We start from the raw sequence: 72089 nt of genomic DNA, 5'->3' as shown, positions 1-72089 counted from the left end.
GCATCTCATTTTTTTTCGCCTTAAAGTATAGATTTATAAGATTGTTCTATGTTAGTATATGTAAACTCTGTTGTCAGATTATTTAACAACCACGCTGTAAGGGCCTGCCCCTCCCATAGGAACTGGCTTGTGGACCCCGGATGTAGGGGCGGGGCAGGCCAGGTGGAGACGTCCAATCGGTGGGGCGCGCGTATATCCACTGGGGTGAATTGGAATTCAATTGGCCGCCTGTGTAGCGGCGGGGCTCAACCACCCCCATAAAGGTTGGTCTGCGAGACGGTGGAGGGGAGAAGGAGAGCTGTCAGAAGAAGAAGAAGCTGAAGGAGCAGAGTCGGCGGGAGCAAAAGAAGAGCTGTAGCAGCTCTTGTAAGAGCTATACGGGCCGCCGGCAGTCCGGACGCCAGCGGCTGGGCCGCCGGCAGTCCGGACGCCAGCGGCTGGGCCGCCGGCAGCCCTGTGCCTCCAGAGGCCCTGCCACCGGCAGCCCGGAGCCGCCAGCGGTCCTGCGGCCCCCGCACCGCCAGCGGCCCCAAGCTGCCCCCGGTTCTGAGCCGCCAGCAGTCCTGCGGCCTCGAGCCGCCTGCGCCACCTGCAGCCCCAAGCTGCCAGTGGTCCCGCCGCCGGCAGTCCCGAGCCACCAGCGGTCCTGCGACCTCTAACCGCCAGTGGTCCTGACGCCTGCGGCCCCAAGCCGCCGGTGGCCCCGACGCCAGCAGTTCGGCCGCCAGCAGCCCTGAGCCACCAGCGGTCCCGCGCCACGAGCGCCCTGACGCCTGCGGCCCCAAGACGCCAGTGGCCCCGACACCAGTGGCCCTGCCCACACACTGCAGTGGCGCCACAGGGAACGGCCTAGACGGCAGCAACCTCCCCGGGAACCCTGAGCTGCTGCCTCGCCGGAGCTGTGTCATTCGGGGAGCAGCTTTGTCTGGGAAGAGGCCTCCTGGGTGAGCGGCCCTGCAGGAGCAGCATCGTCAGGAAAGAGGCTTCCTCCAGAGCGGCCTCGCCAGAGCAGCCTTGTCAGAGTGGTGTCATGGGGAGCAGAGTCTGTGTCATCGGTGTTGTCCTCCTTGTTATCGTTGCTGTCGTCATCACCTCTTTGTCATTGGGAGCGGCCTCCTCCTGGGAGCGGCTTCCTCCAGAGTGGCCTCTTCTTGGGAGTGGCCCTGTCGGGGGAGCGACCTCACCAGCAGCGGCCTTCTTGGGAGTGGCCTCTTCTTGGAAGTGGCTCCAACCGGGGAGCGGCCTCATCTGCGGAGCAGCCTCGTCCGGAGCGGCCTTCTTGGGAGTGACCTTGTCGGAATCATCCTAGTCACCTTTTCGTAAGAGATAGCCCTGACCGGTCAGTTTGATTTTTGATGCTTGGCGTGAAATAAAGCTTTGTTTGATTTTCGCCTTATATCAGTCTCATTCCTTTGACCACGGACCCTAACACTTGCAGAATTCTACTCCATATATGTACTACTTTATACTACCACTTATATTTATAAAAATTTACATTTATATTACCGGTCTTTCCATTAAGAGCAGTGCCACAGTGGATCTCATTTGTGTTTGTGTGTGTATGTAACTTTGCACATGTATTTTTCTAAAAATGAATATGCTATATCAAGGCACAACTGCATTAAAATATAAGAAATATTAGGACAGCCTCTCAATAGAAGTTATACAGTTTGCATTCCCATGTGAGAGAGACTCTTTTCCTTTAACTTTCAATCTGAGAAGTGAAAGATTATGGCCAGCGGTTTTAGTTTCACTTCTGTAATTATGAGTAAAGCTGAATATCATGTATTTTTCTGTTTGTTTTATTTTCTATTAACTACTCACATGCTGAGTTTTATTTCTTTTATATTGTAGCATAGAAACATACCAGTTGAAAATATATTTTCAGACTGTTGTTTGTCTTTTGACATTTTGTATTCTTTTTTTTTAAGTTTCTTTTCAGCGTAACAGTATTCATTGTTTTTGCACCACACCCAGTGCTCCATGCAATCTGTGCCCTCTCTGATACCCACCACTTGGTTCCCCCAACCTTCCAACCCCCACCCCTTCAAAACCCTCAGATTGTTTTTCAGAGTCCATAGTCTCTCATGGTTCACCTCCCCTTCCAATTTCCCTCAACTCCCTTCTCCTCTCCATCTCCCCTTGTCCTCCATGCTATTTGTTATGCTTCACAAATAAGTGACTTTTTTTTTTACGTAAAAGATTTATTTCAGCTTTATGTACTTTTGTATATGTCTCTGTCTTCTGGGTTTTATGTCATGCTTAGAAAGAACTCCACGTTTTAAGATTTTTAAAAAAGATTTTGGATCTCCAAAATTTTATGGTTTCAATCTTCATGTTTAAACCTATAGTACATCTGGAATTTACTTTGCTACCTAATCTCTGTGTTCTCTAAGTGGTTAGCAAGTTGCCTTGACAATTTATTGGATAGTTCGTTATTTCCCACAGACTTGAAAGCCTTTCCGATAAATAGTTCCTAAAAGTATTTGTTTCTATCTCTGGACTGTATTCTACAGCTTTGTCTGTCTTGTTAGGACCTGGTGCTACACTGGTCTAATTACTGCAGCTTTAGAAGAGGTTTTCATACAAAGCAAATATTGTTCTTTTTTGTTACACTTCTTCTGTATTACCCTGACAATTTCTTAAAGCATTGTAAGCATTTCCACTTAGACTTCTATAAAGGTAGTAGCCTACCTATCGTCACAAAAACATCTTTTTTTTTTTTTTAAACCCCAGAACACATTACATTTATAAATCTATTAGGGGAGAATTGACTTGAAATATGTATGTATATTATTTTCTTGTTTTGTGATTTCAGAATACCTTGTGATTTCAGAATACCTTGATAAGTTTCAAGGTATTTTTCTTTTACCTCGATTGCAAATTTGGTTCATCTCCTAAACAAGCAGTTGGCAACCTTTTTCTGTAAAGGGCTGCAAAGGAAATATTTTAGGTTTTGTGAGTCATAGAGTATTTGTTGCAACTACTCAAGTGTGCTGTTGTGGCATTAAAGGAGTCACAGACAGTATGTAATTGAGTAAGTGTGGTGCCGTTCCAATAAAACTTTATTTCGAAAAACAGGCAGATTCGGCTGTAGGCTAAGGTTTGCCAATGTCTGTTATAAAAAGTTGTTTTTCTTCAAACTAACTAATAAAACCAACATTTAATCTATCTAATGTGTGTCAGGCACTGATGTATCCTCTAGTAGGCACTTTTTATGTTTAACGTGTGCCCGAGTGAAACTTTTAAAAAGCATACCGATCCAAAATAAGGCAGAGCATGTATCCACGTTCTTTAATTTTGTGAGAGAAAAGTTAATCCTAATTAAACAGTGAGCTCGGGCTCTTCAGACTCTGACCAACAAGTCTAGCAGGAACAGGCAGAACTGTGGGCTGCTTCAGTGGCAAGTGTGTCCAGGTTCTGTGGAATCCAGGGAGTTTTATCCTTTCTAGTAATCTCACATATCAGAGACAATCTATTTCTACATTATCTCCTCAGATTTCTTCCTAAACCCTTCATTAAAGAAATCCTTTAGGATCTAAAGCAAAGGGTTGTGGGGAAAGGAAAAGTCAAGTTTCAAAAATCCACCTTTTTTTTTTTTTAAACAAATTGTATATTTAAGAACTTTGTAAATTGTCTCTCTTTTATGATAAGCTGTTATTTCTTATTGGATCATCAGAGGTTAATATTGGGACAGAATATCTTCTGAGTTCGACCTGGGCAGTCAGAGGATGACATTTTCCAACCTTACCCATATGTACGCACATCATTAGCATTTTGCTAAGGGTGCTAATCCAGGCATGGGGACAAATGCAATACCATGTTCCAAACAAAACCGTGGGTTGGGAGGGAGTTATTAGTTCACATGTGTGTATTTTCAGCATGGGCAGGATAGCATGGTCACCTGTATCATAGAAGTAATGGGATCTTATAAGCTGATAAAGAAATCTGATACGAATACTTCTAAATGGGAAAAGAGAGAATTCCCCTGGTGCCATGCAGTGACTTAGTCAAGTTGTGCAGCAAGTTTAGAAGGTAGCAGTCCCCCCTGTATTTCTAAGCCTGGACATATCTGATACTTTTAAGTCATCATGGATCCATGTCAGTATCTTTGGTGGTAAAAGGGTTTCTGATAATTGACAGTGATCTTGGTAAAACACCCTGTTGCTGCTTATATTAAAAACACCTGGTTGGGGTGCCTGGATAACTCCATCAGTTAAACGTCAGACTCAGACTCTGATTTCAACTCAGCTTCATGATCTCAGGGTCATGAGTTCAAGCCCCATGTTGGGCTCCATGCTGGGCATGGAACCTGCTTAAGATTCTCTCTTTCCCTCTCTTCTACACCCTGCCACAACACCTCTACTTTCCTGCCCTCTCTCTCTGTCTTAAAAAACAAAAAAACAAAAAACAAAACAAAAAAAAAACACCTGGTTGGATTATCTACTTGATAATCCATGAAACCCTGTTTAATTTGGGTTCCATGAGACCATTCCAGAATCCCACCAGTATGGCACCTTGGAGAGGTTATTTATCTTCTCCAGGGACTTGGAAGGGCCAAGGTCATCCCCAGGGTCTCAGTGCGGAGCACAACTCAAAGACCTCATGAAAAGCCAGGATTCAATACTTTCAGTGGATCAAATGCAACGAATGGCAGTAATGCTTTCTCTTTGCCATTTTGCTTTAGCTTTCACCCATTCCTTCATGATGTGCCAGGGCGGTGGCTCCCAGGAACTGCAGTTCCTGCCAGGTTTGCATTGATTGTTCTGGTGCTCCAGTATCCTTGTCTGCACTTGTAGATCATTGTCTGTCTCCCTCTCCAGCTTCTTGCTTAGTTGGACATTGTTTTCCTTGAGGCTTCTTTCTGGAGCCTCCATCTGCTGTTGCTGCTCCCATTTTTTGTCTCAGCCATGTCTGTTCCTTCTCAGCCACCTCCTTCCTGCCTTGCTCCACCACCCCATGCAGATTTGAGAAAGAGAAGAAAGTCAAAGGTCAGGCCTGAGCTTTACCCTCTTGAAATCAAAGACCAAATCAAATTTGAAAGAGAGGGTGACCCCATCTTCAAGACCAAGTCTGCAAATATGATGGGAAAGGCCCTGACCGTCTGACTGACGTACAGCTATAGCTCTGCTGATGAGTTTCAGGTTTAAAAGAGTATGCATTCCACAGTAGAAGGGGAAGCTCGTCATTCTGGAAGTTCTTTGCTCCCTCTGGACACTTCAGGATCTAACCCACCCAAGAGCAGAGCCCTGCTCTTGCCTTCTATGGCCTTGTCCCCAGAGGTGAGAGCTTTATCTGTCTACAGGATGGATTTCTTTATTGCTGCCTATGACTCCAAAAAGCCCTGAAGGACCTCATTTGCCTGAGGAATCAAGAAGGAGCAAAGGACCTAGATGTCCTCTCAGGTAATTTGTTCTATACACACAAGGCCATCTAGATCATTTTTACTTTCTACTTAAAATGCTCCTTGAGCCCCCTACTAAGTGTTCAACTTGCCTTATTAGAAGGGCGAGAATCCAAGTGTCCCCCCAGTCTCCTTTCCTCCCCCCACTCAGGCTTCAGCCAGTCAGAATGCTGTACAGCTGTACAAACCCACAGTCTCTGGTGCTTTCATGTATTTGCATGTTTAGCTAGGGCTCTTCCCTTTGGGTAGCATCTCAACCCGGAAAACAGGTACAAATACTTCAAAATTTACATCCCCCTCCTCTCTGGGTATATTTTCCTAGATCATATGCCCAGTATAAGATGTAGACTCTAATCTATGCTGATGTTCTCTCTTGCTACCTGCTAGATGTGTAGCTTTTGGCAAATTCTGTAACCTGCCTATGCTTTTTAGTTCTTATCTAGAAAATGTGGGTAATAAGAGTTGATACTTCCTAACATTTTCCAGAGGGTTAAATTAAAATATCTAGAGAAAGAGCTTAACACTATGACTGTAGGCAGTAACACTTCAGTTTATGGTGGTGTATGATCGTTTTGTTTATTACTACCACCAGCACAGCCCAGGAATAAACGTTATCCCTCTCTGTCCAGTTGTCTATTTATTTGACTCTCTCACTTTGATCAGCCTTGAGTGCAAGGATTCTAACTACATCATAGATCCTCAGCCCTTGGCACAATGACTGTCATATTGTTGGGTAAAGAAATAAATAATTTCTGTTCTGTCTCTCGTGGATTTCAGAAATCCATACTGTTTATTTGGGAATAGGCATTTCCACTCTCCTCAGGAGTAAATAGCAAATAGTGGGCCTTAAAAGCTAAAGCCATCATGATATCCCAATGCTGTCTTATCACCCACAAATGGTGTTGTGCTCTCAGATTATCTGGAGACCCCTGTGACTCTATTCTGTAGGGTCCCCATGCTCCCCTTCTTCCTCATTCCTTTCCTGGGTACCTGCAAATAGTTCTAGTCAGTCTTGGCTGTAGAGCTTGAGCCCTCCAGGAACAGAGAAGGTTTCTGCTGAAATGCCTTCTGTTTAGGCCTTTGAAAGCTGATCAAGTTTAGCTTGGCAGTATTTAACAGAGGCCTCTTTGTTCTAAAGCAAGAAATCCTCCTCCTTATCCTTTCTGACTTTCTGCAAGGGAAATGCACAGGGATGTCACCACAAGAAAGGAGCAGAAGAGATCAAATTCCCAAGAATCTACTAGATGGGTGGTCTAACTGCAGTCCTCTTAAGAAAAGCATCTTAGTGAAACAGCATAAGCAATGCAACTAGAACCAAAAGATTTACTGCCAGCTCTGAAAAACTTGCAAGACCTTCCTAAAGCTTCCAAACCTCCCTGGGTTTCTCAGGTTCTTCATCTATGAAATGTTGAAGTTGCATGATCTATTCTCTATAGTTCCTAGAAGCTGTAGGATCCTGTGATTCTACCTGCAATAATAAAATTACACAACTGAAACAAAAATAAATATAATGAACAACCTGCTTAGAGAGTCTGTCCCAGGAAATTAAGTGTCTGTGAACCAGAGTGACTGTACATAGAGAGCTTCTAGCTCAGGAGTGACTTGGGAGAGTTTTGAAACCATGCCATAGTTCACTAAAGGAGAAATCATTGCTGATTTTGCTTGAGAGATCACAAAAATCCTAAATAAATTTCTCAGGCTTTGAGGGGAAAGATAGAAATAGAGTCCTCTAGAATTCTATCGTGAGGATCCATACTACTTTACCCTAAGTAGGAGATGAGCTATAGATTGAATATGTAAAACTTCAAGCATAATTTTAGAAGGACAAGAATGAGGAAGGTTGAATACTAAGAAAAAGTACCACAAGCTTCTTCTGGAACTCCTGTTGGTCATCCTCGGAAGAGTGCTCCATGAACACTGCAATGGCTTCCCTCTTACAGTCTGCATGGACATCCAGCAGCTCCTGGAGCATGTCTGTGGGGAGCCTCACTGGCTGGGCCTTCTGCTTGCTGTAGTGGTCAGCTGCCTTCTGCATGGCCACTGAGATCTCACACTGGCTCAGTGTCGTTACTGTGTTCTCCAAGCAAGACACTGTTTCCTGATTGATGGCATCCACATAGGTCACACATACACATTTCTCTCTGGGTATGAATATTTATAAGTATACATGTATATATAAAATGATACAAAACTATTGAAAAACACATAATTAGCACATATCAGGCCACAGAGAAATATGATTTTGGACAAGGAGACTCACTATTCTCAGTGACCTTGAGTTCTTTCCCAAGGGTTCTAGCCCTAACCCTTGAATGGGTACAGATATAAGAACAGAAATTATTTGATTGTTACTGGAATTCAGGATCCAGTTGTTTTTCCGAAATATCCTCAGTATGGGCTAGGAGTTCCTTTTCATGTTTTGGCTGCTCAAAGACAAAGCAACTCTGTTTGGGGAAAGAAAACCTTATAACATTTGATGCGGCCTTTACATTCCCTGGGTATGTTGGAATTTTTAGCTTTAGGATTCTAACCTGAGGAAGAGAGAAAGCAGTTACATTAAGCACATTCTTGGGACAAGGCAGTTAAAGCTTTTTATTAGTGGGAATTTCCAATCTTTGGAGTCTTCTAAACTCAGAACTTCTTTAACATATTTGTACAAATGGCAAATTAAACTCATGTGAGTGACATATCACTGGAGAGGAATTTAGAAAAAAATTTTAATTCAAGTCTAATTAATGTACAGTGTATATTAGTTTCAAATGTAGAATGTAATGATTCAACAATTCTATACATTACTAGTGCTCATCACAGGAATTGTATTCCTAATCTCCTTCACCTATTTCACTAGCCCCCCCACCTCTCTTCTTGCAACCATATTTGTTCTCTATATTTAAGAGTCTAGGGATTTTGTTTGTTTGTTCTTAATTTGTTCATTTGTTTTGTTCCTTAAATTACACATAGGAATGAAATCACATGGTATTTGTCTTTCTCTGACTGACTTATTTTACTTAGTATTATACCCTCTAGGTCCATCCATGTGGTTGCAAATGGCAAGATCTTATTCTTTTTTATGGCCAAGTAATATCCCATTCACCACAATTTCTCTATCCATTTATCTATCAGTGGACACTTGGGTTGCTTCCATATCTTGGCTATTGTAAATAATGCTGCAGTAAACATAGGGGTGCATGCATCTTTTCAAATTAGTGTTTTCATTTTCTTTGAGTAAATACCCAGTAGTGGAAGCACTAGATCATCTGGTAATTCTATTTTTAATTTTTTGAGGAAACTTCATCCCTTTTTCCACAGTGGCTTCACTAGCTTGCATTCCCACCAGTGGTGCATGAGGGTTCCCTTTTCTCTACATCCTCACCAACACTTATTTCTTGTGTTTTTGATTTTAGCCATTCTGACAGGTATGAAGTGATATTTCATTATAGGTTTGATTTCATTTTTGATTTTCAATGATCATGACTCCCTAAAGAAATTAAGCGAGTTGACGGCATTGTAATTAGGTCAAGACCTTAAAATAGTCTGAGGAATAGACAGATAACTTATTCAATAATCATTAAGTACCTATTATGTGCCTGGCATTGGGGCTATGTTCAAGGCTAAGAAGATACATCAGTGACTAAAATAGACAATGCCCTTTGGAGTCATATAGCTGATAAGTGCTAAGACTGCTAATGTATAACCAACTATGGCCAGGCAGGCGGAATTTGGTCTTAATGGAAGAAGTATTGGGAGAAAGGAATGGGTAAAACATAACAAAACATACTTTTAGAAGCCTTCATTAGGGGCACCTGGGTGGCTCAGTGTGTTAAAGCCTCTGCCTTTGGCTCAGGTCATGATCCCAGGGTCCTGGGATCAAGCCCCGAATCAAGCTCTCTGCTTGGCGGGGAGCCTCCTCCTCCCCCCTCCCCGTCTCTGCCTGCCTCTCTGCCTTCTTATGATCTCTGTCTGTCAGATAAATAAAACCTTAAAAAAAAAGTTTGCGACTGCATCTCACTTCTTGCTTGTTTTGAAGATGTCATGAATCATAGCTAATTCAAGGGATCTCAGCTGCAGTTAAAATATTTTCTAAGAGGAACATTAACCTCACATGCATTCCCACCTATTTTCCCTGTGCTGAAGGGGAACAGAATTTCTGAGATCCCTGCAAAGAATCAGGTAGAAGTGGGGATGGGTCGTTGATACTATGTTGTCATTTTCTGCCTTTGAAATTAAGTAAGGTGTCCTCTTTTTCTTATGACGTTTTGTACATGCCCAGCATCAGAATGCTCTACATTAAACCTTACTCATTGACTTTGTAGGATCTGGATATGCTAGTCTATAACCTATTCTGCAACACCAAGATATTTTGGTCTAATTAGAATTTTCATGAAAGCTAGGTAGAGCCAGTGAGTTCATAGATAAATGATCTGATTTGCCTTTTTGTTTTTTAAATTCAGGTAAGGAAGGAATTATTGTGTGCCTACTATATTCTACACACTGTCCTTGTTGCTGGAAATTGGCAGCAAAGAATCAGCAAAGGTAGGATTTCTTCCTCTATAGGTTTTAATGTTAATAGAAGAAGAAGAAAAAGAATAAATAAAGTTAGAAGTAAATATGTTCATATTGTGTTAAGTTTACATGGAGGGGCACCCTGAGACAGGATGGACAAGGAAGACCTCTTTGAGAACTAACATTTATGTAGAGCCTTGAAAAAAAAAAAAAAAAAAAAAAAGGAGCCACCAGGTGAGGGAGCAGCAAGCATTGTAGGCAGAGGGAACCATTCATACAAAAACCTGGAGATAGGAAAGGAATTGCAGTTTGCAAGCTAAAAAGGAGGCAAGGGTGGCTATGGTGTGACCATGGCAGAGATAATATAATAGGTGAGCTTGGAGAAATAAGAAAGACTGGGTCATGGTGTGCCTTTGAGGAGTATGGATCTTATGTTATAATGCAAGCTTAAGGAGGGTATTAAAAGCAACTGAATTAATGATCACTCTGGTTGTTTTGAAGAGAATTTATTAGAGAGGGTCAAAGTGAAACCAAGAAGGACACTGGGGGACAAAAACAAGTATTTCAGGCAAAAGAGGAGGGTGATCCAGCCTAGGATGGTAAAATAAAAACGAGAGAAAGAGACAGCTTTGAGCTATATTAAACAAGAGTAACAAGAGGACTGATGTATTGGGTGTGGGAAATAAACTAAGCGAGGGATGTAGGGTTTGGGGCTTAAACCCTCAGGCTGGTGGCACACTATTGAGAAGACAAATGAGAAAGCAAGAAATATGCTTTAATTTTGCTTTGTTTTACTTGATTTCATTTGGGTAGGAGTGATCAAGACTTATATTGTGAACATGATAACTTGAAATGAACAGCTTGCAAAGAAGTAAAGAAATCAGGTTGTTATTTGATCTATGCATGTGAATTTCAGAAGAGATATCAAGGCAAGAAATATCAATTTGAGAGGTATCAGAATAAAAGTAACATTGAAAGTCCAGAGATTGGATGAGATCATTTTGAGAGGGGATAAATGGAGGAGAGAAAAGAATCCATATCCTGGAGAGACCTACAATTCAGATGACCAGATGAAAATCAGAGTCTGGTAGGAAGACTGAATGGAGCTAAACACAGGGATAGGAAGAAAGCCAGAGTAGTGTGGTGATTTGGAAGGCAAGGAAGGAAAGAATTTCAGGGGAGCAGGGAGAAGAAGGGGAGTAAGATAGATGCAAAGAGACACCAACTGACTCAGAGAAAATGGAGGTCATTGGTAAAGAGCATTCAGTGAAGTGTTGGGTTAAAACCAGAGAAGAATTCATTGAAGACAGAGGTGAGAAAAGGAAATTGAGACTATATATTTTTGCATGAAGAGGAGTAAAACACAATATGGGGTGATAGTCATAATGAGATGTAGAGTCCAGGGAGAATTTTTAAGATAATAGTTATTGAAGCACATTGATTAGTTAATAAGAATACTTGAGTAGAGCAAACAAAATATGATATGGGAGACATAATTGCAAGAGCTCCATGCATGACAGGTCAGAAAAGATGGCTTTGAGAACACCAGTATGAGGGAATTTTCTTTTACAGGAAGCAGAACAGCTGGAGTAGAAATTTGGAACAGCAAAAGTTTGGGTTGCAATTTTGCTGGTGAGAATTCGAATTAGATGTGTTTCATAAGAAATTTGGAATCTCCCTTCACTCTGGAGGAGTGTTAAGAAACAGAGATTCACTTGGAATTAAGCAAACAGCTTCTATCATAGAACTTCACTCACCACGGTTTTCTCTTGCAAGGCATTAGTACATCAAGTAGGATTTGCCTGTATGATGCAGCCCAGTGCTAGCCACAACCACCGCCAAGTTGAGAAATCTTGTAAAGAATCTTTAAGGCTTTCTGTTTCACCAACTGTGAATGAGCAGTTCATTTTAGATTAATTTTAATAGATTGCTGGGAAGATGGTGGAGTAGGAGGACCCTAAGCTTACTTCCTCCCAAGGTTACAGCTAAGTAACACTCATATCAGTGTAAATAACCCAGAAAACAATCTGGAGACTGGCAGAACAAACTCCACAATGAAATGTGGAAAACAGGACACATTGAAGAGGGTAGAACGACACAAATGTGGTGGGGGAAAGTAAATGGACATGGAGGACTGTCACTGGCACAGAGAAGGGAGAGAAATAGACTATCACACTGGGTAGCTGGCACGGGGAAGACAAATCCCCATAACAGTTGACTTTGAAAACTAGAGTGTCCAAATTCTGTGAGTTCTTACAACCAGCAGAATTTTAAAAATCAGTGGACTCAGCTCTGGGAAAGTCAAGAGGGTGAGAGGAAACTGAGTGCCCACCCTGAAAGAGACAACAGAGCACATAGCCCAGAGAGATATGGCATAGAAGCAGCAGTTGGAAAAATACCTGGGACACACAGGAAGGAGATCTGTTTACTAGTATTAGAACATGACCCAGAGGGACAGAAATCTGGGGGAGACTTCTCTGAGAAGGGCCATTTCCTTCTCCTGCTCTGCAGCATAAATGCATGGCCACCTGCACAAACCAGCATGGCACCAACATTCTCTACCTGCCTGGCTAACAACAGCACCCTACCTCTCCAGCCAGGCCTGCCTCATTCCCAGCACTGTCGTCCCCACCCCATGGACCAAGGTGGTCTTGCTAACACTCATCTCCCTACCTGTGCACATTTCAGATTCATGCCCTCCCACCCACCAGCTTGGTCCTGGTGGCAGTGATACAGCTCACAGAGGACCAGCATGCAAACATTGCTGAAATTGTGCAACCTGCCCCTGCACACATTATGGATGTGCCCCCTCCAATTTACTCTTAGCCAGAGCCCATCCAAACTGGGGCCACAAGTCTGGTCATGTGTAAGCAACACCAACAAGGGCCAGCACCACTCCAACATGACTCCTATCCACGGGAGAGGGAAAAGTAATCACATACATCTCAGACTGTGACCCCAGCAGTGGGCTTGGGGCAGACAGTTGATCTGACTGCAAGTCCCACCCACCATCTGACTGCAAGTCCCACTGAGAAGGGAAGCTTCTCAGGGGACAACAAAAGGAACACTCCCTTCAGTTTGGTGCAACTGTATCTCTGGCAAATGCCTGGTCTGACTCAATTCAAGCTCAAGGGAGCCTCAGACTGGGTCTGCTAACACCACAAGGACCCACCACTGCCCAAAACAGTCAAAGAGAGCCACTGGAGATGGCCAGATTTAAGGAAAAAGTGGCTTAGGCACAACATTAGGGCACACACAACACACATAGGAGATACCCCTGAGAGCAGGAGATGCAGCTGACTTTCCTAACACACAGAAACAGAGTTAGATAAAATGAAGAGATGGATGAATGTGTCCCAAATTAAAGAATAAGATAAAATCATAGCAAGAGACCTAAGTGAAACAGAAATAAGTAATATTCCTGATAAAGAATTTAAAGTAATGATCATAAAGATACTCACTGAACTTAAGAGTAGAGGACATCAGTGAGACCTTTAAAAGATCTTTTAAAAAAGCAATCAAAGATAACACAATAAGTGAAATTTAAAATAGATGGAATAAATAGCAGACTAGAAGAAGCAGAAGAACAAATCAGCAACCTGGAAGAAGAGTAATGGAAAATAATTAAGCTGAGTAGGTAAGAGTAAAAAAGAAAAACTATGCAAAATGAGAATAAACCTAGGGAACTCAGTGACTCCATCAAAAGTAATAACATTGGCATTATAGGGATCCTAAAAGCAGAAGAGACAGAAAAAGGAACAGACTCTTTATTTCAAGAAATAATAGCTGGAAATTTCCCAAATCTGGGGAAGGAAACAGAAATCCAGATCCAAGAAGGCACAGAGATTCCCTCAACAAAATCAATCCATGGAGGTCCACACCAAGACACAGAGTAATTATAATGGCACAAAGTAGTGATAAAGAAAGAATTTTAAAAGTGACAAGAGAAAACAGTTACATACAAGGGATCCTAATAAGCTGTCAGCAGATTTTTCAGTATAAACTTTGAAGGTCAGAAGACGGAGGCATGATACATTTAAAGTGCTGGAAGGGAAAAATCTACAACCAACTCTACCTTATAGGGTATCATTCAGAATAGAAGGAGAAATAAAGAGTTTCCCAGATAAAAGTTAAGGGATCCATGGAGGAACATTTATCATGCAAATGAATGTGAAAAGAAAGCTAGGAGAGCAATACTTTTATCAGACAAAAAGGACTTTAAAATGAAGAGTGTAATAAGAGACAAAGAAGGACACTACAGAATCATAAGGAGGACAATCCAATAAGAAGATATAACAATTACAAGAATTTATGCAACTAACACAGCACCCAAGTACATAAAGTGGTTAATAACAAACATAAAGGAAGTAATCGATAGTAATGCAATAATAGTAGGGGACTTTAACTCCCCACTTGCAACAATGGAGACATCATTCAGACAGAAAATCTACAAGGAAACAGTAGCTTTGAATGACATATTGCATTAAATGGACTTAACAGGTATATTCAGAGCATTCCATCTTAAAACAGCAAAATAGGTAGTCTTTTCAAGTGCACACAGAACATTCTCCAGAAGAGATCACTTCTTAATCCACAAAACAAGTCTCAACAAATTCAAAAATTTCAAAGGCAGACCATGCATCTTTTCTGACCACAACACTATAAAACTAGAAATCAACCACAGGAAAAAAGTCTAGAAAGAACACAAATACATAGAGATTAAATAACAACTACTAAATAATGAGTGGGTCAAGCATGAAACCAAAAGGAAATTTATAAAAATAATGAAAATGAAAGCACAACAGTCCAAAATCTTTGAGATGCAGCAAAGGTGGTCCTTTTCTTTTTTAAGATTTTATTTATTTATTTGAGAGAGAGCTCACAGAAACAGAAAGGAGGGGGCAGAGGGAAAGGGGGGGGAGGCAGACTCCCGGCAGAGCAGGAAACCCACTGCAGGACTTGAGCCAAAGGTAGACACTTAACCTACTGAGCCTCCCAGGCACCCCCAAAAGTGGTTTAAGAGAGAAATTTATAGCAACACAGGCCTACCTTGAGAATGAAAAAAACTTTTAAAAACTTAGCCTTATACCTAAAGGAACTAGAAAAAGAACAAACAAAACCCCAAACCAGTAGAAGGAAGGAAATAATAAAGATTAGAGCAGAAATAAACAAAATAGAAACTTAAAGTACAATTGAACAGATCAATGAAGCTTGAGCTGGTTCTTTGAAAAGATCAACAAAAATGATGAAACTTTGGCCGAACTCATCAAAAACCAAGAGAGAACTCAAATAAAATCAGAAATAAAAGAGCAGAAATAATAAATAACACCACAGAAATACAAAGGATTATAAGAGAATATTATGAAAAACTATATGCCAACAAATTGGACAGCCTAGAAGAAATGGATAAATGTCTAGAAACATATATTATCCCACAAATAAATCAGCAAGAAATGGGAAATTTGAGTAGACCAATTACCAGCAATGAAATTGAATCAATAATTTAAAAAAACTCCCAACAAACAGAAGTTCAGGATCAGAAGACTTCACAGGTGGATTCTGTCAAACATTTAAAGAGTTAATATCCATTCTTCTCTAACTATTCTAGAAAAATAGAAAAGGAAGGGAAATTTCCAAATTTATTCTATGTTGTCAGCATTACCCTGATACCAAAATGAGATAAAGACACTACAAAAAAAAAAAAAAAAAAAAGCAACTACAGGCTAGTAACTTTAATGAACATAGAGGCAAAAATCCTCAACCTAATACTAGCAAACTGAATCCAACAATACCTTATGAAAGAAATTGAAGAGGACACAAAGAAATGGAAAAGCATTCCATGCTTATGGATTGGAATAACAAGCATCATTAAAATGTCTATGTTACCCAAAGCAACCTACACATTTAGTGCAATCCCTATCAGAATACCAAAAGGATTTTTCACAGACCTAGCAACAAACAATCAATCCTAAAACTTATATAAAACTACAAAAGACCTCAAAAAGCCAAAGCTATCTTTATTGTTTTTAAAGATTTTATTTATTTTATTATTTAAGGGGGGGAGAGAGAGAGAGAGAGAGAGAGATTGAGAAAGAGAGAGCACAGGCAGGGAAAGTGGTAGGCAGAGGGCAAGGGAGAAGCAGGCCTCCTAATGAGCAGGGAGCCCAGTGTGGGTTCGATCCCAGGACTGTGGGATCATGACCTGAGCTGAAGGCAGACATTAACCAACTGAGCCCCCAGGTGCCCTCAAAGCTATCTTTAAAAAGAAGAGGTATGGGGCACCTGGGTGGCTCAGTAGGTTAAAGCCTCTGGCTTTGACTCAGGTCATGATCTTCAGGGTCCTGGGATCGAGCCCCGCATCAGGTTCTCTGCTCCACGGGGAGCCTACTTCCTCCCCTCTCTCTCTGCCTCTCTGCATACTTGTGATATCTCTCTCTGTCAAATAAATAAATAAAATCTTTAAAAAAAATAAAAAGAAGAGGTATCACAATCCCAGATTTCAAGATATACTATAAAGGTTCAGTAATCAAAACAATATGGTGCTGGCACAGAAAAAGACACATAGATCAATGGAACAGAATAGAAAATCCAGAAATAAACCCATGTTTTTTGGTTAATGAATCTTCAACAAAGGAGTCAAGAAAATACAATGGAAAAAAGACTATCTCTTCCACAAACGGTTTTGGGAAATCTGGACAGCTACGTGAAAGGAATCAAACTGGATCACTTTCTTTTACGATATACAAAAATAAACTCAATTTGAATTTATCAATTGAGTTTCAAAATGAATTAAGGATCTGAATTGGAGACCTGAAAACATGAAAGTCCTAGAAAGCGCATAGGGAGGAGTCTCTCCGACATCGGCTGTAACATTTTTCTAGATATGTCTCCTGAGGCAAAGGAAACAAAAGCCAAAATAAATTTGATACTACACCGAAATAAAAGTCTGATGCACAGCTAAGGAAACAACCAACAAAACTAAGAGACAAACTATTGAATGGGAGAATATATTTGCAAATGACATAGCTGATAAAAGGTTAGCATCCAAAATGTATAAAGAACTGATACAACTCAATACCAAAAAACCAAATAATTCAGCTAGAAAATGGGCAGAAGAGGGGCACCTAAGTGACTCAGTCTGTTAAATGTCTGACTCTTGGTTTCAGCTCAGGTCATGATCTCAGGATTGTGAGATTGAGCCCCACATCAGGTCTGCACTGAACACAGAACCTGCTAAAGATTTTAGCTTCTCTCCCTCTGCCGCTCCCCACTTGTGCACAACCTTGCTCATTCTCTCTCTCTTTGTCTCTCTCTTTCAAAAAAAGGGGGGGGGCAGAAGGCATGAGCAGTCATTTCTCCAAAGATGACACACAGATGGCCAACACAAACATGAGAAGATGCTCAACATCACTCATCATCAGGGACATATAAACCAAAACTACAATGACATATCGCCTCACACCTGTCAGAATGGCTAAAATTTAAAATACAAGAAACAACAAGTGTTGGCAAGGAGAAAAAGGAAACCACTTGCAATGTTGGTGGGAATGCAAACTGGGCCAGCCACTGTGAAAGACAGTTTGGATATTCCTCATAAAACTAAAAATAGAACTACCCTCTGATCCAGTATCACCCTACTGGATTACCCAAAATATATGAGAACAAAAATTCAGTGGGGTACATGCACTCCTATGATTATAGTAACATTATTTACAGTAGCCAACTATGGAAGCAGCCAAATGTCCATTGATAGATGAATGGATTAAGAAGATGTAAGATCAATCAATCGTTCTATCTATCTATAATGGAATTTTACTCATCCATGAAAAAGAATGAAATCTTGCCATTTGCAACGACAAGGATGTAGCTAGAGTATAATACTGAGTGAAATAAGCCAGTGAGAAAGACAAATACCATATAATCTTACTTATATGTAGAATTTAAGAAACAAGACAAACGAGCAAAGTTAAGAAAGAGACAAACTAAGAAACAGATTTGTAACTATAGAGAACAAACCGATAATTACCAGAGGGGCGGGGGTGGAGGTATGGGTGAGATGGGTGAAGAGGATTGGGAATCCACTTATCTTTTTTTTTTTTAAAGATTTTTATTTATTTATTTGACAGACAAAGATCACAAGTAGGCAGAGAGGCTGGCAGAGAGAGAGGAGGAAGCAGGCTCCCTGCCGAGCAGAGATGCGGGGCTCGGGGCTCGATCCCAGGACCCCGGATCCTGACCTGAGCCGAAGGCAGAGGCTTTAACCCACTGAGCCACCCAGGCGCCCCGGGAATCCACTTATCTTGATGAGCACTGAATAATAGACGGGATTGCTGGATCACTATATTATACACCTGAAGCTAAAGCAACACTGTACGTTAACTACCCTGGAAATAAAATTTTAAAAAACCTTTTTTAAAATATGTGACTTTGGTATCACATCAGTCAGACTCTGCTGGTTGAACTTACGTAACTGTCCCTCAGAACAATGTGTTACTTAAAATATGGCCCATGAGAAATTATACTAGTTACCAAGCATGTTTAGATACAGCCTTAAGAAAAAACATATACTGGCAACAGGCCTCTAGGGGAGAGGACGATATACATCCTTGAAACCGAGCAGCTGGGGATGCCCAGCTCGCTCAGGGGGGAACACCCCCTGCTTCATTTTTCCATTATCTCCCCTTTCCCCCAGCGAGAGCACTTGTGGCTAATTAGATGAGCCCTTTGAATGTGCTTGCTCGACTATTAACTTAAAGTTATTTTATTAAAGTTAATTTTGCCCTCCTTCTTGTTTATCTATAAGGCATATGATTAATGTGTAACCTTCTTCGGCTGCTTTGTTGATTACTGTCTATATCTAATAAAAATGGGACTGAGGAGTCGTTCAGGGCAACAGTCTTTTCTACTGTTGTCCCCTGCTCCCTTTCTCTTGCAGCTGACTTGTTTGTGCCTCACTCTTCTTAGGAAGCGGCAAACTTGCTAATTTACATTGGCACTACTTGTCACTCATTATCCCCCCAAGGGCTTCAAAATCAGCATCTGTGTTGATGAACGTCACCTAGTAGAGGTAGCATGAACTAAGAAGAAGGCTCACATGAAGAAGTGCACAGAATTCTCTGATATAGGCTTATCCTGAGCACTCTCTGAAGGGTCCAAGGTCTCAGGACTGTGGGTTCTGGGTGTAGGTGGGCTTCCTCCCTGTAACTTGGAGTGCTCCAGCCCCAACTGGAACACCAGAGTTAGGTCAGTGTGTGGCCCAGCTCCCCAGGAAATATCCTTTCCAAACTGTAGGAACAGTGACCAAACCTGAAGAAGGACATCAAGTCCTTATAACCAAGGAGAGCTGTTATCTTTACATTGGTGCCCAGTTTTTGCTGAATGTGTGAATCTGGTATTTTTCACCAAAGTTTTGCATGATCAGCATCCTTTCTTTTCTTTCTTTCGTTTTAAAATCCATCTCTCTTCTTCCCTTTGTCTTGTCTTCTTCCCCTCCCTTCTTTCCCCCCATCTTACTCCTCTAGCTTCTTGAAGTGGTATACAGAGCCTGTTGAATCAGAAACTTCTATTTACAGCACAGTTTATTCCACACATTTTGCTCGTTGTCATAGGTACCTTACTTCCAAGCCAATATAAAGTATATTTGTTTAATTTATCTGCCACCATGAAAAGGTAGAATCATTAAATATATACAAATTATTGCAGACTTGGAACTCTCTTCTTGAAAATCTGTTTCTTTTTCAGAAACCATTGTAAAATTCAGGGTGACTTACAATGCGCTCAGAGAACTGGAACTTAAGCTTACTTAAGCTGACAAAAAGTTCCTATGACCTGGCCATTTCACTTCTAAGTGTATGTCCAGCAGATACATGAGTACACGTGCATAAAGAACATATATAGAATGATCATAGCAGCAATATGTGTAGTAACTCCAGACTGAATGTAACCCAAATGTCTGTCCACAGAAAATAGCTAAACACTGGCCTCTTGGTACAACAGAATGTCTTACAGTAATGAAAATAATCAAACTGCAGTTAAACCCAACAACACAGCAAAACACATTGTTTGATTCCACTTACATAAAATTCACAAATGAACAAACTTAGTCTCTGATGTGAAAAGTAAAGAGAGCGGGTATCTTTGAGCTGGTTGGAGGAGTTCTTGAGTGGAAGGATCACAAGAAAGTTTTTGGGGTATTGGGAGTACTCCCTATTTTTAACCTAAATAGTAAATACAGGGATGGATTTATTTTGTGTTTCACCTACTATATACTTTGGAGCTGAGCACTTTTCTGTCTCTACATTATGCTTTAATTTGAAGGCTTAAAAGTTACTGCTAAAGTTCTTACACTAATAAAAAGGCTACTTAGGACATTTCGTTGTAAATGCTCTGCCTCAAAAACAAAAGAGAAAAGAAAAAGAGAGGGAGGGAGAAGGGGATAGAGGGAGTGAGGGAAGGTGGAAGAAAAGAAAAAGAAAAGCACTTTTGCCTCTTCTATGGCACTGGTAACACATGTAATCCACACATTTGTGGTAAATATGAACGATTTAATGCCTGACCTAAAATTCAGATTCTTATCCAAGCTATCAGGAATATAGGCTGAGAAAGTGACCAGCATGTCAGTAGAACTGGGGACTCTATGGAACTCAGAGAAACAGAGAACTCACCAACTCTCCCTGTTCTCTTCTGACCCTCCCTAACTTTCTGTTGGCCTGCTTCATATTTTGTAAATGATAAGGTCTAAAGTTTACCCTTACCTTCTTCACGGATGCAAAATTCTGGTGTTGTCTTCAGGACAGAATCTAACATTTTATTTTCTATTAATATAAGGGGATTGAAAGTGAAAGTAGGGCAAGGCTTCTTTGAAATCAGACAAATGCTGAGAAATTGGCTGCTTTTTCTGGGGGCCAATAAAAGTCTTCATGTCAGGAAACCAAAAAGAGTTCCCGGAGCAACTGAATGTTTTTGTAAACTTGGCAAACTGGAATTTCTTGCCCATCCTCCAGATCCCTTTCCAGATAAACGAGTTATTTGTTGCATGCAAATGAACTTGGAAAAGTTCATTTTAGAATAATTTAATCTGTGGTACATACAGTTGCAGTCTATTTAAAAAAAAACACTGAAAAGAAATAAAATAAAATAAATTGGAAAAAAAAGAAAAAAAAATACTTGTAAGTCTAGGTTGCCAAAGAGATTAAAGTTTATTTTTGTTATTTTTATAGTCTTGTGTGCTTTATAAATTTATCTTCAATGAATGTGAATTATTTTTATCATAGAAATACACATATATAATAAAAGTTTCCATTTTGAAAAATTATGTCTTTTCTTTCAAGTAGTATTATCTGAGTAATTCTGATGATCATGTATTGGTCATATATTTATTAGAGAAGTATTTAATAAGCACTGACTATATCCCATACTGCCACACATTAGGGCTCAACTGGGCTCATTGAAGCTGTTTGTATTAAGTTAGGTCAGACAGGAGAAGCTGCCTGGAGTGAGAGATAGTAGTGGCCTCCATGGTTTAGATAGAACCTGAACATTTGATATAGTTGCAGAGACAAAAGAAAAGATACTTTATCCTGGTGAGCAAATAAGGAGACAAAACTTCATAACAATAGGTAGGAACTGGAAGAAATTATTGTGTTATCCATGTGATAATTTAATTTGAGCAGTTTCTGCATCATTTTTTTAACTTTATGATACATCTTGGAGATTATCTCATGATAGTTAAAATGGTGTTTCCCTTTTTATTTTAAAGACTGTAGAGTGTCTGTTATACAACTGTCCCATGGTTTACATTACCAGTGTCTGAGGGATGGACTTTAGAGTTGTTTCAGTCTTTTGCCATTACCGCAATGCTGCAACACGTATCCTAGTACGTTTGTCATTTTCCGCTCTGGCAAAGTTATCTGTAAGATAGTCTTAAAATGAACTTGCCAGGTCAGAGGTTTTTGTGCACTTAAAGTTTTGATATATAATTGTGGCAGTTTGCACTGTCACTAGCAACTATGAGAGATGGTCGGTTTCCCCAAACCCTTGCTGACCTGATGTCCCAACAAACATGTCATCTCTTGTTGCTTTTATTTATTTTATGTTTTTTTTAATTTAAATTCAGTTAATTAATGTATAGTATATTCTTAGTTTCAGAATTAAAAGTCAGTGATTCATCAGTTGCATATAACACCCAGTGCTCATTACATCCCGTGCCCTCCTTAATATCCATCACCCAGTTACCCCATCCCCTCCACCTTGCTGCTTTTAGAAGTCAGATAACTTATAGTTCTAATTTGCACATCTCCTTATCACCCCTACAGCTTTATTTTCTTCTACTATTTTATTTTATTTTTTTAATTTTTTTTTTATTTTTTTTGATTTTATTTATTTATCTGACAGAGATCACAAGCAGGCAGAGAGGCAGGCAGAGAGAGAGAGAGGAGGAAGCAGGCTCCCTGCTGAGCAGAGAGCCCGATGTGGGGCTCGATCCCAGGACCCTGGGATCATGACCCGAGCCGAAGGCAGAGGCTTTAACCCACTGAGCCACCCAGGCGCCCCTATTTTCTTCTACTATTTTAGCCCAGTTTTTCATGCAATTGTTCTTTTTCTTACTGTTTTATGAGGGTATCCTTATAGCTTGAAGAAATGATCTCCTTATCTGGTATAAATTGCAGTTTCTTCCACCTTGTCATTTGTCTTTTTGTTTTGCTTATATATTTTTAATAAATAATTTCACTATTTTTATGTAGGTAAATTTATTAATTTTTTATTTTATGTCTTTCTTTCATGTAACATCTAAAAGGGCCTCTTTTGGGTGCCTGGATGTCAGTCAAGAGGCTGACTTTTGGTTTTGTCTCAGGTCATGGTCTCAGAGTCTTGGAATCAAGCCCCTTGCCAGGCTCAGTGCTCAGTATGGAGTTGGTTTGAGGATTCTCTCTCCTCCCTCTCTACCCCCTGCCCCCACTGGTGACTCAAGCTCTCTCTCTGTAAATAAATAAGTAAATCTCAAAAAAAAATATGAAAAATAGAAAGGGCCTCTTTATTACAGTACTATTTTTTGTTTTTTTAATATATTTACTTACTAATTTTTATTTATTTATTTTGCGAGGGAGAGCACGTGAGTTGAGGGGAGGGTCAGAGGGAAGGGAAAAGAGAATCTTAAGCAAGCTCCAAGCCCAGATTGGAGCCCAACATGGGACTGGATCTCACGATGCTGAGATCATGACCTGAGCCAAAATCAAGAGCCAGATGCTTAACTGACTGAGCCACCCAGGTGCCACTACAGTATTATTTTTTAAAACTCAAATATATTACCTAGGATTTAGTTGAATTTTTCATGTTTCAACTTGATTCATCTGAAATTTATTTTGTAAAAGGCATAAGGGAACTCAAACTTTTTTGCATATGGCTACCCTATAGTCCAAATACCATTTACGGAAAATCCATATCATTTCATTAATGCAAAACACCAAATTCACCATATGTTGATTTTCAGTATTAATATGAGTCTATTTTAAGCTTTCAAGACTGTCTTATTGATGTTTAAATATTCAAAGGTCAGTACCAGTGTAAAAATTGTTGGGATATTTTAACATATGTTACAGTGAGTCCGCTTTCCCCATCATTTACAAACATTTTTCCCCCAGAATTGCATGCTTACTTTTACTTTTTACATATATACCTTAAGGTAAGTTTTTTCTACTTCCCAAAATCCTTTTGCCATATTCATTTGAATCCTATTAAATGTATACATTAACTCAAAAGATTGAAACTTTAATTTCTAACCCTCTTTTATAATTTTTTTCTCTCTCAATATTTGCACAATTCTTCATATAACATTATATGTGTCTTGATTTTATTCTATAGTATTTTATTTGTTTTCAATGATATACAAACTTGGTCTGTCTTCCATTACATCTTCTGACTTTTTTCCCATTTATTTAAGTGAATTATTCAAAAAACTTGCAAATGTTTCCTGGATTACAGGTTCTGATATTCTTTGGAAAATATTTTTATTTTTAAAACTTATTAATAAGGAAGCATACCATATATTTCAAAAGTGAGCCACAGCATTATGCTACCAAACCAGAAAGAAGCATCATTTTGTAATCTCCTTAACAGAAGTTCTAAGAGCCTCTTTGATTTACCAGCTCAGAATTTTCTTCCCTATACCATATAGCCTTGTCATCCCATAGTGAACACATTACCAGCTGCATCAGGAACTGTGAAACCCTCGGCTTTCATTGCTTTTAGTTGTCTCAGTCTCTTTTCTTTCAGTTGATTTATCTCTTTATTTACTCCTCAGATTTCCTTTTAAATCCTTCATCAAGCAGTTCTTCTTGGGCTTCTCAAAGAGAAAAGGAATTCACTTCTGAAAATCCCCAATTATCACGGTATGGGTTTTGTATTTACTGACTTCCACAGCTAAGCATGTGTGTCTGTTTCTCTACCACCTGAGTATTCTTTTATGAGTGTGTCTAATATTTTCATACATTGGGATCTAGATGCCAAGAATATCCACAGTGTGAATCTTCTGACGATTCCCCACCAGGAAAGCTCACCCAAGCCTTGGTGTTTAGCAATTCTATTATTGTGAGGGACAACCATGGGTAGACATGTAGACCTCATGTAGCTGTTCTCAGTTACTCAGACTGAGGCCCCCCCTTTTTGCCCTGATGCCGCTTAGAAGTCAATTGATTCAGTGTAGACTAAGACCCTCACCATAAATCACACTGTCAGCATAAACAATCTGCAATTTATGTGATAGTCCAAAACATAGACAAACATTTTATTTCTTTATATTTTTTTGATTTACTAATTTAATTTTTATTTTTTCAGTGTTCCAAGATTCATTATTTATGTACCATACTCAGTGCTCCGTGCAAATGTGCACTCCTTAATACCCACCTCCAGGCTTACCCATCTCCCACCACCCTCCCCTCCAAAACCCTCAGTTTGTTTCTGAGTCCACAGTCTCTCATGCTTGTCTCCCCCTCTGACTTCCCCCAATTCATTTTTCCTTTCCTTCTTCTGGTGTCCTCCATATTATTCCTTATGCTCGACAAGTAAGTGAAACCATATGATAATTGACTGTCTGCTTGACTTATTCCACTCAGCATAATCTCCTTCAGTCCAGCCCATGTTGATATAAAAGTTGGGTATTCATCCTTTCTGATGGAGGCATACTACTCCATTGTATTATCTTCTTTATCTTCTTTATCCATATCTTATCATATCTTCATATCATATCCATGTCTTATTTGTCCATTAGTGTGTTGAAGGGCATCTTGGCTCTTTCCACAGTTTGGCGACTGTAGCCATTGCTGCTATGAACACTGGAGTACGGATGGCCCTTCTTTTCACTACCTCTGTATCTTTGGGGTAAATACCCAGTAGTGCAATTGCAGGGTCATAAGGTAGCTCTATTTTTAATTTAAGGAATCTCCACACTGTTTTCCAAAGTGGCTGCACCAACTTGCATTCCCACCAACAGTGTAAGAGGGTTCCCCTTTCTCCACATCCTCTCCAACACTTGCTTATTGTCTTGTTAATCTTTGCCATTCTAACTGGTGTAAGATGGTATCTCAATGTGGTTTTGATTTGAATCTCCCTGATGGCTAATGATGTCGAACATTTTTTCATGTGTCTGTTAGCCATTTGTATGTCTTCTCTGGAGAAGTTAGGCAAAATATTTTAATTAGGCAAGATATTCCAGGGGCTTATATATTTTCTTCCAGGAGCCAGTAAAAGGCTAGACCTTTCTTTGGAATGTGAAGGTACCCCAGACCTGAGTTAACCTTTATTAGATAGGCTATAAGAATGAAGGTAGGGGCGCCTGGGTGGTTCGGTGGGTTAAAGCCTCTGCCTTCGGCTCAGGTCATGGTCCCAGGGTCCTGGGATCGAGCCCACATCGGGCTCTCTGCTCAGCAGGGAGCCTGCTTCCCCCTTTCTCTCTCTGCCTGCCTCTCTGCCTACTTGTGATCTCTGTCTGTAAAATAAATAAATAAAATCTTAAAAAAAAAAAGAATGAAGGTAGTATCATGAAAAGGTAAAATGAAGTATTTAATCATATTATTGGAAGATGCCAATGTTCTATTATTGGCCTTTTAAAGTATAAAAATTATTCTTTCTCTGAAATGTATGACTCTCCAGGTATTACTAAAATATGCTATGTAATATATGTTTAAAGTTAGGTCATTTATTTCATTGTGATGTTGTAGTTAATAACTTCCAATCTGATTCGCACTTTTTCTTTCTTTTTTTTTTAAGATTTTATTTATTTATTTGACAGAGAGAGATCACAAGTAGGCAGAGAGGCAAGCAGAGAGAGAGAGAGAGAGAGGAGGAAGCGATGCGGGACTCGATCCCAGGACCCTGAGATTATGACCTGAGCTGAAGGCAGAGGCTTAACCCACTGAGCCACCCAGGCACCCCTGATTAGCACTTTTTCTTACCATATATAGGAGGAGCATTTGATAAGGAAGATAAGTAGTGAACCTTGAGAAGTTATAGCATTAATTGTAATCTGGACATTTTTTTCATGGCCCAGATTGGTCCAAAATCTTTGGTCCAATATTGGGTAGACTAGATTATTATTAAAAATTTTTTAAACTCTTTTAGAAGTAAAGGAAGCCAAAATATACTCTTGCTGATTTCAGTTTATTTAATGTAAAATAGGGAAAAATGAATCATCTCACCTAAAACTATAAAAGCAAAAACCAAAAAATGGTCTTATTTACAGTGTTTCTCATGAGTCCATTTCAGGCTTTTATAGAAGTCAGTCAAGTGTTAATCCTCAAAAATCTGGAGATTTGGACTAAAATTTTTGTGAATGTTCTGTTGTAACTGAAGTTTCTGTAGATTATTTAAATAGATTATTTCACTGAGACCTTATGCTTCAGATTCCTACTTCCAAACCCAACACCCTCATGCACTGTAACTGGTAGTTCTCATCGATTCTGAGGCGATAGTTTAGATGTCTTTTCCTCCAGGATGCTTATTCTAGCCTGGACTCTTGCTGGATGGGAATATGGGGAGAAGCGAAGAGATTTTTTTTTTTTTTATTTGACAGACAGAGACCACAAGTAGGCAGAGAGGCAGACAGAGAGAGAGGAGGAGGCAGGCTCCCTGCTGAGCAGATAGCCCGATGTGGGGCTTGATCCCAGGATTCTGGGATCATGACCCGAGCCAAAGGCAGAGGCTTTAACCCACTGAGCCACCCAGGCACCCCTGAAGAGATCTTTTTAAATTACAGTTTTTTGAATCTCATAAGAAGGCTGTGGCTCTTGCATCTGACTTCTTTCTTCTGAAGATGCTTGAATCGCAACTAATTCAAGTGATCTCAGCAGCAGGGTCTAACAGGAACTGTTCCGAGAGGAACATCAACTTTACATTTTTTGTCAGTCTCACCCATATTGAAGTAACCCAGTCTGAGAACCCTGCCTTTGGATCAGCAGAGGAAGAGCATTGGTAGCTGGTGCTACTGCTTCTGTGTTCACAGTTTTTGCCCATGAGACCCAATAAGTTGTTTCTGTTTTTTCTTAATATTTTATAGGACTGGAGGGCACCTGCTCTTTATCCAGAATCTTACTCATGGGCTTGGTGATATTTAGATATGCCAACCTGCAGTCAGTCAGCAGCACCAAGACACAGTGCCTTAATCAGATTTTTCATGGTTAGCTAAAACCACCAAACATAGTGATAACTATATCTTGTGGGCCAAGATATAAGTATTACGGTAATTTTTTTTTCTGTTAGTGAAATTAAGAATTATTTGTTGAATGCCTACTATGTTTCATATTTGTTCTACTGCTGGATATCTAGCAGATGAAAAAGCCGGATAAGCATTCTTACTCTACAGATTTATGTCTACTATGAGAAGACAGTAAATAAGTAAAGATATAGTTGAACAAAATTTCATATTATGTTCAGGAATGAAACAAACAAAAAAGATGAGATAAAAGAGGAGGGGCAGGATGAGACAAGATGGTGAGGGAAGACTGTTTGAGAACTACATTTGTACAGAGGCTTGAAGAGAAGGAGCAGGTGGATGAAGAAGCAGGAGCATTGCAGGTGTAAGGCTGGGGTTGATCATTTCTTTTATTGTGAACATGATAACTTTCAAAAGAAAAACTCAGTGTTATTTGATTTATGAGTTTGACTTTCAAGAAGAGTATTAAGGCAGAAATATCAATGGGGAGGTATCATAATAAAGGTAGCATAAGTCTGTGGTTATATGAGATCACGTCAAAAAGGATTATAACTAGCAGAGAATAAAGATCCCAGAGCCAGGTCCCAGAAGGGTTCACATTCAGATGCTGGAAGAAAGTTGGAACACTCATAAAGTGACTGAAGAGATGATGGGAAGAAACCCTGAAAGAATATGACTGCCACAGAGGCCAAGTAAGGAAGGAAGCAGAGGTGAGGAGCAGGGGTAAGTCATCTATGAGATTGATTCCATGCCGGGGACCAAGATGAATAGTAGGAAACATCCATTTATTCAGACAAAATGGAAGTCATTGGCAGCTATAACAAGAGCAGTTTAGTGGAGTATCAGGGTTGAAAGCCAGAGAGCAGTCAACTAAAATAAGAGGTGGAAGAAGAAAAGAAGTGAAAAGAGGAAGTAGAGATACTTTTGCCTTGAAGAGGAGTAAAAAGAAAAGAAAGGAGGTGTGTATAGTCATTCTTTCTAGGGACAAAAAAATTAAGATTGCAATTTTGCTGGTGAGAACTGGAATTAAAAGGTTTGTGGTAATATGAACTGTGGAGTCTCTTCCCTCAGGACTTTACTCACCAAGGATCTTTCCAAGCAGTTCATCAAACAGGATTATCTAGTATGACACACTTCTGCCATAACCACAACCACCACAGCCTGGAAATCTTTTTTTTTAATTTTTTAAAGATTTATTTATTTATCTGACAGAAATCACAAGTAGGCAGAGAGGCAGGCGGAGAGAGAGAGGGGGAAGCAGACTCCCCGCTGAGCAGAGTGCCTGATGCGGAGCTCAATCCCAGGACCCTGTGATCGTGACCTGAGCTGAAGGCAGAGGCTTTAACACACTGAGCAACCCAGGTGCCCCACCTGGAAAATCTTGTAGAGAATCTTTTAGGCTTTCGGTTCACAACAGATGCTCAGTCTTCTTTTACACCAGACATAGGAGGGTCCTAATCATGGATTTAGATATCATGGTAGCATGGACAACCAGACACAACCTCCCAGGAAAAATAAAATCACAAGTCCATGTTATGCCTCAGGATTATCCAAAGCACAGGTACACAGCTGAGGTCTGGTGGGCCTTCTGTATTTTCTGTGGCACCAAATTGTGGGCTAGTTGGTAACACAGCAGAGGACTTCCTCATCTCTTCTTGAATTCTCTGATGATGTCAGTAATGAAATGCAGGGTATTATCAATCTCCATGATTATCTCCCATCATAAAAATAAAATTGACAATAATGCTTCTTATGTATTGAGTGTCTACTGTGTGCTAAGTTCTATAGTGTGTTCCTTCCATACCCGACCTCACTGGTATTACCAGACTTTGCAAGTTAGGGCATATTATACCCACTTTGTGAATTGGTGATTTGAAGTTCAGAAAGGTCTGAGTGCCATCCTCAGAAGTTATAGTGAGTAAGTGGTAGACCCAGAATTTGAAAACTGGATGATCTGTTTCATAGTGCCTTGCTTTGCTGCCGCTTCACTGGCAGAATAATCCTTTAAAACATTGATTATCCCATGTACTCCTTGATCAATAAACTATAGGGACTTTCTATTGATACTCGTATACCAACAGCATGCTCTCTAATCAATAATGTGACCATAAGGGCTCCATTGATTTTTACAGAGTCTCTTATCCCACAAATTCAGCAGCTCCTTGCATGGCTAGTCTCTCATCAGGAGCCCCAGTTCATCTCATATTTTCAAAAGTATTGTTTTCATGTTTTGATACTAGACTTTAAACTTGCCAAGTATATTCACTCTTGTCTTCCTAAATTCTATTCTAGGCCCAATGATTTTCTTTTTTAAAAGAATTAATTTATAAATCATATGTATATAAAGAAAAGTAACTGAATTATATTCTTCCTGTATATAATTTTCAAAAAGTAGCTATGTTCTTCTACCATAACCAAAGTCAAGCAATAGAATATTACCAAAATTCCCAAATAGCCTTGCCTAGCAACTCCCAAATTTCAACTCCTTCTGTTCTCCCACAAGAAACTGTAGGCAGCTTTTGACAATGATCTATGCTTTCCAGTATTTAGACCTTTATGTAAGCCTCTCCTGAGTGTGGGCTTAAATTAAGTATCTTTAACTCTATCCTAACAAACAGAAGATGGCAAAAGTGATGGAGTGGCACTTCATGATTACCAAGGACTGATTTCCATATCTCTAGCACTCTCTCTTTTGTCTTCTTTTCTTGCTCACTTTGATGAAGCAAGTTGCTACAGTGGACAGGCCCAAATGGTAAGGGTTGAGATTAGTCTTCAGGTAGCAGCCAGTGTGGAACTGCAGCCTTCAGTCCAACAGCCCATGATGAAATGAATTTTACCAAAAACCATGTGACTGAGCTTGGAAAGGTGGTCCTTCTTCCGTTGAGCCTTGAAATGACTAGGGTCCCAGGAAGCACCCTGATTGTAACTTGTGAGAGACCTTGAAGCAGAGAACCAGGCTAAACCATGCCTAGATTCCTGGTTTCTAGAAACTCTGAAGTGATAAGAGTTGCTTGGGGAAATTTGTGTGTAGTAATAGATAACTAATACAGAAACTTTAATCTGACTTCTAGCATCATATGTTACTATTGCCTGTTTGTATCTTCACATAAATTGAATTATACAGGATGATTTGTTTTATGTTGGCTTCTTCAACATTATGATTTATAATTTGTTCAAGTTGTTGGTTTCAGTAATAATTTATTCATATGTTTTGCAGTTTAGTATTCCATTTGATGAAGGTACTGCAATTATGTTCTCATTCTACTGCTGAGGAGAACTTGGGGTGTCATTTATGGCACTCAGTACATACATAAGCATCTCAGTTGGGCATATATTTAAGACTGAAATTAGTTGATCCTTTGGTGTTCATTTGTTCATTTTATGATAGATAATATCCAATCATTTTTCAATATAAATGTCCCAATTTATACTCTCACCAGCATTGTATAAATTTCCAGTGCTCCATAGACTCACCCTCATGTAGAAATGCCAGACTTTAAAATTTTAGTCATTTTGGTGAGTTTGTAGTTTTAAATCAGGTTTAATTTACTTTTCTTTAATAGTGATAAATAGGAGGTTGATTCACATCTACTATTTATTGGGATTGCCTTTGTCTTATGTATTTTTCTAATGGGTTGTGTGTCTTTTTTTTTTCCTTTGACTTGATGACTGCTTTATTTTCTTAAAGATTTTATTTATTTTAGAGAGAGAGTGAGAGAGCAAGAGAGTGAGAGCTGGGGGAGGGGCAGTGGGAGGGGGAAAGAGAATCTCAAGCTGACTCAAGCTGGGCTCAATCTCATGCCCGGAGATCATGGACTTATCAAAATTTCAGATGCTTACCTACTGCTGGGTGCCTGTGATGGCTTATATATTCTGAGGTTGAGTTTGTGTGTGTTTGTATTTGTGTACATATATACATATATAATAATGCATATATATATATATATATATATATACACATACACATGTACATAAACATACATGTTTATACTAGAAGTCTTTGGTTTGCCTTTTCTTTCTTTCATGGTGTCTTTGGATGAACAGGAGATCTTAATTTTAAGTAGTTAAAATTTTTAATTATTCATTTCAATTATTTATTTTTTAAATTTTATTTATTTTAGGAAGAAAGCAAGAGTATGCAAGTGGGAGGAAGGGCAGAGAAAGAGGGAGAAGGGGAAGCAGGACTCCCCACTGAGTGGGGACCCCATATGGGGCTTGATGTCAAGACCCTGAAATCATGACCTGAGCTGAAACCAAGAGTCCATGGGGCGACTGGACTGAGCCCTCAGTTACCCCTGAGTTTTTTAATTTATAGGTAGTGTTTTTGTGTCCTATTTCCAAACCAGGAGGACTGTAATAAAGATTATTATTACAGAATAACCTCTGTAATATTTTCTAAACTTTATTGTATTGTCATTCACATTTAGATCTACAAACCATGTAAAAATGACTTTTGTGAATAGTGGGATATAGGAATCAAGTTTAACTTTTTTTTAATCATTTTTTAAATTTATTTTCAACATAACATATTCATTGTTTTTGTACCACACCCCAGTGCTCCATGAAAAAATGTTCATCATCACTAGCCATCAGGGAGATTCAAATTAAAACCACATTGAGATACCACCTTACACCACTTAGAATGGCCAAAATTAGCAAGACAGGAAACAACATGTGTTGGAGGGGATGTGGAGAAAGGGGAACCCTCTTACACTGTTGGTGGGAATGCAAGGTGGTGCAGCCTCTTTGGAGAACAGTGTGGAGATTCCTCAAGAAATTAAAAATAGAACTTCCCTATGACCCTGCAATTGCACTACTGGGTATTTACCCCCAAGATACAGATGTAGTGAAAAGTTTAACTTTTTTTTTTGTTTGTTTTTTTTTTATAATTTGACCCAAAAGATTTATTTTATTTTATTTTATTTTTTTAATTTTTTATTTTTTCAGCATAACAGTATTCATTATTTTTGCACCACACCCAGTGCTCCATGCAATCCGTGCCTCTACAATACCACCACCTGGTGCCCCCAACCTCCCACACCACCACCCGTCAAAATTCTCAGATCGTATTTTCAGAGTCCATAGTCTCTCATGGTCACCTCCCCTTCCAATTTCCTTCAACTCCCTTCTCCTCTCCATCTCCCCTTGTCCTCCATGCTACAGAAAATAGACTCAAAATGGAGTGAAGGATCTCAATGTGAGAAAGGAATCCATCAAATCCTCGAGGAGAACACAGGCAGCAACCTCTTCGACCTCAGGCCGCCGCAACATCTTCCTAGGAACATCGCCAAAGGCAAGGGAAGCAAGGGCAAAATGAACTTTTGGGATGTTTATCAAGATCACAAGCTTTGCACAGCAAAGGACAGTTACAAAACCAAAAGACAACTGACAGAATGGAGAAGATATTTGCAAATGACATATCAGATAAAGGGGCTAGTGTCCAAAATCTAAAGAACTTAGCAACTCAACACCCAAAGAACAAATAATCCAATCAAGAAATGGGCAGAGGACATGAACAGACATTTCTGCAAGAAGACATCCAGATGGCCAACAGACACATGAAAAAGTGCTCCATATCACTCGGCATCAGGGAAATACAGATCAAACCACCATGAGATATCACCTCACACCAGTCAGAATGGCTAAAATTCACAAGTCAGGAAATGACAGATGCTGGCCAGGATGCGGAGAAAGGGGAACCCTCCTACACTGTTGGTGGGAATGCAAGCTGGTGCAACCACTCTGGAAACAGCATGGAGGTTCCTCAAAATGTTGAAATCGAACTACCCTATGACCCTGCAATTGCACTGCTGGGTATTTACCCTAAAGATACAAACTAGTGATCCGAAGGGGCACATGCACCCGAATGTTTATAGCAGCAATGTCTACAATAGCCAAACTATGGAAAGAACCTAGATGTCCATCACAGACGAATGGATAAAGAAGATGTGTATATATCCACATGGAATACTATGCAGCCATCAAAAGAAATGGAAACCTTTCCATCTGCGACGACATGGATGGAACTAGAGGGTATCATGCTTAGCGAAATAAGTCAATCGGAGAAAGACAACTATCATATGATCTCCCTGATATGAGGAGAGGAGATGCAACAGGGGGGGTTGAGGGGGTAGAGAAGAGTAAATGAAACAAGATGGGATTGGGAGGGAGACAAACCATAAGTGACTCTTATCTCACAAAACAACTGAGGGTTGATGGGGGGAGGGGGTTGGGAGAGGGGGTGGGGGTTATGGATATTGGGGAGGGTATGTGCTATGGTGGAGTGTTGTGAGTGTGTAAACCTGGCGATTCGCAGACCTGTACCCCTGGGGATAAAAATATATGTTTATAAGCTGTAAAAAAAAAAAAAAAAAAAAAAAGAAAGGAGATAACCCAAGTTTTATAGCAAACATGGACGGGACTGGAAGAGATTATGCTGAGTGCAATAAGTCAAGCCGAAAGAGTCAATTATCATATGGTTTCACTTATTTGTGGAGCAAGTTTAACGTTTTTTAATGGATATAACATTTACCTAACACCTATTCACTGGAAAGACTATAGTATTCCCAGTAGTTGACATGAATCACCACTCTGTCCCCATGTCAGTCTCTGAGCTCTCTAGCTTGTTGCTTCTATCCTTCCTTTATGCTGCATATTTTTCCCTGCATATTCCTGTGTAATTATTCCTTTGTGTCATGCTACCTTAGGTATTGTAACTTTATAAGTTTCAATATAGATAGAGAACTTCTCTCATTTTGTCTTCAAAGTGGCCTTGCCTGTAATCGGCTTTTTTGCATTTCCATATAGATGTTAGAATAAGCCTTGCCTTTTTACAAATAGATCTTTGGGAGTTTGGAGTAACATTGATTCTATAGATAAATTTGGGGATCGAGAAATAATGAGTCTTCCATGCTCCTTCTATGTTCCACCATTGATTAGGCCTTTTAAAATCTCTTAGTAGGTGTGCCTGGGTGGCTCAGTCACTTGAGTGTCTGTCTTTGGCTCAAGTCATAGTCACAGGGCCCTGGGATCTGGCTCCCTGCTCAACGGGCAGTCTGCCTCACCCTCCCCCTCTCTCTCTCTCCCTGCCTGTGCTCTTTCCCTCTGTCAAATAAATAAAACCTTTAAAAAAAAAAAGTGAAATCTCTCAGTAATATTCTACTTTTCGATGTATAGTTCTTATATCTGTTTGTCAGATTGATCCCCAGATATGTTTTAAATAATCTTCTTGAGTATAAATATATATAAGGAAAAGTGCACACCTTATAAACATGTGTACACATAAGAATTTTTCAAACTAAGCACGTCCACATTGCCAGCCCCCAAATACAAATAATCGCATCATGACAGGACTCCCAAAGTCTTGCTCAGCCTGCCAGTCTGCTCTGTCACCTCACATCTCTCCCAGCCAAGGATAACAACTATCCTGCTGTAGTACTATATTCAAGTTGAATCATAAACTATGCAATTTTTAGTAGTATACTTTTTCAATATTACGCTTGTGAGATAAGTCTATATTTTTGTGTGTAGCTGTCAATCATTTATTCTCATTGCCATTTTTAGTATTCTATTCTATGAATTGCTACATTTATTGACACAAGTGTTGATGGACATTTGAGCATTGTCCTAGTTTTTGACTATTAAGAATTTTTTATTTTATATATCTTTTCATTTACATGCACATTCTTCTTGTGTCTATACATAGAAAAATATTGCTGTTAAGCCATTCAACATTAGCAGATACTACTATTTTCATAGTCATACTAATTTCTATTCGCACTAGCAACACAGCTCATTCCATGTTCTCTACATCCTCATCATCCTGGTATTGTTGGCTTATCCTTCCTTTGGCAGATGTGTGTTGTTAAGACATTGTGATTTTGATGCCTCATACCATTGAGCATCTTTTTCAATATGTCTATAGAATGTCCTGATTATCCTTTAGTGATTTTGTTACAAAAATGAAGTCATTTTAGTATACTAAATGAAGTCATATAGTATGTTTTTAATATTTCTTTTTTCACACAATTTTTTTGAGATCTTGTGTGTTAGTAAATGTATCCTTTAGTAGATTCTTAAATAGATTGTATATAACTTTGGATTTGATTGAAATCCACTTGAAAGACATTTAGTTGCTTTAATTTTTCAACCTTTCAAAGAACTACTCCTAGTTTCGGGCAGCACAAAATCTGTAGCTTATCTTCTAGCACCCAGGGGCCAATCTTGTGCATGTAAGCCAGTCTCCAGTCATCGTGTCTTGATGTTTAGTTATAGTGAAGAACTTAGAACAGTCCAAGAATATGTGGCATGGACTTCCATTCCCTTCCCTAGGAATTCACTTTCAGAACTCTTTTGTGTGCTAGTGTCATGGTAAACTTCTTCTCTCTGCTAAGATCATTTATTGGAATAAAACCCATTTATGTAATTCAAACCTACTGGCTCAAATTATACAAACTCCCAAAGGGGAAAGCATATTAAGGAGGTGATTCCCTTTATTTTCCTGTAATGTTTGGGTAGTTTCAAGGGCTATCAGAGACCACACTGGGTCATTGTCTGATTCTGGCAACATAATTTTTGCCATCTTGGGGAAGCTGACATCTCTCCTTTTAGATAGTAATTCAATCAGAGAGCGAGCCCCACTGTCAAATGCAAGACTATCCATAAAGCTCATATGAGTTGTAACAGATTTTACTAAAGATCAGGAAGGACGTCTTTTTCCCTAAGATTTCTTTGCTTCTCACAGCTTGAAGGGAACCATGAACATTTCACTTCACTGAAGCCCAGCCCCTTTCTACCTTGCTGGCTCTGCCTTCCTCTGCATCTTCTTATTCTTCTGTTTACTCTCTACCTTGCTTTTAGGAACAATTAAAACTTATCTAACAAAGCAATTTAGCACCATTTTTTATTGCGTGGTTTTCACGTCCTTGTATTCTCCCCCTCTGCTCCAATGGCACGTCAGTGAGTTTTTACAATGCACATCTGTCTCTCTATCAAGAGGATCGGATGTTTAATAAATCCTTATCTTTTTATATTATCCTATATCTGTTCTGTTACAAGAAAGGAGGACGGTGTGCGGAAGGCTCTGCTTTCAGATAGCACCCAGATACGTTTGCTTTGGAAACTCGGTAGCAAGCTATATCACAGAAGAAGAGAGCCCTGCAGTTTAAAACTGAATACACGTTTTGGATTACACCACTCTGGGGTTTTGGTGAAGTTCCCAGCCAAGCAGCAGTCCTTAAGTTCATGAATTTCGTCTGGCCAGTGAAATGTAGGTAGCCTTAGTGGAAGAATATGGTGTCTAAAGAGAGCGTGCAAAAGCACATTTGGGACAGTGGTCTAACGGAACACTTCTAACACATTTTGCTAGAGATTCAGATGATCAAAAAATAGCCTCTTGTTTTGTGCATACAGAAAAGATACCTGGTTTTCTGCAAAGAAGTCTGTTATGAAAGTATCTCTTCGTTACTTTGAGTTGCAATCTGAACTATATTCACAGCAAATGCCATTTCGAAGGGCCTTAACAGACCTCAGAGATTATTTTTCTGGGTAAAAAAAACCCTTCATATTAGAACATTTTAAAACCTAGTTAGTATTTTCCCTAAACTTACAAGATGTTCTGTGTCAATTATATTTTGCTAAAGCTGGGGAAAAAAAGTAGTGGCTGGAAGTGTGTGCAGTTTGGAGGAAGCAAGGGGGGAAAACGTTACGGCTAAGAGTTCCTGCACCTCTCTTTTTTAAGCAAGTGTATGGCACTTAGCATTTTAAATCTTTTACAGAGAGGCTAGTAATTTTAAAAAGCCTATTTTTAGGGCTGATAGCATGACCAGAGATCATTTTCAGTTTTTAGTTCAGTTCATTTTCAACCCAGTCATCACAGTGAGTTTGTAAAAGAAGTAAGTCATGTCACTCTTCATACAACCTTGTGGTTGTCATTCTGGGACCACAGTGTCCTCCAATCTGCCTGCTGCTGGCTCCTCTTCCCATCACAATTCTCTCCACTTTAGGGCATGGACTTTTATTTACGTACCGAACACACCCACCTCTTGTGGAATCAGGAATTTTGCACACGAACCCTCCTTCTGCGTGGAATCTCTCCCCTCATTTCTTCCCTAATGCCGCTTTTAGTGAAAAAAATGAATCTTCCCTCATTTCATCAGGGTAAGACGGCTGTCTGACTAATCTAAATTGGGTCTCCCTTCTATACTTACTCAAGGCACCCATTATTATTCCTTTACAGTGCTTCTCAGACATTTAAGAATTACATTTGTGGGTGTCACTTGTTTTAATGTCTGATTTCTGAACTAAAAAATGCATGAGCACAGGGACCACAGCTATTATGCCAACCACAGAATGCCTTCCCAGTGCCTTCCACAGCACCCAGCACGTGGTCAAGTGGTCAGTACATCATCACTGAGGGACTAAATGAAGTCCTTTTTAAAAGTGCCCACCTTGGTGTCAGTCAGGATTACACAGTGCCTTTTGCTTGCTGCAAAAAATATATGAAAAATATATGAAAAATCCAGGGTCAGTCCACAGTACATGAACTGAGGAGGCTGAGCTCTTGTCAGCACTGTATTTGTTGCTGTCATCATCATGATCACTGTCACCTACGTTAGGCTTGCTTTGATTGGTCTGTGACTCAGAAAAAAACCACTCTGTCTAAGAGACAAATGTATTATACAAAACCCAGGCAGTTGAGGGATTTCGCTTAGATTTCTTTTATGTTATTACTGAGAGTTTGGGATTTTTATTTTGATTTCAGTTATTTACATAACATTATTCTGAATAAAAAATAACAGGACAAAATACCAAAAACATTTAATGAACTAGGGCACAATTCCTCACCCACTGGTAAAGCAACAACAAAGACCCAAAGAAGTACAGGGGGAATCAGTGCGTTGGATCATGTTACTTTTATTTTCTCTACAGAGAGGGTCTAATCTGCTAAAGCCATCTTTTGAGTTTTTCAGAAAAATTACTCAATTTTTGCTTTGGAATTTCTATAAGCTCATTTTCAAGTACATTATGTAATCTTGTAGTTCATCATTTCCTGCAGATATTTTGAAGTTTTTCTTTTATTTATTTATTTTCCTTAAGATTTTTTTTTAATCAGGTTACTGATCATGACCTGAGCTGAAATCAAGTCAGATGCTTAACTAACTGAGCCACCTAGGCACCCCTGTCTTTTATTTCTTTAAGCATAGAGAATTTAAGCTTTTTTAATGTGCTTTTTTTTTTAAAGATTTTACTCATCTTATTGGAGAGAGAGAGGGAGAGAGAGAGAGAGAGTGTGTATAGGTGAACACAAGTGGGGAAGGGGGAGAGGAAGAAGTAGGCTCTCCACTGAGCAGGGAGCCCACTTGAGGCCCTATCCCAGGATCCCAGGACCATGATCTGAACCAAAGGCAGCCACTTAACTGATGTGCCACTCAGGTGCTCCTAATATGCTTTGGATAATTCTATGTCTAAAGACTTTGAAGGTCTCTACTTACTTTCCTTTGTTTTTGCTCCTTCCTATTAATAGTGCATCTTTATACCGTGAACTTAAGTGTGAGCTGCTTTTATTTTTTTTCTGTATCAATATTTTATGGGATTCTTTGAGTCTCAGTGAGGATTTTGCCAGGTTCTTCCAGGAACATATTGGTTCTTTTGTCCAGTCCCACTTTATTTCCTTATCATTTTTTTCTTTGGATGCATGTTTTTATTTCTCTTGGGTAAGTAGCTTGAACTGAATTGTTGGGTGATAGGGTAAGTGAATGTTTAGTTTAAAAGAAACTGTCGTGGGGCGCCTGGGTGGCTCAGTGGGTTAAAGCCTCTGCCTTAGGCTCAGGTCATGATCCCAGGGTCCTGGGATGGAGCCCCGCATCAGGCTTTCTGCTCAGCAGGGAGCCTGCTTCACTTCCTCTCTCTGCCTGCCTCTCTGCCTACCAGTGATCTCTGTCTGTCAAATAAATAAATAAAATCTTAAAAAAAAAAAAGAAACTGTCGTAATTTTTTCCAAGGAGAGGTAGTATGTTATGTTCCCACCAACAATATATAACAGTGCCACTTATTCCACAACCTCACCAACATTTGGTAGTCTTTTCAATTTTAGCCCTTCTGATGGGTATATATTCTTAGCTTATGGTAGTTTAACTTACGTAAATATGTGAATATATTTTCATGTTCTTATTGGCCATTTGTATATCTTCTTTTGTGGAGCATCTGTTCAAGAATTTTGCCCATGTTTTTTAATTAAAAAAATTAATTTAATTGCCCATGAGCTTTGTATTTTTTAGAGCAATTTTAGGTTCATAGCAAAATTGAGTGGAAAGCACATGTAGTTTGTACCCATAGACAAAGATGTCTTTCTTCTCTAATCTTTAGTGAGGGTTGTAGGGGCCTGGTTAGCCAGAGGGAGCTGTTTGGTTTTAAACTTAGATTGACCCTGCCCCTTCCAGAGGAACTTACTTGCAAACCCCGGATATAGGGGCGGTCCAGGCCGGATGGAGACATCCAATCAGTGGGGCGCACATATATTTACTGTGCTAAGTTGAAATCTCATTGGCCACCTGTGTGTGGGCCGGGCTCAACCACCTCTATAAAGGTTAGTCTGTGAGGCTGGGGTGGGGAGAGTAGTAGGAGGAGTTAGAATAGCCGTTGGGATAGCCATTAGAGTAGCCGTTGGGATAGCTGTTAGGGTAGTCGTCGGAGTGATAGTCATCGGAAGCCATTAGGATAGTCGACAGGTAATAGTTGTCGGGAGCAGTGCCTCGGGAGCGGCCCCGCCACGAGTGGCCCTGCCTCTGAGCCCAGCCCGCTGCGGGTGGCCTCGCCAGAGTGGCCTCATCCAGAGCAGCATCATCCAGGGATCGGCTTTGTCAGAGTGGCATCACGGGGAGCAGAATCTGTGTTGTCGGGGTCGTCGTCTTCACTGTCGTCGTCGCTTCTTCATCATCGGGAGTGGCCTCATCTGGGGAGCGGCCTCATCCGGGGAGTGGCCTCGTCTGGGGAGCGGCCTCGTTGGAGCAGTGTTATTGTCCTCGTCGTCATCACCTCTTTGTCATTGGGAGTGGCATCCTCTTTGTTGCCGACTCTTCGTAAGAGATGGCACCGACCAGTCGGTTTGGTTTTCGATGCTTGGAGTGAAATAAAGCTTTGTTTGATTTTTGCTTTGTGTCAGTCTCGTTCCTTTGATCATGGACCCTAACAAGGGTCTCTTTGAGCTCTCTTATCTTCTCAACCAGGCCTTGACCTTGGTCCCTGTCCTTGGCTTGCCTATCCCAACTTTTTCTTTTTCTTTTTTTTAAAGTAGGCTCCATGTGGGGCATGAATTCATGACCCTGAGATCAGGACCTGAACTGAGATCAAGAGTTGGATGCTCAACTGACTGAGTCACCCAGGTGCCCCTAGCCCAACCTCAGTAATAATCTTGCCAAGTTAGTTTATTGAGATTTTACCACCCTTGCTATCTGTTAAGATTCCTCATCACCAGCTCTTAATAGCATGGATTAAATGCTTACATCCTCCCAAGAAAGAATTGCTTATCAAGAAAGGAGGTACTACTTTAAAAAATACCTAAAAACATGGTAGCAGCTTTGGAACTGGATAATGGATAGAGGCTGGAAGAGTTTTGAAGTATGTTTTGAAGAAAATGCCAATATTGCTGTGAAGAGAATTGGAAAGGTGATTCTCATGAGAACTCAGATAGAGATGGGGAACATGCTATTGGAAACTGGAGGAAGGATGATCTTTTTCATAAAGTGACAATCTTACTGAATCCTGTTCACATTCTAGAACTTTGTAGAATGTGGATCATATTGGATATTTAACTGAAGAGATTCTAAAAAAAAGTATTAAAGGATCAGCTTGGTTCCTTCTGACTGCTTATAGTAAAATGTGAGAAGGGAAAAGAAGTTGAACACTACTTGTTAAGCAGAAAGGAACCAGAACTTAAAGATTTGGAAAATTCTCAGGCTTTTCACATTACAAAAACATAAGAAAATGTTCTCAGAAGAGAACAGAAAAGGTGTGGTGGCAGATGGGCCATTTGATAAGGAGGTCAGTGTGGGTATGAACCACAAATGTAACCAGCCATCTCAATAAAAGGCAAGATCAGAGATGGGATTATACCAGCAGAAACCTTGTTGACTGGAACCAAATGAAACAGGATGAAATGAAGACAGACTCTCAGACATCTTAGACCCAACAGACGACCATAGCACTCTTCTCCTGCTAATGGGTGCTATTCTTCCAGACAAGAGGAGTAGGACCCTGAATTTTATTCAGAGACTATCAGGGTTGACACTCCATCACAGGCCCAGAGTGCATGGGCCTGGGAGCAGCAGGGAGCACAGTTGCCTCTACTTTGATTTCAAAGGGTAGGAGCAATACCCCATGAAGGGTCTGCAGAGCCATGACCTCACTCTGTTGAACCACAGCCACACACTCCCACCCATGTGGAGTTGTAGAGGCAAGGCCACTGCCCCAGGGGATCCAAAAGGCAGAGCATTAAGAAGAAGAGGATTGTTCTGGAGACTTACGATGTCATAGAGTTTCCCTTGCTAGGTTTTAGACTTGCTTGGGACCTCACACCTTTTTTATTTCCTATTTTTCCCTTTTGAAACAGAATGTCTATCTTTACCCTCTCCTACCATTGTATTTTGGAAGCATATAACTTGTTTGGTTCCATAGGTTTACAGGTGGTGAGGAATTTTGCCTCAGGATGGATCTTAACCTCAAATTTCCCTCATATCTGTTTTAGATGATATTTAGGCAAGACTTTGGACTTCAGAATTTATGCTAGAATGCATTAAGACCTTTGAGACTATTGGAATGGAATGAATGTATTTTGCACATGAGAAGGACATGACTTTGGGGGAGCCAGGGGTAGAATGTGATGGACTGAGTGTGTCTCCCCAAAATTCATGAGTTGAAGCCTAAATCTACAATGTGTAGCATTTGGGGGTGGGGATTTTGGGAGGTAATTAGGTCATGAGAGTGGAACCTTAATGAATGGAATTAATGCCCTTATAAACATTAGATGAAACAGAATCTCTCTCTGTCTCTACCATGTGATGATACAATGAAAAACCAACTATCTGTAAACTAGGAATCAAGCTCTTACCAGACACGGGAGCTGTTGACACCTTGATCTTGGACTTCCTAGCCTTCACAGCTATGAGAAATAAATTTCTGTTGTTTATGCATTATCTATGGTATTTATGTTATACCAGCTCAAAGTGGCTAAGACTCTTAATATCTAAGTCCTTGCTGTCTTTAACAAGAATCCTGTTAAGCCAATTTGGCAAGACTCTCCCAGCCCTCATTACTTAGTACCTTTCCTTTGTAGAACCTGTCCCTCTATTTGTCAGCTATATATTCCTAGCTGGCTTTGCTATATTTGGAATTGAGCTCAGTATTTCTCTTCTGTTGCAACAGCCTGGACACCTATTGCAATAGTCTTGAGTAAAGCCCTCCTTACCATTTTAATAAGTGTCAGAGTATGTTTCTTTTATATTCTGGTGCTGCAACTCAGATAAAATCAACTTCATCATTATCCCTCCAGCACTCTCAACTGAGACTCCAAAAACACATCTGTTAGACCTTTTCCTCCACTCCTGACTGACTGATCAGGGATCCATTGGTGAGTCTGACTTGTGATCCAGTGCTTCAGATGATAGTCCATTAAAGTATGGTTAGGATTAATTTTGATTCTTAAGGGTCTGAGTGTACTCTTGAAACTGGGTTAGAACCTCAGAATTCTTTTTTTTTAATTTTTATTTATTTATTTGACAGAGAGAGATCACAAGTAGACAGAGAGGCAGGCAGAGAGAGAGAGAGAGGGAAGCAGGCTCCCTGCTGAGCAGAGAGCCCGATGCGGGACTCGATCCCAGGACCCTGAGATCATGACCTGAGCTGAAGGCAGTGGCTTAACCCACTGAGCCACCCAGGCGCCCTCAGAATTCTTTTTTACCACTGATTTAGAACATGGTAGCTTTGCAGTAGAATGAAGACCCCTCCCCCCCCTTCTTGAATCCCTGCTGACTACTTGTACCATAGAGGAGCCCTGGAGCAAAAAGTCTCATGGTAACTGATTCAGACCTTAAGACCCTTCTTCATCCTCTCCAAACACAGTCCCCTAGATCCCATCCTCCGGTGCCTCCATATCCTCACTTCCCCTTTTCCTTCTCCTCTCAAAATGCTCTTCTGGTCTTCAGTTTCCCTTGACTACTTAATTTGTTGGATCTCTGTCTTCTGATGTTTAAGCCACTCCCACAACCTAATCCTAACAAAGACCAAACTGAGGAAGTAACATATAAACCTTGGTCTTGGTTAAAGATCCTCCCAGTTCCCACCAAAGTAAGGGAAATCTAGGAGTGCCTAGGTGGCTCAGTCAGTTAAGTGTCTACCTTTGGCACAAGTCCTGATCCTGGAGTCCCAGGATCAAGCCCTGCTGGGGCTACCTACTCAGTGGGAAGACTGCTCCTTCCTCTGTCCCTTACTCTGTTACTGTTCTCTCTCTTTCACTCTGTCTCTCTCTCAAATAAATAAATAAATAAAATCTTTAAAATTTTAAAAAAGAAATGGAAATCTATTGAACACTTTAGGAGGTCTTGGGTGCTTACTCTCTGAGACTCCCCAACTTATATAAACATATCCATTTATTTGTGGGACCCAGAGATGCCCTTCTTTTGTTTAGGAAAGCTAAATGAAAGATCTTGGAAGATTTTAAGGGATCTCAAGCTACTGATGAGCTAGTCAGATAATGAAAAAACTAAGGAAAAACTACTTGAAGCCATTCTGAGTTTTATTCTATTAATTGGTCATGTATTCAAAATTGTAAACAACTGAAGGATGAAATTGTGACAAATTATCATCACCAATTAGAAACTACTTTGAAAAAGCACTCAGGGCTTGAACTTAATTAGCAAACAACCTTTGCTCTACTACAGGCTTTTGGAATGAACTGACTTGTGCTTCATAACACTATTAAAAGAAAGGAAGGAAGGAAGGGAGGGAGGGAGGAAAGAAGGAAGGAAAGAAGGAAGGAAGGAAGGAAGAAATTCTCCTGATAGAATGCTGAGATATTTGAATTTTAGACATTAGCCTAGCATGGTAAGAATAGTATTTTTAAGAGTCTCATGCTCTACTGACTAAGCTAGCCAGGCGCCTAAGAATAGTATTTTTCAAAAGTAGAAAATACACAACCCAAGCTCATGGATTTACAGTTAAAACAATTAGAAAAACTTAGGCCCCCAAAATATAGGCCTCCATTGACCAGGATGTTTGCTGATATTATAAAGAAAAAGGCCATTGTGTTTGGAGATGGCCAGCCCTCAAAAGGAGGGAAAAGACCCACATTCCTTCTTCACAAGAGGAATACTAACTCAGCTCTGAGGAAGTAGACCTCCCATGCCCTTAATTGTCTCTAAATTCACAAGGTTATATTATCCTCGTGAGTCAAAGGGCACCTACCACACTTCTCTTAATGATAGAGAACAAAATGAAGGTTGATGGAGGAAGAAAGATCAGATAGATGGGTGAAGGGTATTAAGCAGGGCACTTTTTGGAACAAACACTGGGTGTTGTTTGTAAGTGATGACTCACTGAATTCTCCAGAAACCAATATTGCACTGTTATTAAGTAAGTACAGTTTAAATTAAAAAATTTTTTTCTTCATAATTTGCCTCCCAGTCTCTCCATATCTTTATAGGATCTCAAGGATCAACACAATTTCCTTCTTAGCCTAACTATCCCAAAAGTTTCATGAGATGGGATACTGAATTCATTGTGACCTTGAAGGACTCCCTTCACAAGTCCCCATATTCATCTCCCTTACACCTGTGTCCCTTAATGTCTTTGTCTGACCCCCTTAGTATTAGTACTCATCTTACTGAAAATTGAAACCAACCAGTGGACAGGATTTCTCCTTTTTGTGGGCAAGGAATTCTGATATCAGGCATTCATGGGATGTGGAAACCCATGATAGAACACCATAATAGGTAGAGAAAGATCCATTCATGTCACTCCCCAGGATACCACAATATAATTTATAACAGGGGCATGAGAGACCTGGCCAGTAATTCAGGAATTACTAAATAAGGGACTTCTGTTTCCTACTTATTGTCCATTCAACACTTTCATTTTGGCTGTTAAAAGACCTGAAATCTATTAATATGTCAACCTTCAAAACTCTTACATACTCCAGCCTTCAATCCACCCATGTTAGACTTTTCCCTTCCCACACCAGCCCCTCCACTCTCGATAGTCACTCAACCTTTAGGTAACTTCCCTCCATTGGGGGCTCTTGAGGGACCCCAGAAGCAACTATCTGAGGCTGAGAAGACTAATTGTGAACAGTGGATATTTTACACAATTAGATGTATTTTAAAAACACCCAGATACTTAGTGTCTCCTTAGTCCCTCTCCCAAAATTTAGTTCACACACTGTCAGATTACATATGAAGGAAAATATTACAAGTCTCCTTCAACTTGCATTGCATTTCACAAATTTTGATGTTGTATTTTTATTTTCATTTTTAAGTTTTTATTTTACTTTATGCTATTTTATTTGTTTATTTTTTATTAAGATATAAAGTATTATTTGCCCCAGGGGTACAGGTCTGTGAATCATTAGGCTTACACGTTTCACAACACTCACCATAGCACATAACCTCTCCAATGTCCATAACCCAGCCACCCTATCCCTACACCCCACACCACCCAGCAACCCTCAGTTTGTTTCCTGAGATTAAGATTTTATTTATTTATTTGTCAGAGAGAGAGAGGGAAAGCACAAGCAGGGGAAGTAGCAGGCAGAGAGAGAAGCAGGCTCCCCACTGAGCAAGGAGCCCGATGGGGAGCTCAAGCCCAGGACCCTGGGATCATGACCTGAGCTGAAGGCAGACGCTTAACTGACTGAGCCACCCAGGCATCCCTAAAGTTTGTATTTTAATAACCTGGTGCTCATCACCACAAGTGCACTCCTTAATCCCCATACCCTGTTTCACCTAACCCGCCACCGACCTCCTCTCTGGTAACCATCAATTTGTTCTCTAGAGTTGAGTCTGTTTCTTGGTTTGTCTCTCTCTCTCTCTTTTTCCCTTTGCTCATGTTTTGCTTCTTGAATTCCACATATGAGTGAAATCATATGGTATTTGTCTTTCTCTGACTGACTTATTTCACTTAACATTATATTCTCTAGTTCCATCCATGTCATTGCAAATTGCAAGATTTCATTCTTGTTTATGGCTGAATAATATTACATTTTATAAATGTAGTATATAAAATATTAATATGATTATAATAATTAATATAACAATATTATAATCACATAATTATATTGATTCTGTCTTTGATGCCATATGTTAATATGTGATTTATTCATACACATTTATATATTATAAACATAAGTTATATTTACTTCTAACATCTTAAAATGTGTAACTCAAATAAAGGAAGCAGAGGCTAGTCTAGCTGAGACTTCAGAGGGCAACATGAAACTTTATACCTTAGTTTTGAAGTAAATACAAGGGATTTAAAACCAATGCCAAAATGAATATAAGATTAAGATGTGAATTTTATGTGTCATGGTACTTTGATCTTAGTCTTAGACTCCCTCATTGAGTAGGCTAATGTCCTTTCTAGAAATAGTGAACAATTTCATTATCTCATAGCCAATTTTATATTCTTTTTATGATTATCATTATTGGCATTCTACTCCATATTTTCTGTTATTATAAAATGGTAATTCAAGATTTCTCTATAAAAGTCAAAAGGTAAGATTATATAATGAAGAGGCTGTGTTCCTCCTACCCCTGATGCCATTCCGTTCTTCTCAGAAGGAACCAATAATACTAGTTTCAACAAATTTTCCAGAGGTATTTCATGTGTACATAGATAGGTATGATTGCACATAATAATTTTTTTACAGTGAACACATTATACACACTGTTTTATTCCTTATTTCTTTGCTTTGTAATATAGTTTCAAGATTTCCTATATTTGTACAAATAGAGCTCTGCTGTCAATTTATTTATTGGCTACATAGTATTCCAGTGTTCATACTGGCCCATGTTCAATTTATATTACCAATTTATATAGATAGTTACTTAAACAATCAAATCAAGCAATCTTTCATTATTTAAAGTGATGCCTCAGTGGATTTTATAAATATTTACAATTTTGCACATATAAATTTCCTAAAAGTTTTTGTTTAAAGATTTTATTTATTTGACAGAGATCACAAGTAGGCAGAGAGGCAGGCAGAGAGAGAGAGAGAGGAGGAAGGAGACTCCCTGCCGAGCAGAAAGCCTGATGCGGGGCTCGATCCCAGGACCCTGGGATCACGACCTGACCCAAAGGCAGAGAGGCTTTAACCCACTGAGCCACCCAGGTGCCCTAAATTTCCTGAAAGTTAACATGCTATATCAAACTGTACATGGGTTTATTCTACCTAATGTGGGCCAGGCATTAATATCCTCTTGTAGACACTTTTTATATTTTTTTAAAGATTTTTATTTATTTATTTGACAGAGAGAGAGAGAGAGATCACAAGTAGGCAGGCAGAGAGAGGGGGAAGCATGCTCCCTGCTGAGCAGAGAGCCTGTTGTGGGGCTTGATCCCAGGACCTTGAGATCATGAACTGAACTGAAGGCAGAGGCTTAACCCACTGAGCCACCCAGGCACCCCAAGCACTTTTTTTAAAAAAGATTTTATTTATTTGACAGAGAGAGATCACAAGTAGAGAGAGAGAGAGGGAGAGAGAGAGGAGGAAGCAGGCTCCCTGCCTAGCAGAGAGCCTGATGTGGGACTCGATCCCAGGACCCTGAGATCATGACCTGAGCTGAAGACAGAGGCTTAACCCACTGAGCCACCCAGGCAGCCCCCCCCCAAGCACTTTTTATATTTAAAACTTTGATGAATAAAAGTGAAAAACATATTAGGTTTTAGGTAAAAAAATTAGGTCACAATATATAGCCACATTCTTTAATTTCTTTAAAAGGAGAGCTAATTCTTTTTAAGTAATGAGGTCACACCATGCACAATATTATCTAACATTCTAACAGGAGAAGTAAATATTGAAACAATCTCATTGCCAAATTTCTCCAAGACTTGTGAAAACCAGGGAGTATCATTATTTTTAGTAGCTTCAACCCTAGATTTCAACTGCTTTATCTCTTCATTCATCTCTTCAGATTTCTTTCTAAATCCTTCATTGAGCAGATCACGTTGGACCTAAACAGAAAGTGAGAAGTAAAATTTTTAAATTACCATATTTTTTCAAGAATTGTACTTCATATATAAAAATGTGGTCAAACTATCTTTATTTTAGTCCTAAAATTGTTTCTGCTAAATCTAGAATGGAGAATTTTGTATTGAGGAATATTTCCTGACTTGGACCTAAACATTGAGAAGAAACATAATTTAAAAACTTACTGAAATTCACACATCATTAAGGTTTTCCAGGATGCTAAGCCTGGTACGAGGACAAAGGTAACATATTTCCATAAAAAAACAAACAAACAAACAAACAAACAAATAACAGTTGGAAGGTAGCCTTGGTTTGATCACACTCAGTCCCGTCCCACTTGGGTTGGTATGGTCACCCAAATAGTAGAAATGATGGGAACTTATAAGCTCTTCTAGAAATCTATCATAAACATGTCTTGAAAGATAATGAGAGAATTCCTCCCTATGCCATCTGATAACTTGAGTAAACCACCCACACCTGGAGACAATATAGCAAATTTAGAAGCTGTCACTTCCCTGTGTTTTTAAGTCTGTACATTTCTGATAGTTAAATGTCAGCATAGATCTATCTTACAGTCTTTGGGCAGCCATAGAGTTTCTGATAATTGTCAGTGATCTTGATAAAGCATACCACTTGCTGCTTGTATTAAATACATATGGATCTTCAGAATTTAAGAAACAAGGCAGAGGACCATAGGGGAAGAGAGGAAAAAATAAAACTATGAAACCAGAGAGGGAGACAAACCATAAAAGACTCTTAAACTTGGAAAAAAATTGGTTAATTAAAAAAAAATACATATGGTTGGAATATCTATTTACTCAAGCCTCATGAAACCATTTTAAAATCCCCAAAATAGCAATTCAAATGCTATCTATATTCTCCAAGAGCTTGGAGGTGTCATACACATCCTCAACTCTCTAGAGTCTACATATTTAGAGTGGAATTCAAAGCCTTTTTTAGAAAAGAAGGAGAAGGAGGAGGGGAAAGGGCAGGAAGAGGATGAGGAGGAGGAAGAGGAGAGGAGAGAGAGGCAGAAGGGTAGGGAGAGGGAGAAGAATTCAAAGGACTCAAGGTTTTAATAAGTTACAAGCATTTAATGGCAATGGTGCTTCCTTCTATGAGCTCCATACCTGTAACCTTCACCCATCCTTTCCTGAGGTACCAGAAGAAGGACTGCCAAGCATTACCAAGGCCATGGGCAGACTTACCTTCAGCTTATGATCCAAAATCATATTCTGTTCTTTAATTAGGTTTTCTCTCTCCTTCTTCATCTTCTCTTCCAGTTGGACTATGTTTTCCTGGAGACTCCTCTGTTGCGCCTCCATCTGCTGTTGCTGCTCCAGTAGTTTCTGTTTTAGCATCTCCTGTTCTCTCTCAGCTGCCTCCTTGCTGAGCCGCTCCTCTGCCCCAAGGAAAGTTTAGAGAGGGAAGAAAATTAAGCAAGGATTGATATCTATCTTTCTAAGTTCAGAGACAAAACCAAATTGGAAGAGAAGGTGGAAAATCTCTGAATTCTTCATGTCCTCACCATCGGAACCACATTTCAGAATATTTTGGGAAAGTCCCTGTCTAGTTGACATGCAATCATAACTTTCCTCGTTTTTAGACTTAGCAGAGTTGTTCCAAGAAGAGGGAGCTCCTTGTTTTGCCCTCACACCTGCCCGAGGGCTATACCCAGCCCATTGTGAGCCAAGCCCTGCCCCATACCTGCTATGGCCTTCTCCCCATCAGTGAGGGCTTTATCTGCCTGCCAGATGGATTCCTCTATTGAAGCCTGTGACTGCAGAAAGCTCTGGAGGACCTCATTCGCCTGAGGAACCAAGAAGCAAAGACCTTAGAGTTCCACTATGGAGATTAGTGCTGCAAAAACAAGTATGTCCATATAGTTTTTGCTTCATGCTTAAAATTCTACAGTTGCTCCCTACAAGGTGTCCAAGCTCCTTAGTGTGACCAGAGACTCTCCATAGCTCTTGCTTCCTGTCTCCCTCCCTTCCTGCTACTTCCTTCTACCTACTCTAGGTTCCAACCAGTCAGAAATATGTTCAGTTCTATAAATCCACAGTCTCTGATTCTTTGATATATTTGGCTTCTCACTAGGAAATGTTGCCTCTAATTTGTACTGTTGCTCTCCTCGGTCATTTGCTGGCTTTAACTTTAGGCAAGTTATTTTAACCTGCCAGTGCCTCTCAGTTCAGATCTATAAAATGTTGACAATAAATATAGACATTTCTAATGTTGTTTGAAGGATTAAACTTAAGAGTCTAGGGAAACAGCTTTACATTATGCCTATAAGAAATAAGAGTCCAATATATATTAGTTGCATTATTATTTATTATTATGTTTGTACCTCAACCTATGTAGCCCATTTTTTCTTATTTATTTCTTTACTATTATACTTTTTAAAATTTGAGTATAGTTGACGCACAATATTATATTAGTTTGGGGTGTACAACATTGTGGTTCTAAAGTTCTCACACTATGCTATGTTCACCACAAGTGCAGCCACCATCCAGCTCACTATATCACTATCACAATTTGTTGATTGTATTCCTTATGCTGTGCATTTCATTCTCATGACTTATTCATTCCATAACTGGAAACCTGTATCTCTCACTACCCTTCACCCATTTTGTCCATTCTACCAACCCCTTCCCCTTGGCAACCACCTGTTTGTTCTCTGTGTTTATTGGTCTGATTCTTTTTGTTTGCTTATTCATTTGTGTGTGTATGTTTTAATATTCCACTTATGAGTGAAATCATATAGTATATCTCTTTCTCAGTCTGACTTATTTCACTTAGCATAATATCCTTTAGGTCCATCTATGTTGTCTCAGATGGCACGATCACATCCTTTCTATGGCTGCATAACAGTGCACCATATGGAGACCATCATCACAGGTTGATATGTGTTATAATTTTGTATGCAGTTGTTTGTGTATTTGACTTCCTCTCTTACTTTTGATCATACTTAAGTACAATGACTCTAACTTGTAAATTGTCAGCACTTGGCATAGTCAATGCTGTGTTGTTGGATGAAGAAATGAGTAATTTCTGTTCCGTCTCTTGTGGATTTCAGAAATCCATGCTCTTTTTGGGGGGAATAGGCATTTCCACTCTTCTCAGGAGTAAATAGCAAATAGTGGACCTCAGAAGCTAAAACTGTCATGATATCCCCATGCTGTTGTCACCCACAACAGGGGCTGTGCTCTCAGATTATTTGGAGACCCCTTAGACTCTATTATGTAGGCTCCCCATGCTCCCCTATTCCTCACCTTCACTCCTTTCCTGGGCACTTGTGAATATTTCCGTTCAATACTTTCTTTTGCTTCCCTGTAGAGCTTGTATCCTCCAGGAACAGAGAAAGTTCCTGCTGAAATACTTTCCATTAGGACCTGTGACATCTCATCAAGCCTGGACTGGCAGTATTTAAGGGATGCCTCTTCATTCTGCTGCACGAAATGCTCTTTCTTATCCTTTATGAGTTCCTACAAGGGGAAAGTAGAGAGATGTCACCTGAAGAAAGGAACAGAAACAATACCATTCCAAAGAATCTGGTAGAAGGATTGGTCTAACTGTGGTCCTCATGAGAAAAGTGTTCTTCTGGAGAAGGACATGGAATAAAACAGGAATCACAAGACTTGATTTACTCACAACCTTGAATGCTCTCTGCAAGACTCTGGGCAAGTTTCTTAAACTTCCTGGTTCTTCTGAAATGTTGGAGTTGTATTGCCTAATCTCTGGGGCTCCTTGCCACTGGAGCATTCAGTGATTTCATCGTCAATGATACAGTGATACAACAAGGAGCAATATAAGTTGAAAATGACCTGGAATGAGCATCTGATAAGAGAAAATCTGCTTCGTGACAATGGGAGTATGTTCCAGAAAGCAACCATGCTTAGGAATGACTTTTGGGTGTTGTGGGCAGGCTTGGAATTCATTGATGTATTAAAAGATCAGGAGGATATCTATATTGATTTACTTCAGAGATCAGAGAGATTACTAGATAACGTGCTTCAGTTTGGGGAGTAAAAAAAACAAAGAAATGTAGTCCTTTGAAACTCTCTTTCATTCACATAAGAATCCAGATTTCTTTATCCTTGAGTAAGAGATGAGCCATGGGTCAATAAAAGCACTTCTAGGCTTCATTCTTCAAAAGGAAGGGTCCTGAAGAATAAATATTAAGACACATTACCACAAGAGTTTTCTGGAAATCCTGCTTGTCATCCTTGAAGGAATGCTTCATGAACACTGCAATGGCTTCCCTCTCACAGTCTGCATGCACATCCAGCAGCTCCTGGAGCGTGTCTGTGGGGAGGGTCAGTCGCTGGGACATCTGCTCACTGTAGTGGTTGGCTGCCTTCTGCACGGCCTCAGAGTTCTCAAGCTGGGCTAGAGTTGTCACTGCATTCTCCAAACAAGGCACTGCTCCAGTATTGATGGTATCCACATAGGTCACCACCAGAGTCTTCAGCCCTGAATGAACCAGGATATTGAAAGGATAAAGATCAAATTATTACCCCATAGGATTCCAGATTCTGAGACTACATTTCTGAAGTCACGTGTACTCATACCCACCACCCTCTTCACCCCACCCTCAGCCACACAGCCCTGCCTCCTTCTATCTTCATCTTTGTTTTCCTGTTGACTCTAAATTTTTATGGTCTGCAGGTCACATGGTTAAAAAAATTAAAAATTTACCTTTAACATACTAAAAGGTATCTGGAAAACATAATTTCTGATTAAAAAATTAAAAGCAAAATAAATTATATATGTATACAGATGGAGAAGGATAAATCAGATTATATTTGTTCTAAATTCTGAAGCTCCCAATGGATTTTCACCAATTTATTGGATACTATTTATTTTTGTACTGCTCTAAACTCCCAAAATGTTTTCTTATATATATATTTTTACAAATAAAACTTATCAGATGTGACTTCTTTTAGGAAAAAGGGAATATATTCTGTTTTTATATCAAGTTAGTGATTTTTTTCTGATCAGTGGAGGATTTTTTTTTTTCAGATAAGTCAATGACACATATATCAGTGACAAAGTGTGCAGTTTTGGAGAGGAATTTGTAAACTCCTAAAAGTGAGATAATTATAAAATAAACACATCTCTTCATGGAGTGAGAATGTATGTATACCTGGAATTCCATATAGAATCAAACAAAAATGCTGATATTAGGCCCCACAGAAATGGGAAAAGGAGACTCACGATTTCCAGTGATTGTGACTCCCTCTCTGAGAGTCTTGGTCCTTGCCTGGGTGAGGATGTAAGAACAAAAATTGTTTGCTTGTGTCAGGAATTTAGGATCCAGTTGATGTTCAGATATATTCTCAATATTAGCTAGGAGTTTTGTTTCATTTACTGGCCGGTCAAAGACAAAACACTTCCGTTTTGGAAAGAAATGCCTGATGCACTCTCTGGGTAGATTGGATGCTTGGATTCTGGAGTTGTTGCCTGAGGGATAGGAACAACAGATTACCTTGGGAACAGTCTTGAGACAAGGGAGCTAATGGTTTTTATGACTGGGATTTTGATTCTTTTCTGTCTCCTGTGCTTGAAACACCTTTAACACAGACATTCAATACTTTCTTGAACAGCAAACTCATACCAGTGGGAGCATTTTGGAAAGAAATTAGGGGAGACATCAGTCCAGGTAATTAAAACCTATGGCTTAGAACTCCAGACTTGAAAATGGTGGAAGAGTTGTTCATTAGATGTTTACTGAATGAATGGCAAAAAAAAAAAATCCAAGAGTCAAATGGAACTTCTTGGTCTAATGTAGGAACTGAGCTTCGGACCAAGTGCCACAATCAAGGGATAATGGAGCAGTTTTAGGAACAATAGTATTAAGCATATTCGAACACTCTGGTTATTGAAGGAAAACTTCTTTGATGCTAGAAATAATTTGCCCAATGTTAGCTATTTTATTTCACAAAAACCTCCGAAGAGTAAATGTAACTAAAATGTAATTTTAGGATGCCACCGCTACTCTGCAAACTCCGTGAGGTAAAGGACTAGATTTGATTTAATAGCGTTGCTCTTGTGCCTCGCAAGTTTCTCATTAAATGTTTTCAGAAACTCTAAGTAGAAAACTGAAAGCAAGAATGAGTAAATCAGAATTGATCTTTCTCTCAAGGTTTAATGAGATCTATACCATTGTAAATGTAACCCATTAAGATAATTTATTATTTCAAAATTATAACATGGACAAATATATGGGAATTAAGAGAAAACTATGATATATACAGTAAAATGAATGTTCTGATAATTATCAGAAATATCGAAAAGGTATAGATTGAAAAGACATACTTCTTCGGGTTTATTTAGAACACATAGTCATTTTTGTATGCGATATATCTATGCAGGTATTAGAAAATTATATCCTTCTTTGAGAAGATTAATATCTAACTGTAAAATATATTTTTATTGAAATATATTCTATGTATAGTAATATGTTGATTTTCCATATAATTTCATGCCTAATGTGTTACTGTCAGTTGTTTTCTTCAACACAGAAGCCAAAGTAAGGAACATGTATCTGGTCTTTGGAAAGTTGAAGCACCCAGTGAAATCTGGTAGCTACATTAGCCATTGTTTAAAGAACAGATCAGTTTTGAATAATTTCATTCTGGCCTAGGCTCTGCTTTTCAATCTAAGCTCAAGTCACCATTTCAACAGACTTCAATCTAGTTTCGAATATAAATGCCATCCCAAAGATAAGGGACTGTGTTCAGCAGCTCCCACCCTCTATTGAACCACCCACTGCCCAGGCCTTGTTCTAATACCTGGTATCAGCTTTAAGGCATTCTCCAGGTAATCATCTTCTGTGATAGGATGATCATTTAACTTCAGCTCCAGGGTAAAATCCCGTACAGCCCAGATAAAGTCTGGAAAGAAACTCACAAACTCAGTGGAATCTTGTATTCCATCCTTTTCTGGGGAGGACTTTGCCCTGATTAGTTCTGTGAGCTCTGTCACATAACTAGGACTCAAGTTAAGGAAAAGCAAGTTCCCATTCATCATTCCCACTTTTCTCTAACAAAAAATTATTATAAACTCTCTCCTTGGCCTGCTCCACCAAAGGCAGCTAAGTGAAAGGGAAGGAGAAACTAACTAGAACTCTATTCCCATCAACATAATGAGATGGGTGGTTTGGTCCCTGGAAGGATACTGCAGCTGCTCCAGGGCCTGGTGGTTGATGGTGCCCATGCTGTTGTAGACAAAGGTGCTGCACAGAAGCACAGCCAGTGCAAAGATCCACGAGTCATTCTTAGGGTCACCCTAGAAAGCACATTGAGCAAGAGTTTTAGGAGTTTAGTCTTTAGAAATTCATTCAGACACTTCTTCTATCAGTCTTTTATTACTTTAGCTAACATACTTGCCATGCAAAGAAATAAGTTTGAAGACAGACATATATACAGATATCAACTTTGACAATTACAAAGACATTTTTTTGTGATTGTGAGTCTTCCATATATAAAGAGATTTCAATATTGCAGAGGTTTCTTTTTCCTCAATTGGATAAAGTAACATATATAGAAAAACTAGTACAGTACCTGTGGTGCAATGGTGAGTGTTAGCATTTATTCATTCTATGTAGAGCTATATAAAATATACCAAAGTTGCTATAACTGGGGATTCAAATTATATTCAACTAAATTCCACAAATAATTATAGGAAGCTACTGAATGTATCCCACTGCTTTTTTATTTAAGAAACAAACTTGAAAATGGCAATAGTTACTTTCACGGTGACTGTTTTAAAGTGGTGACAAATATCCATAACAATGACTGTAATAAAGATGACAATACCTATAAAGATATTAGTAATCTTATATTTTAGTAATGTCCATAAGCAGTGGAACCTATAGCTGTAATAGAAATGAAGATTTAAAATCTTATCAAGGAAGGCCGGAACTGTGGAACTTGGAGAAAGAGTATATGTTATGAAGGCTTACTGGAAGTCTTGAGCTGAATGTTCAAGAACTGGTCAAATACAGACATGAAGAAACACATACTTCATTCTCAGCATGTCTCATGTGCATGTTATTTCTTAATACATGTGTATTAATGTATGTGTGTGTTTGTGGGTCTTTGATTCCACATATGAGTGAAATCATGAGGTATTTGTCTTTCTCAGTCTGACTTATTTCACTTAGCATAATACTCTCTAGGTCTCTCCATGCTGTTGGAAATGGCACAATCTCATCCTTTTTTATGTCTTCGTAATATTCCATTGTGTATTTTTTTTTAAGATTTTATTTATTTATTTGATAGAGAGAGATCACAAGTAGATGGAGAGGCAGGCAGAGAGAGAGAGAGGGAAGCAGGATCTCCGCTGAGCAGAGAACCCAATGTGGGACTCGATCCCAGGACCCTGAGATCATGACCTGAGCCGAAGGCAGCGGCTTAACCCACTGAGCCACCCAGGCGCCCCTCCATTGTGTATTTATACCATATCTTCCTTATCCATTTGTCTACTAATGGACTCTTAGGTTGTTTCCATATCTTGGCTATTGTAAATAATGCTGCAGTAAACATAGGGGTGCATATACCTTTTTGGATTAGTGTTTTCCTCTTCTTTTGGTAAATAGTAGTGGAATTATTGGAACATACGGTATTTCTACTTTTAACTTCTTGAGAAACCACCATACTGATTTCCACAAATTAAAAGTTAATAGAAAAAGAAATAGAGAATTTCTAACTCCTCTTTTGGAATAAATGGAGAGCTACAGAAATTTAAATACCATTTCCAAGTAAGTCTCAATGTAAGGCACAAAAGGAGTAATCATTCATTTCACCCATTAGTAGCAAGTTAAAAAAAAAAATTCATCTGAAAATGTTTGTTATAGGGCAAACACATGCTGTCGTTGCTGTTGTTGTTGTTCAAAAATTTATTTACCTATTTGGGAGAAAGAGAGCCAGGGTGGGGAGGGGAAGGAGAGAGTCTTGAAGTAGAGTAGACTCTGCCATGAGTGTGGAGCTGGGTGGGGCTGAATCTCACCACCCCAAGGTCATACCTAAGCCAAAACTGAGCGTCATTTAGTGTACCAACTCTGCCAGATCTGGTGCCCCCAAACACTTGCTTATATAGAACCAGCACATTCAGAGGTATCTCAAAGCCTTTCATAATGCTCTTTGGGTAGATGATGAACTTCACCATAAGAAATGTAAACACAATCTCTTAACTCCACACCTCTAATACACACTTCATCTGGAAGATAAATCAGAAATATTTCTTCTCCTAGGATGGAGTTGATATTTCTCCTCTTTCCCACCAAGGCACCCTTATGCTTAACATGTGTGGTACAGACTATGGTGTGCTACCCATATCACTTTGTAAAATTGAAGGACTGATTCCCCGAGCTAGTGGGAGTGTTGATGGAAGACAACTTAAAGGTGCCATTCTGTTAATTAGAAAGGCTTCCAGAGTAGCCTTTCCATGATTTATCTGCACCCTTGTCCCAACTCAGGATAAAGAGCATCCCAGCAAGAGAACTCCCATGGATGTGACAGAAGTCAACAATTGCATTGTGATACAACTTTTTCCTCTCTCCAACTTGCTTCTTTCCCAGTCAAATTTTATTAAATCTGACTGCATATGTGTGGTCTTCTTAGCTGGACTGAAGATGTGTTGAGGGTAGGACCTTTATTGTGGTGACTGTCATCTAAAGTAGTAAGCCAGGAGACTTAAACTTAACTATTCAATAATTATTTCTTAAATTTAATCAAATACTTCAGAGCCCCTTGGTGGTTCAGTCAGTTGAGCATCTGACTCTTGGTTTCAGCTCAGCTCATGATCTGCAGGTCACGAGATCAAACCCTACATCAGGGTCTGTGTTCAGCAGGGAGTCTACTTGAGATTCTCTCTCTCTCTCGCTCAGCCCCTCCAATGACTCACAGTCTTAATCTATCTCACTATCTCTCAAATAAATAAATAAGTTTTTAAAAAATATTTATCAAATAATTCAAATGATTCAACCAGTATCAAGAAATAAAAGATTTTATCTAATATACCATATCTTACCTAGAAGTGAACTTCAAAGAAACCAGAATGTCTTATTTATTATAATTGGATTTCTAGATTTTGCAAATAGATCACAGCAGTTAAATTACAAAAATATCATGAAGAAGTAAGGAGCAAATCTGCAATAAAAAGGGTTTACCTGTGACTGTCTCCTTACCTTTTCCACATCACCTAGGCCCTCGGTATCCAGAAGGACCAGGGTGTGGTTTGGCTTGCAGGGGTGAGGCACACACCATATCCAGATGCCCTTGGTTTTAGACTGCACTGTAGAGCCCAGAGGGAAACCTGCAAGGGGAGGGGAGAAGGCAACATACAGTGACAGGAGATTCATCCAAGCAACCAGAGGGTACAAAGTCAGACTTTCTGGAATGTAAATAAGTACCCTAGTATACAAGATGGCTCTTTCTCAAATTCCTTAAGGATGTCCCACTTTGTGTCTTCTGATTCAAGGAGGGCAGTGATGCCAGGCAAGTGCTCAAGATGGAGGAAAAGAGCCATTATTGAAGGAAAAATAAATTTGAAAAATGGAAATCATTGATAACCATCAATGAGAATTTTGAGAGAATGTTGAGGCACAAAGTCAGAGAACAGTGAATTAAAGAGAAACATGGGAAAAGAAAAAGTAGAAAAAGGAAACTGAGATCATATTTTTTCCAAATGATTAAAAAAATGGGGAGGAAGGTTGTCAACTACAATAGGATGTGAAATCCAGGAAGGAATTTTAAGATGATAGATGTCCTGGGGTCCTTGAGCACAACGGTCAAGAAAGAATTCTTGAGATATTTCATAGTGCAACTTAGTAAGTTTATTCAAGTAGCATGGGGACAAGACCCATTGGCAAAAGAGCTACACTTTTTCTGTATGAAGCTGGTGGTTATATGCTTACAACTCAAGAGGAAGGGGATGTGCAGGGGTATTAGATCATAAATGTATCTTCAAATTCCTATTCATAAACAACTTTTGCAAGATTTCTCTGGTGCTTCTTATTCAGTTCAATAGCAGCTATTGGTGAGGTATACAGGTAGTCCTGAGACTCTTCAAGAATGTAGCAGCCAGCACATATTTGATCCTTATAGGAACTATGCAGGCTATAGGTCAACCTTCTGGGCTTAAGGTGAACATTTTTCCATTTCTATCCCTCAATAGGTATTCAAACATCTTTATATGTTGATGAGAATATCCCATAAAAAAGTAAATGTGTTCTAAGGGAGAAGAGATGCAATTATAAGAGCCCAGTACTCGATCAGGTTAAAGAAGGTAGGATCCTGAGCATTAGCAGGGGAGATTTTCCTTAATAGTAGTAAAACAGCATGATAACAGATTACATTAAGAGTAATTTAGTGGTGAGAATTAGAATCAGAAGGTTGGTTGATAGTGAGGAGTTTGGTTCTCCTTTCTTGTGACCAGGGGAAAAAACTAAAGGCATAAGAGATACAGCTAGAGGTAACCAGTTGGCCCCAGGCTGAGTACAACACTCACCTCGGTTCTGTCCCGCAAGACGGTTCATCAAGTAGGATTTGCCGGTACGATACAGTCCTACAATGGCCACCACCACTACTGGTTGAGAAATCCTTTCAAGAATCTGTATAGCTGTCTGGTTCACTGACAGCTGCATATTGTTGTTTTCCACCAGACAAATGGGGGCCGTCATATGGGGTCCAGATGCCATGGCAACCTGCCAACCTAAAAAAGCCTCCTAGTAGAAATAAGATTACAAAGTCATCTCTGACTTGGAGTTATCCAAAGCACCCATCAGTTTAGGACTAGGTGAAACTTCTGTACTTTCTATTAGACAAAATGTAATCTAGAGTTAGCAGACTGCAGAGGGCTTCCCCTATTACTCCCCCAAATTTGTGATGATATTAGTGAAGAAACATGGAGTATTGTTATTCTCCAAAGTTTTGCTTCAATAGTAATAATAAAATTCAAGCAATTGTTACTGTCACTGAGGGCCTACAATATACCAGGCCCTGTGAAACATACCTTACATACTCAGCCTCATTGATACTTATAAGACCCTACAAGTTAGAAATTATTGTACCCCTTGTACCCACTTTACAAAAAAGATAAATGAGTCTAACAAAAGCTGAATAAGACATAAAGCCAGTGTTAAGCCTAGACAACAGAGGAAAATGGCAAGCTAGGAAGTTCTAAGCTCTTATTTCCCTGAGGACATATAAAAAATAAACAAAATATTGGCTACAATAATTTTACAGTAGTTCTGCAAAAAGAGTCAAATATCTAAAGCAACGAAGCAAACACTCAGTGAAGGAAAAGCCATATTAAAAATGGTAGGAAATTCTGTGGTATTTTTCCTTTCCTTGGCCCACGTACTCCCTGGTGTGGTATTAGTCTTGGTCTGGAGTAGGTGGTAAACCAGTTCCCACTTTTCTCCTTTGACCCAGAGGGAACAGAGCAGACCTTGTTCACAGTGTTCTGACCTATATGGAGTTTACCTCTTCAGGTCTCTGTTTTATCTCACACATGGAGCCCAGACAGGGGAAGGGGCCAGGGATATAGTGACATAACTTAGATATCAGATGGAAAGAAGCACTGGCATTGTTTTTCATGGGTATTGCTCATGAACTGCAGACCATGGATCTGCAGATGCCTGGGGCAAGAAATTACCAGTGAAGACATCAAATAGACCATCTTTGAAGCACCTGGGTGGCTCAGTCAGTTAAGTGTCTGCCTTCATCTTGGATCATGATTACAGTGTCCTGTCATCAAGCCCTGTGTTCAGCTGCCTGCTCAACAGGGAGTCTGCTTCTCTCTCTCCCTCTGCACCTACCCCCACGCCTCAGTCATTCTCTGTCTCTCAAATAAATAAAAACAATAAACAAAAACAGACCATCTTAGGCAGTAGTTCAGTTCCCACATGCCTCCTTTAGACTGGATGGAGCAGAGCAGACTGTTTATGAAGTTCTAATCTGTCTGAGCTGCCTGAAGGACGGGTCTTTCAGATCTCAGATTCAGATCTCAGACAGGGAGAAGCAAGGGGTATTGCTTGGGAAAGCTGCAGGGAGACTGACTTGCAGACACCTCTGGCAAAAGATTATGAGTGTGTGATTTTGTGATTTAATATAAGAAGTACGTATTTGGTCTTTTTCTGGGCTCCTGATACATAGCTTCCAAAACATATTTAATTTCCCAAGTGATGAAGGTAATGGAAGTATCTTTTGTTTTAATATTTGTTTTTTGTCCTTGTTTCCTAAAATAGGTCCTAAAGTAGTTCCAGAATAAAGAAGGTGAAAGAAGTGTCTTCTATGAAACATAACACCTTTCAAACACACCCGAGTTTATGTTAATGAGGTGATTTTGGAAGATACACTGGATGACCACAGAGTGAAGACTGGTTTCCAAGGGAACCAACCATGTGATTAGAGTTCAGCCTCATATCCCACCCCTGGGGCAGAGAGAAAAGCTGCAGGTTGAGTTAGTCACCCAAGGCCAATGATTTACTCAATCATGCCTATTTAATGAGGACTACATTAGAAACCTTAACTGAAGGAGTTTAAAGAGCTTCTGGGTTGGTGAACATGTGCATGTGCTCAGAGGGTGGTGTGCCCAGAGAAAGGATGAGAGGATGGAAGCTACTTTTTTTGATACCTTGTCCTACACATCTCTTTTATCTTGCTGTTCTGGGGTTATATCCTCTTTTTTCTTTCTTTCTTATTAACCAGTAGTCTAGTGAGTAAACTGTTTTTCATGAGTTCTGGAAGCTGTTCTAGCAAAGTACTGAATGTGGAGTACAGATGGAGAACATAGCCAGTCAGAAGCACAGGTGAAAGCTGGAATTGAGATTGGCACCTGAAGTGGGGCCAGTCTTGTGGGACTGTGCCCTTACCTTGTAGGGCATGCACTAACTTCAGACTGTTTGTGTCAGAATTACTTACTGCGGAAAATTGCCCATATATGTGGTGACCAGAAGTGAGGTATGGAGAACAGTGTTGCGAGAAATAGAATTTTTTCCCTTTTCAGGGTAGAGACAAACAATAGACCATCAAAGGCCCCAAGGAGATTTTCAGAGGGTAATTAAGACATTTAAAAGCAGCAAGTATATGGGGAGATTGAAAAAGCCACACATAAGCTCAGGTAGGATGCATGCTCAGAAAAGCCCTAAAAAGACTTTTAAGGTTTCTCCTTAGGTTAAGCCTAAGGCTCAAGACCAAGACCCAGCTAATGAGCAAAGACTTCCTTAGTACAAAAGCTGTATACAAAGAATGGAAAAGGTTGCTGTTTCTATAAATGACCAGTTTTCAACAGAAACAGCAAAAATCACAAGGCATGCAGAGAAATAAGAAAATGCAGCCCATTCAAAGGAAGGAAACAAATGTGGCAGGAAATATCCCTGAAGAAACACAAGCATTGCATGTTCTAGGCAAAGACTAAAGTAATTTTCTTAACTATGCTCAAAAAGCTAAAGGGAAACACAACTAAAGTAAATCGGGAAAATGATATGTAAACAAAATTAGTCCAGTCATAGTGTGGTACTGGCATAAAGATAGGCATATTGACTAATGGAATAGAACAGAGAGACCGGAAATAAACCCTCCCATGTATGGCCAAATGATTTTTGACAAGCCGCTGAGATCATTCAGTGGGGAAAGCACAGTGTTTTCAAGAAGCGGTACTGGGGAAATTTGATATTCACATGCAACAGGATGAAGTTGGACCATTATTTTAACACCATTTATAAAATTTATCTCAAAACATATCAAAGATTTAAACAGAAGAGATGAAACTACAAAAACTCATAGAAGCAATCACAGGAGAAAACCTTTGTGGTACTGGATTTGACAATGATATTTTTGGATAAGACATCAAAGGCGTGATCAAAATATGAAAAAATGGTAAATAGGACTTCATCAACATTAATAATTTTTGTGCATCAAAGAGCACCCTCAACAGAGTAACAAGGAAACTCACAGAATAAGAGAAGATAACTGATTTATCACATATCTGTTAAGGGATTAATATCCAGAATCTTTAAGAACTCTTCCAACTCAGTAATAACAACAAAAACAATGCAATTCAAAAATGGGCAAAGGACTCAGACATTTCTCCCAAGAAGATATACGTTTATGCAATAGATACATGAAAAGATGTTCAACATCACTAATCATTATGAGAATACAAGTCAAAACCATAGTGAGGTACAACTTCACACCCATTATTAGGATAGCTATTATTAAAAAAATGAAAACAAAAACAAACAGCAAACAACTAGCACTGACCAGGATGTAGAGAAATTGGAACCCTTGTGCATTGCTGGTAGGCACAGAAAATGTTACAACCACTGTGGAAAACACTATGCTGGTTCCCCCCAGAGTCGATCATAGAATACCATTTGATCCAGCAATTCTGTATCAGGGCATATGTAGAAAAACATCAAAAGCAGGGACTCCAAACTCAACACCCAAAAAACAGAAAATCATGTCAAAAAATAGGCAGATGACATGAACAGACATTTCTCCAAAGAAGACACACAAATGGCTAGCAGACACACGAAAAAATGTTCATCATCATTAGCCACCAGGGAGATTCAAATCAAAACCGCATTGAGATACCACCTTATACCAGTTAGAATGGCAAAGATTAACAAGACAGGAAACAACAAATGTTGGAGAGGATGTGGAGAAAGGGGAACCCTCTTACACTGTTGGTGGGAATGCAAGTTGGTGCAGCCACTTTGGAAAACAGTGTGGAGATTCCTCAAAAAATTAAAAATAGAGCTACACTTTGACCCTATAATTGCACTACTGGGTACTTGCCCTAAAGATACAGATGTAGTGAAAAGAAGGTCCATATGTACCCCAATGTTCACGCAGCAGTGTCCACAATTGCCAGACTGTGGAAAGAGCTAAGATGCCCTTGAACAGACAAATGAATAAAGAAGATGTGGTCCATATATATAATGGATTATTAGGATTATTACTCAGCCATCAGGAAGAATGAATACCCAACTTTTGTATCAACATGGATGAGACTGGAAGAGATTATGCTGAGTGAAATAAATCAAGCAGAGAAAGTCAATTATCACATGGTTTTACTTGTGGAACATAAGGAATAACATAAGGACATTAGGAGAAGGAAAGGAAAAGTGAAAGAAGGGCTTGGGAGGGGGAGATGAATCATGAGAGACTATGGATTCTGAGAAACAGAGGGTTTTAGAGGGGAGAGGATCGGGGGATGGGTTGGCCTGGTGGGGGATATTAAGGAGGGCACGTTTTGCATGGAGCCCTGGGTGTGGTACATAAACAATGAATCTTGGAACACTGAAAAAATAAAACTAAATTTAAAAAAATTAAAAATTAAAGGAGGGACTCAAACAGATTTTGTACACCAGTATTCATAGCAGCAGTATTCATAGTAGCCAAGAAGTGAAAATGTCCATCAGGGGATGGATGGATCAACCAAATGTGTAATAATCATACAATGGAATATTTTTCAGCTGTAAAAAAGAATGAAATTCTGATACATGTTACAGCATTGATGAACATTGAAGACATTATTCTACAGTGAAATAAGCCAGACACAGAGGACAAATATTTCATGATTTCACTTATAAGAAGTACCTAAAATAGTCAAAGGCATAGAGACAGAAAGTAGAATAGTGTTTACCATGGACAGAAGGCAGGGGAATAGGGAGTTACTGTTCAAAGGGTACTGAGTTTCCATTTGAGATGAAAAAAATCTCTGGGGACAGATAGTGGTAATAGTTGCACAACAGTGAGAATGTACTTAGTGTCACTGAACTATACTCTTAAAATGGTTAAAATGGTAAATTTTATGTTACACATTTTTTATTACAATTTTTAAAGCTTTTTTTTTAAAAAAAACAACAACCGGATAATCCATTTCTCTGTCATATGCTACTGCAGCCACTTAGTGGGCAGAATATTCTTCCTCAAAGACATTGATTATCCTGTCAGTTCCTTTATCAGTAGGTTAACCTACGTAGCTTTCTCATCATAATCACATATCACATTGTGCTCTCTAGTATTAGAGAGCTGTGAACTTGTGAACTCTGTGCTCATCTTTGTCTGAAGGTTGACAAGTACTGGGAATGGGAGTGGTAAGTGGAATGAGGTCAGTCTAAAGAATGTAGCCTCCCTTTCAAGCAGGGAAGGCAGGAGAACATCCTGAATCTTAAGAGATACTACATGATGAAGTACTTAGCTGAGATGGTCAATTTTTCTGCAAATTACTGCTATGAATGGAAACTATATATATTTATATATATAACTATATATATGTGTGTGTGTGTGTGTGTGTGTATGTATGCAAATATCATTTTATATTATATAGGGAGACATACACATATATTTAGAGAGATAAAGCAAATCTAACAAAATGTCACCAGTCGAGAAATCTAGGTGAACAGTATTTGAGATTTTCTTGTAAATGTTTTTTAAGTTAAATTTTAATATAAAAAATTAAGTACTTAAGGTAAAATTGTGGTCTCCTGACATATTTTTTTTAAAGATTTTATTTATTTATTTGTCAGAGAGAGAGAGGGAGAGAGAGCGAGCACAGGCAGACAGAATGGCAGGCAGAGGCAGAGGGAGAAGCAGGCTCCCTGACGAGCAAGGAGCCTGATGTGGGACTTGATCCCAGGACGCTGGGATCATGACCTGAGCCGAAGGCAGCTGCTTAACCAACTGAGCCACCCAGGCGTCCCTCCTGACATATTTTTGATTGCATTATATTAAAATGGTTTTCTAATATTGTGGAGTTATATAACATTTTTGACATAAGAGACTCCATTTTGAAGCTCCATTTTCTTTTCCAAAGAATGAGCTCTTTAACTGGACCAGAGTGGTAACAGTTTTCAAGCAATTGCTCATAAAATATCAGCAGAGCAACTGACATGTGGATCATATGAGGAGAGTAAAGTTAATGCATACTAGGGACAGCTTCATTTGATAACACCAGTAACATCATCAATAAGATGGTAATCAGAAGAGCTCCACCAGTCAGCATTAAATCAGTGTTTTTTCTCTTCTCTTCTTTATCTAAATAAGAAGATAAGAAGACCCTTCCTTCTTTCTCATAAAAACCCCATACTTTTCCCACACGAGCAGGACACTTTTCTGGTCACTTTAGAATCTGGCTCCCCAAATTACAATTCTGAGACCCCAATAAAGGCCTTTGCTCTTCTTCAATTTTACCTCCTTTTCTCGGTTGACAATATGTGTTTTTCATAATCAGAATATGTAAACATGCTATTATATTCAAATGTCTCCAATATTCAGTTTTATATTTATATGTCACATATTCAAAAAGCATCTAACACCAGCTCTATTATTTACTGCTCATGGCCCCTTAAACAAGGAGCCTTACCTAGCTAAACCTAAGATTTTAAAGATAATTATAGGGGTAATGTGGATAAAATTATAGGTCCAACCTGGAGGATATTTTGATAACTATATTAGATACCATAAGCTTTTATCTTAGCATAGCATGTAGCACAAAATAGGATTTCAGTGTATGTTTGTTGAATAAATGGAGATTTATCTACCAACAATTGCATTGAGCAATTTGGTCCATTGGGCTCTGCATTTCAACTCACTCCACAAACTATAGATTTCTAAGAAACAAGGTCTACAAATAAATTCTTTGTCAGATCAGAACAGTGAGCAAGTTCCGACACACTGCTCCTGTCCCACCTCCTTCTGTCTGATTCTTCAGTGTGGAGAGCAATGAACGTGCAGGTAAAACAGAAGCCTTGAACAGCTACGTTGTAATGCCTGAAAGTGCACAGTCCCCTCCTTACAGAGAAGATTAGAGGAAGCTGAGGGAGATGTGGCAGGAACAACTGAACAACTTTATGAAAACAGGTCTGCAGTTTCCTAGCTGTGAATGAGCCACAGAGCTTTTTACTTCAAATGAGCAAAGCGCAACCGTTCGATCCTGTTCAGGACTGGCTTTCAACATTTGAACTGCTTAAGAATCATCCAAAGAAATTGTTAAACCCAGATTCTATACATTTAACAACCAGTACAGGTGACTCTGATGTTCCTACGAAAAAACCAACAAACACCAGAAGGGGGCAAGGAGACAGAGACAAGACAGACTGACAACATAGTTATTTTTAACTAATAAAGATCAGTGATGTGGGAACTAAATTTATTTCTACATGGAGATTTACAGAGCTCTCAATCTGAAGCTTTCTTAAGTTTGACTAATAGAAAGATCAGAAAGAAACTATCTCTTTAGATTATCATTGCCTGTAAGCTCCTTGATGGACACTGTCTTGTTCTATGAATTCTAATGCCTGCTACAGAGCCTGGTAAGAGTAAATTAGGGAGGCTCCCATGGGGACTCCTTCCACTCTAGTTTCTGCTGTCCTGAGCTGACATTGTTCCCGAAGCAGCATATCCAGGGAGACATGGTGTGCTTGGCTGTTTCTTTGCATCTGGTACTGTTTCAAATGGCAGAGCTGAGCTTCCCTAAAACTAAAGACAGCCAAGACCCTCATGGGTCAGACAAAAGGCAACCTGCCCCTCTTGCCATTCCTCAGTTGTCACTTTCAATCAGAGATCAAGTCAAGTTCAGGACCATGTTGCATATAAAAGAAGATGCACTTACCTATGTAGCACAGCAGGTTCCAGAACAGTCTCAGCTGCTCACTGCTTGCTTACTTGCTCCTTCCACCTTCTAGCTTCCTCGTATAAAAGCTTAAAAAAAAACCAAGGAAGTTAGAAATTTCTACCATCTAAATCATGTGTTAAAACTGAAATTGAAAGTAGAAGTAATTCAGGCAACATGAATCACCAGCCTAGACCGTACATGTGGATGTTCAGTTCAGGATGAGATGAAATGAGGGAAAGCCCACAGTTACTCAATAGTCAGATCTTAGTAAACACACTCCCACAGCTTTCTTTTGTCTTCCCCATCTTTGAGGGGTTTGCTGGCCTCTCTTCTTTATATGTCTCTCTCAGTTGGCTTAAGTTTCCTTAGCACACAGGAAAAATAGAAAATTCTTGGCACAAATATAAGGGAAGTTGTATAAAGCAAGATTTATTTCAACTATTTTTCTTCTAGTGGGAATTCCTGAGTTCATTTGTCAGTGGAGAGCTTTAAGATTTTAAATATGGTCCCTATTATATAGTGCCAATGAAAATTGAATGAGCTTTTTAGAATTTTTTTTCTTGACTAATGTATGTTTATTTTTACTTAATTTTTTAAATTTTAATTCCAATGTAGTAAACATACAGTGTTATATTAGTGTCAGGTGTACAATATAGTGATTCAGCAATTCCATATATTACTTAGTGCTCATCAAGATAAGAGTACTCTTAATCCCCTTCACCTATTTCACACAATCCCCACCCACCTCCCCTCTGCTAACCATTAGTTTTTCCTCTATAGTTAAGAGTCTGTTTTTGGTTTGTCTCTTTTTTTCCCCTTTATTTGTTTTATTTCCACATATGTGTGAAATCATATGGTATTTCTCATTCTCTGGCTTATTTTACTTAGCATTATACTCTCAAGATGCATACGTATTATTGCCAATGGCAATATTTCATTCTTTTTATGGCTGAATAATATTCCATTATAAATATACTGCCTCTTCTTTACCCATTCATCTATTGTTGGACATTTGGTCTGCTTCCATAATTTAGCTATGTAAATAATACTGCAACAAACATAGGGATGCATGTATCCTTTTGAATCATTGTTCTTGTGTTCTTTGGGTAATACGCAGTAGCGCAATTACTGGATCATATGGAAATTCTATATTTTAACTTTTCAGGGAATATCCATACTTTCTTACACAGTGGCTGCACCAGTTTGCATTTCCATCAACACACACAACCTTTCCTTTTTCTCCATATCCTCACCAACATTTCTTTCTTGTGTTTTTTATTTTAGCCATTCTGACAGATGTGAGATGATATCTCATTGTGGTTTTGATTCGCATTTCCCTGATGATGAGTGATGTTGAGCCTCTTTTCATGTGTCTGTTGGCCATCTGTGTGTGGTCTTTGGGGAAATGTGTATTCACGTCTTCTGCCCAGTTTTTAATTGAACTTTTTTTTTTTGATGTTGAGTTGTATAAGTTCTTCATATGTTTTGGATGCTAACCTTTATTCGATATATCATTTGCAAATATTCTCTTCCATTCAGTAGGTTGTCTTTTAGTTTTCTTGGTTATTTCTTTTACTGTGCAGAAGCTTTTTATTTTGATGTAGTCCCAATAGTGTCTTTTTGCTTTTGTTTCCCTTGAATTAAGAGAGACATCTAGAAACATGTTGCTACAGCCGGTGTCAGAGAAATTACTGCCTGTGCTCTCTTCGATTTTTATAGTTTCAGGTCTCATATTTAGGTCCTTAATCCATTTTGAGTTTATTTTTGTGTAGGGTATAAGAAAGTGGCCCAGTTTCTTTCTTTTGCATGTTGCTCTCCAGTTTTCCTAGCACTGTTTGTTGAAGAGACTGTCTTTTTCCTATTCTACATTCTTGCCTCCTTTGATGGAGCTAATTGAGTATATAATAATGGCTTTATTTCTGGACTCCCTATTCTGTTCTGTTGATTATCAATTTTTGTACCAGTACCATACTGTTTTGATTACTACAGCTTTGTAATATAATTTCAAGTCCAGAATTTTGATAGTCCAGAATTGTGAAATCCAGCTTTGTTTTTCTTTTTCAAGATTGCTTTGGCTATATAGGGTCTTTTGTAGTTCCATACAAATTTTAGGATTGTTTGTTTTAGTTCTGTGAAAAATACTGTTGCTATTTTGATAGGAATAACATTAAATGTGTAGATTGCTTTAAGTAGTATGGACATTTTAACAATATTTTATTTTTTCAATCCATGGACATTTAATGTCTTCCCATTTATTCGTGTTGTCTTTAGTTTCTTTCATCGATGTCTTATAGTTTTCAGAGTACAGATCTTTTACCTCCTTGGCTAAGTTTGTCCCTCAGTGTTTTTTCTTTTTGGCGCAATTGTAAATGTGATTATTTCTTAATTTCACTTTTTGCTGCTTCATCATTGGTGTATAGAAATGCAACATATTGGGCCACCTGGGTGGCTCAGTGGGTTAAGCCTCTGCCTTCAGCTCAAGTCATGATCTCAGGGTCCTGGGATGGAGCCCTGCATTGGGCTCTCTGCTCAGCAGGGAACCTCCTTCCCTCTCTCTCTGCCTGCCTCTCTGCCTACTGGTGATCTCTCTGTCAAATAAACAAATAAAATCTTTTAAAAAAAAAGAAATGCAACATATTTTTGGAGATTGGTTTTGTATCCTGCAATATTGCTGAATTCATTTATCAGTTCTAGTAGTACTTTGGTGGAGTCTTTTGAGTTTTCTATGTATAGTATCATGTCAAAAAGTGAAAGTTTTGCTTCTTCCTTACCAATTTGGATGCCTTTTATTCCTTTCTTTTGTCAGATTGCTGTGACTAGGACTTCCAGTATCATGTTACATAGGAACGATGAAAGTGGACATCCTTGTCTTGATCCTGTCCTTAGGGAAAAGACTCTCAGTTTTTCACCCTTGAGGGTGATGTTAGCTGTGGGCTTTTCATACACAGCCTTCATTATGTTGAGGTATGTCTCCTCTAAGCCTGCTTTGTTGAGGATTTTTATCACGAATGGATGTTGTACTTTGTCAAATGCTTTTTCTACGTCTACTGAAATGATCCTATGGTTCTCATCCTTTCTCTTACTAATGTGATGTATCACCCTGATTGATTTGTAAATATTAAAGTATCCTTAAAACCCAGGAATAAATCCCACTTGATCATGGTGAAAGATTTTTTAATAAGGTATTGTTGGATTTGGTTTGGTAATATTTTTCCATCTATGTTCATCAGATATTGGCCTATAATTCTCTTTTTTTGTGGTGTCTTTATCTGGATTTGGTGTCAGGGTAATAATGCTGGCCTTACAGAATGGTTTTGGAAATATTCCTTCCTCTTCTATTTTTTTTTTTTCAATTGTTTTAGAAGAACTGGTATTGACCAGTTCTTTAACTGTTTCTTCTTTAAACGTTTGGTAAAATTAATCTGTGAAGCCGTCTGGTCTTGTACTTCTGTTTTTTGGAACTTTTTTGATGTTTTTGGGAGTTTTTTTTGATTACTGACTGAATTTCATTGCTGATAATTGGTCTGTTTAAATTTTCTATTTTTCCTAATTCAGTTGTGGGACATTATATGTTTCTAGGAATTTATCCATTTATTCTATATTGTCTAATT

At 39.2% G+C, this 72089-nt stretch overlaps 1 protein-coding gene across 4 annotated transcripts; it reads right to left on the bottom strand.

Moving 5' to 3' along the window:
• Positions 1–48567: 48567 nt before the first annotated feature.
• Positions 48568–68753, bottom strand: LOC125098751 (guanylate-binding protein 6-like). Of its 4 annotated transcripts, none has more exons than XM_047727829.1 (12): positions 68677–68753; positions 68476–68564; positions 60361–60577; positions 59039–59166; positions 56027–56136; positions 55641–55837; positions 54064–54309; positions 53039–53319; positions 52119–52331; positions 50554–50656; positions 50055–50248; positions 48568–48830 (listed from the first exon to the last, which is right to left on the bottom strand). In XM_047727829.1, exons 3-12 carry the CDS (start codon positions 60548–60550, stop codon positions 48603–48605), a joined length of 1890 nt encoding a protein of 629 aa, XP_047583785.1. In that variant the 5' UTR covers positions 60551–60577; positions 68476–68564; positions 68677–68753; the 3' UTR covers positions 48568–48602. The 4 variants fall into 4 exon arrangements, with proteins under 4 accessions (XP_047583785.1, XP_047583783.1, XP_047583782.1 ...); XM_047727827.1 differs by having other exon boundaries at positions 60361–60580; positions 68677–68751; XM_047727826.1 differs by lacking the exon at positions 68677–68753 and having other exon boundaries at positions 60361–60580; positions 68476–68618.
• Positions 68754–72089: the final 3336 nt, after the last annotated feature.

This window comes from Lutra lutra, chromosome 4 (assembly GCF_902655055.1).
Source record: "Lutra lutra chromosome 4, mLutLut1.2, whole genome shotgun sequence".
NCBI lineage: Eukaryota > Metazoa > Chordata > Mammalia > Carnivora > Mustelidae > Lutra > Lutra lutra.
The sequence above is the reverse complement of the archived record's forward strand: the minus strand, read 5'-3'. Positions and strand labels throughout refer to the sequence as shown.

What these genes read in the sequence shown, in the direction of transcription:
- LOC125098751 (XM_047727829.1), bottom strand. Translation starts at nt 60,550, where the DNA reads ATGGCATCTGGACCCCATATGACGGCCCCCATTTGTCTGGTGGAAAAC. An exon ending in TCTTGCGGGACAGAACCGAG is followed by an intron (nt 59,167 to 60,360) that starts GTGAGTGTTGTA and finishes CTCCCCTTGCAG; the next exon opens with GTTTCCCTCTGGGCTCTACA. An exon ending in ATTTCCAGAAAACTCTTGTG is followed by an intron (nt 52,332 to 53,038) that starts GTAATGTGTCTT and finishes TTCCCCTTGTAG; the next exon opens with GAACTCATAAAGGATAAGAA.